Genomic DNA, 72,089 nt, shown 5'->3' on the forward strand with positions numbered 1-72,089 from the left:
CTCTTGGAGTATAATTTGTAACAGCTCTACATTTTTTAATGCATATTTTATTTGATCCAGACATTCCATTTTTAGGAATTTACAAATACATGCACATATATATATGAGATTTTGTGTGTATAAAGATATTTAAAGCAGCATTATTATAAGAACAAAAAATTGTAACAACCTACATGTGCATTGTTAGAAAACTAGTTAAAATCAACCATTGAAGTTTATCCACTTAATGAAATACTATGTGACCATTAAATAACATGAGGCAGCTTTCGAAATACTTATATGAAAGAATGTCCAAGATTTATATTTTTTTCTTCTTTCTGTTTGCTTTAGGTTCAGTTCACTGTTCATTTTACAGTATCTTAAGGTGATGCGTTAGATAATTGATTTGAAATTTTTCTTCTTTTTCTTTTTTCTTTTTCCCCCTTCTTCCACCTCCCCTCGCCCTCCCAGTCTGGTTCAAGCCGTTGTTTCTCAGCTTAGTTGTGTAGGACACAGCTCCCTGGCCCTTGCTGGTATTATGAGCTTTGCGCTGCCCCTGGCAGAGGCAGTCGGTGGCCAGTCGTGGGTCGGCCACTCATAGCAGCTCACAGCAGCTCTCGCCTGGCTGCCGGCGCTCACGCCAACCTCCAGCTGCTCACAGCAGCCCAGCTCCAGGGAGAGCTGTTGTTCACAATCTTAGCTGCAGAGGGCGCAGCTCACCGGCCCATGTGGGAACCTAACTGGCAACCTCAGCGTTAGGAGCATGGCGCTCCAACCACCTGAGCCACCGGGCCGGCCTCTCTTCTTTTTTAATATAGACATTTACAGCTATAAATTTCCCTGCAATAGTACTTTTGCTACATCCCATACTTTTTGGTATGTTGTATCTTCATTTTCATTTTTTTTCAAATAATTTTCTACGTTCTCATATGATTTCTTCTTTGACTCATTTGTTAGTAAGGAATGTGTTGTTTAATTTCCATTTTTGTGAATTTCTCGAATGTCTGTCCGTAATTCATTTCTATTTTCATTCCATTTTTTTGGTTGAAGAACACACTTTGTAAGAGTTAAACTTATTGAGGCTTGTTTTATGGTTTAGCATATGGTCTGTCCTGGAGAATACTCCGCGTGCACTTCAGAGGAGTGTGTATTTTGCTATTGATGGATGAAGGACAGTGACACCTCTTAAAATCTCTCTCTCTTTTTTTTTTTATCCATCCTACTGTTTCTTTCCTGTAGTTATTTCAGAGCATCTCACCCTCCAAACTTGAAATCTCCCTCTCTTGTGCTTAGTCCATAAGACTTTCTTTGTTTTTTCCTTCTTTCTCCTCCCTCTCACCTCTTCATTGTTTAGACCAACTTAGCCTCTCTCATAGTGGCTCTACCTCCTCCTTCTCCTTTTCTCCCTCTTTATTCTCCACTTTTTCCATCGTTCAGATTCTCCCAGAACAAAACTGAACCTGAGAACTGACTCAAACACAACAATCCACTCCTTTTCCCCATGCCTCTTTGGCTCAGTCTCTCTCCAGCCCTTTTTCTGAATCTACATTACAAAAGGTCCAGGAACTAGGCTGATAAGAAGAGAACTCTCCATATGCTCAGAAATCTCCATATGGTTAAAATGAGCTGATGAAGACAAACATTTTTCTTCTAGACCCACCTTCCATGGATCACAGACCCAATGGGAGATCGCTGTAAACAAAGACGTAATCATCCATGGTAGAATTATCCTCCTCCCTCAAAGTTACCTGCTGGAACTTCTGAGCCCTGTCTATGTCTAACAGAACCAAATGCAAGGCTTTACTAGTGGCCGCCTCAGAGTTGGAATCAAGTTGGCTTCATTATTAACACACGACTAAAATCTCTTTGAAGTCACAGAACCAGCAGATGCCAAGAAAGTAAGACCTCTCACAGCTTTGTGAGGTCTTACAGCATATGGATGGGCGGAAAGGTGATTACACTTTTGCTGTTTGTCTCCAGGCTTAGAAAAATGTCAGACCTCTATATTTCATTTTGTTTTCTTAATATTTATCCAAATATTAGTTTGTGTGCATCTCAATGATTACTCCCAGCACAGTGCATGGTTATAATTATTTGTGGACCTGTCTTACTGGCTACCTCTTTTCATGTTTTTAGCCTCTGTGCCAAGCATCTTGTCTGGCACATAGTGGATATTCAATGATGTTTTCAGAAAGAATGTGTATTTATTATTTATAATAATAAAGACACCCAGTAGGACTTCACTGTGCTTTTCCAAAAGAATGATTATAGGTACTGAGAACCTAATATATTGGCAACATGACTTATCTTCTAGCCTCCAAATCTATTCCAAGTCCTGTGTAATTATTCTTCCAGGTACTGTATCAAAAATTTGGCAGCATCTTTAATTCCTTCAACCACACTTCTAATCAGTGTAATTACTTGCAAGGTCTGTTTCAAATGTGTACTACACATTTACATGTATGCATGTGTGCACATGCACACACATGCTGCACATTTTCTAATGTGAGTGTTGTGGATGGTGTCTTCACCCTGCTTTCTACAGTAGGACAGGAAATGTACCTTTATTCTCAGAATTAAAAGAATAATGAATGGCAGAGATACACTGTTATCTGAGACTCCTCACACCTTCAAAGACCCCTGGAATTCATATGTCAGAATAAGATTTTTGAGGTGTTAACTGATGTGTTTTGCTCTCCATAATTTCTTCTGAGACCTAGCCTTTTCCCCATTCTGACAATTGGTGTCTGTTCTCATTACCTTGGGGAAAGGATGGCAAAGGAGTCAACTATTTGGCTTTTGAAGTTCAATAGCTAAATCAGGACATAAACAAAAGAATTTGGAAGAACAGCTGAAGAGTAACAACAGAGCCTCCCTGTTCTGTACAAGAGCCAAAGGTCCCCTGAGCAAAGTCTGTTGAGAGTGAGATGGTGGCAAACACAGTGATGGACATTACGCAGAGAGAGCTCACATGGCCTTTTTCTTAGGGTGGTTGTCTTAGGGTGGTTGCAACAGAATTTTTATCCTAGTTCAGAAAAACAAGAGTCGTGGAAAAGATGGAAGAAACAAGGAAAGACACTTTCAGAGTGTCCTCAATGTGAAGCTGAAATGCACACCACCTGGAGTACGTTTTCTGGAGTTATTTTTCTGGTACATCTTACATTGGGAGCTGGTGGGAGCAATACAAAGTCTTGTTTCTGGGATCAGAAAGATGTTGATCACGGTCATGGTCACAGTCCTTGGGTCACAGTGATTGCCCAAGTCTTGGCCTCCCCAGATCAGCAACGTCAGGGTGCTCTTGCCTCCCCATCACCCTCTCTGGTTGGAGCCACATGGGATGAGCTTAGTGTCGGTGGCTTCCCTCCCAGTTTGACACTCACCTGGAAGTATTGAGCAAAAGTGGTTACACTTGTGTTTAGAAGGAAAGATGTTGCCTTTTAAAAAGGTGCTCTTGAAAACAAAATAACAGGAATTTCCCCCTCATTTTGTTTGAATGAAACGCTTTTCTTTCTTCCTTCCTTTCTTTCTTCCTTCCTTCCTTCCTTCCTTCCTTCCTTCCTTCCTTCCTTCCTTCCTTCCTTCCTTCCTCTCTCTCTCTCTCTCTCTCTCTCTCTCTCTCTCTCTCTCTCTCTCTCTCCTCCCTCCCTCCCTGCCTCCCTCCCTGCGTCCCTCTCTCCCTCCTTTCCTTCCTTCCCTTCTCCTTCTTCTTCTTCTTCTTCTTCTTCTTCTTCTTCTTCTTCTTCTTCTTCTTCTTCTTCTTCTTCTTCTTCTTCTTCTTCTTCTTCTTCTTCTCCTCCTCCTCCTCCTCTTCCTCCTCCTCATCTTCCTCCTCCTCCTCCTCCTCCTCGTCCTCCTCCTTCTTCTTCTTCTCTTTCTCTTCCTCCTCCTCCTCCTTTTCAGTAAAATTGGGTGACTACATTCAATTCCAGAATACTACTAGGGTCACTGGCATTAACTGGGTTTTTAAAGCAGGTTGAGTTTACAATGTCAGGCATCGCTTTACCCTTCAACATATTATTCTAGGCATAATAGAGAATAGACTGAAGAATGTTTTACTCTTTTTAAAACTGTAGATTTAAGACAGTACCAATTATATAAACTTGTCATACTTAGACTTACACGAAAAGAATGGAATAATCTTGTTGAACACTGCAGGAACTTATTTCTTTCAGCAATTAATTACTACACAACTAGAAAGAAAGGGAAGAGATAAAGCATTTATGCTCTTTGGCACCTCTATCTTAGTATAGGTTCCCCTGAAAGCAAACCCTGAGATAACAGCTTGGATGTAGGTTGTTTGGGAAGAAGGGGTGGGAGAGTAAGACAAAGAAGGGAGAAAGGGAGTAAGGGGCGTACTGGTGAGCAGATTGCCACTGTGGACTCCTGGGGCTACAATCCCATTAGGAACTCTGCACAGGATCATGCAGACCATACCTCAGAATAGTCTCCCTGAGCCTATTTGGTATTATCTGCTAAGGCAGACATTCCCCAATTTCCTTTCCTTAACAATCAAAGTTAAATCCCTAGCACTTCTGGCCTGCTCTGCATGAAAGGTGAGCATGTTCCCTGACGCTGTGGAAGCCTTCAGGCAGGCAGGGAGATGCAGGCACTACAGGTGGTAAGCTGTTTATGTGCACGGCAACTGCCCATCTGTAGTTGCCAGCGAGAGCTTGGAGTTAGCAAGAGGGGAATCTAGAGTGTCGAATCAGCTGCTAAAATCTCTTTGGGAATTTGAAAAATGTTAAATACATGTTTAAGGTCCCTAGGATGGGAAAGCAATGATTGAAGGGAAAGCAAAGAAACCTTGGATCCCAGTGGGTCCCTGAAAAATGTCCCAAGCCCTCCCCTAAGCCAAATCCCAGGGAAGAAAGTATTGTAGAAGTAAATGACAGAAACCCCAGACAGAGAGGACCAATGTTCCCATCTTCAAATACAGCCCAGAGCAATGCAAGGTGTCAAAGTCCTCTGCAACCAGAATGGTGTGGGAGCAGAAGAAAAGTCTTACGCGGGTTTAAGCTAGTGGGTGTGAGGCAGAGTTCCCCATGACCCCCAAAAGAGGAGCATGGGTGTGTCACAGACAGCCGGTGACCCAAGGAAGCCTTGTGTTTGCAGAGCAGGTGGATACAGCAGAACCTCTGCAGGAAAGTGTCTGGAGGCCTGACGGGAACAATGCCCTCTCAGAGGACTCTGGGGCAGACAGATGACAATGACGAGGACCGGTGCGCTCCATCCCAATGCCTGGTCCCTGGGTAACACCCACAGCTTAGGCTCTTTCCTGGTGAGAGTGAGGGGATGGAGAAACCTTGAACTTCCTGAGATTGGTTCATGTCAACATGGTTGTCCACAATGTGGGTTCATGATTTCATTTATTGCGAAAATAAGAACTCTCCTCCAGCCTTTTACAGCTGTCTGTGGCCCAAGGTTTATACAAAAACAAAAAACAAAAAACTGAGCTCTCTGGTTTTCCCCTCACGCCTAAGCAGAACTTATCCTGGACCAGAGAGAAGCAACTTGAGTTTGGATCTCTTCCTGTTCATGTTGAGGTATACGCAGTCTCTGTAATAGTGCTCATGAAACTTAGGAGTCGTGAGGAGTATCTGGAGGGCTTGTCGAACACAGAGGCCTGAGCCCACCCCGTAAACTACAGCTCAGTAAGTCTGAGAAGTGCCTCAGAACAGCCTATATTCTTGGTCATCTTTGCATTGGAAGATGACCCTGCTGGTAATGCTTGGGCACAGAGAGAGCACTCGCAAGCATCATGGATGCCAAGCGCCCCCTTCACAAGCCTGTGTGGAGGCTGTTAGGTACACAGCCACATCCTATCAGCAGCACTGTTCTTTCCCAGTTCAATCTACGCCCAGAGTGAGTACCAGGAGAGCAGAGCAGTTGGGTTGTATCGGAGAACCAGGAAGTGAGGAGGCTCCGCTCAGGCATGGTCCTCTCAGGGGGTCTGAGGGAAGGGAGGAGGTGGAGCTGGCTATTTGATACGTGGTGGCATGCTTTCGCACATCTCTTCTTCCCTCTCGAAGGCCAAACATTGATACTCATCCCCGGGTGTTACCTTATCGTCAACAGCTCAGTTAGTGCACATTGTAGAGTGTATATCAGATCTTATCTCCGAGAGCCATTTATTTGACATGTGTTGCTGACCCAGCACTGTGCTGGGTGTGGGAGTGACAAAGATGGAGCTGCCATTAATTGTGGAGACTAAACAGCAAACAGCCTTCACCGTACGTTGTAAAAGAGTCAAACAGAAAACAGGCCTGTGGTTCCGTGACTTAGGGAATTGCCCCCAACCCTCCTGGCTTCTTGCCCTTCTCTTCACCGGAGCTTGGGATGGAAACCAGAATGGTGACCAGGCTTAGAGCTATTGATAAGAATTTCTTGAATGGCCTGGCCCAGGTCTCCCATTACGTGCAGAACGTTTATGTACTAGCTGATGTCCACTGTTCCCTTAGTGAAAGCTCTTGTTCTTTGATTTGTTCAGGCACTTTAACCTGCTACCTGACTAAATTGAAAACTTCCAGAATTTTTTGTAGGCACATAACAGACTTTTCTAAACCAAACATGCTGTGTCCGATGAGAAAACAGGCAGATGAAAAGCTAAAGAAAGCAACACGCAGAAGTCCTGATGGAGTGTTCATCATCGCAGCTCTTTGAGTTCTGAGGTGAATGAGGCCACACGTCTCAGGAGGGGCCTGTGTTCTGCAGCTGGGGCATCACCAGATTGTTTACCTTAAACTGGAACCAAGACCCCCAGGTCAGAGCCAAGCCAGACCCAGTCCTTACAGGAGCATTCCTTCAAGGCTGTCTCTGTCATGGGAAGACCAGGCCCAAGACCCTGGACTGAGGAGTTAGTGTAATGCAAGGGAAAAGAGGGATGGGAGACAGGATGGAAGAACAGAGAGACAGTGAGAGTTGAGAGAAGGAAAAGGAAGGAGGAAGGGTGGGGCAGACAAAAGGAACTGTCTTCGTTTTCTGAGCTGCTGTAACAAAGTACCACAGCCTGGGGGTTCTTAAACAACAGAAATCTATTGCCCCACAATTCTGAAGGCTAGAAAGTCCACTTCAAGGTGTTGCAGGCTGGTTTCCTTCTGTGGCTGTAGGGAGAGTCTGTGCCAAGCCTCTTTCCTAGTTTTCAGTGGTTTTCTGGCGATCTCTGGCACCACTTGGCTTATGGAAGCAATATCCCATATCTGGCTTTATCTTCACATAGTATTCTCCCTGTGTGCGTGTCTCTGTGCCCAAATTTCTCCTTCATATAAGGACATCGTTAGTATTGGATTAGGGCTCAGCTTAATGACCTCATCAGAACATGCTCATCTGCAAAGACCCTATTTCTCAATAAGGTCGCATTCACAGCCCCCTGGGAGTTGGACTTCAACACCTTTTAGTGGGGGGAACACAATCCAACCCATAACGGGAACACAAGTGAGAAAAAAAGGAGGAGAGAGCCAAATGATTAGGGGGGTGGGCTCCACAGGACTGTGTGCAGGCCCTCCCCCCACAGAGAGCGCTGGACAGGGGCAGGATAGCCCCTGAAACTTTGGGCAATGAGTAACAGAAAGAAGGGCCATTCCTCAGGGAAGTCCCATTTCTGAGGCTGAGAGGAGGAAGTTGGCGACAGAAAGGACTTTTGTGTTGTGTTTCGGGATCCATGGCTTGCTTCGTTTTGTTTTTGGAAAGAAAACATAGAGAAGAAAATCCCAGCTGCGTGAGGACAGAAACTAAGAGACAGAGTTGTAGACCGAGGATGCTTTGCTGACATCTGGGTGCTAAAGGGAGGACTGGGCTATGAGAAAATATCTCAGCAGCAACGGAACACCCCTGCAAGCTAATGTCTGGGATGAAGCCGAGCAGCCTATGTGTGTGGAACATGGTCCCCATGGCCTGAGGTCGGGAAAGCCTGCTGCTCCTTCCAGTCCTGGTAACTGAAAAGCCTGGGGATTTGTGGGGAACTCTGGATTCTGTGCTGTGTGGATATGTAACACTTATTACATTGCCCATAAGCGGGGCCCTTACATTTAACTGTGTAATGAACACTTGGTGGGGGGGGGGGGCTCAGGGGTCCATTAGAGTGAATTTCCCCAGGAGAATAGTGGGATGCAGAGCCAAGGGCAGCATGGCTGAGCCCCTTCATTGTGGTCATGCCAAGAAGGTCCATTCCAACCTCAAGACATCCCAGCAGGTATGGACCACGTCGAGGGGTTTCGAAGTGACTCTGTCCATTTGGAGATCACATGGGAATTTTATTTCCCTTAGGGCAGCCTGAAAGCATCATCCCGTGATTCTGTGCTATGTGGAATTCTTTGAGGGGTAAGAGTGTCAGAAAACACACAGGCCTCACTTGTCTTGAATCAGAATAGCCACACAGTTGTCTCTGTATTCATTTGACAAATATTTGAATGCTTAATTTATGCCAGACACAGGTCCAGTCTCTGGGGAAACAACAGTGAACAGACAGAAGCCCTCCCTTTGCAGAGTTTACCTGTGATGGGAGTAAGATGGAGGATAGACGATAAAGAACTGAGCATCTTACTTCTCAAGTGTTGACAAGAGCCACAGAGATTTTCAAAGAAAGAGGACAGAGAATCCCATATGCAGATGGAAGGACTTTTGATTTAAAAAGGTGCTCAGAGGAGGCCCCACTGAATAGGTGACATTCAAGTAAACATGAAAGTGAAGAAATGAATCATATGGCTGGATTTCTGGGGAAGTGCCGTTAAGTGGAGGGTCAGCCAGGTAAAGGCCTGGAAGTGGGAAGTGGGATGTGGCTGGTGAGCTTGAGGCCAGGAGAGGGTGGGGAAGGGCGCTCTGCCCCAGGATGGAGACTGCACACTCAGTTATCTGAAAGCCTCCTGGAAATGACACTTTCTATCACATCATCCTCATTAACCTCCCAGCAATTCTAAATGACATCGCCCAGGGTGCCTACCTCTTGCTTGTGAAAAACATACAACTCTAGCCCCCAATACACACTGATGGGATTTGGAAAATATGGGCCAATCCAGCCATTCCTAAGTGCTGTCAATTGGAGAATAGTGCTGGGCTGTGAAGAACAGCCACATATAACCCACAATTTCACTCCCAACTCTATGAATGGCTTCAGGGAAAACACACGTGCACACACACACACACACACACACAAACACTGGAAGAAGCAACTGAGTCAAAAGGAAAAACTTTTTTTTCCCCCATGAGATGTTTTTAAGCTCATATTCTAAGATCAAAATCAAAACAAGAACACTGAGCAATTTACTTAAGGAATTGCCAATGGCAATCTTCCCACTCCACTCCTGGTTACAAGGACAGCCTTTCTGCTTTACAGCAATCCGGAAAAATCCACCTCACGGTGATGGTTTGTTCCCCTCAATCAACCTTCTACAACCAGAAGCCAAACTCTGAGCATCTTGGATTCCCTCCTCTCTCTTCTGTATCGCACTCCCTCCTTGATCTGGGGTCTCGTGGCTTTAAAAAGCTTCTATGTGCTGCAGGTGTGGAACTTTCTCTCTGAAGGCCAGACCACTGCCCTGCCCTCCAGCTGTCATCTATCCAGCTGCCTACCCTTCCTCTCCCTTTGGCTGTCTAAAAGACATCTCCTTCATGTGTTCCAAATTGAGCCACTGTTATTGGCTCCTACCTGCTCCTGGACTTCCCCGTCTCAGTTGATGGCAACTCTATTCTTCCAACGACTCAGACCAAAAACTGGCAATCATTCTTGACTCATCTTTTTCTCACACTGGATATCAATTCATCAGCAACTACTATATATTCTTCCTTAAAATATGTCCAGAGGCTAACCACTTCTCACTATCTGCACTGATGCCACTTTGGTCCATGCCCTCATCATTCTTACTGGAAATCACCTTAGCTGGTCCCCTTCTTCTGCCCCCTGCTCCCCCACTGTCTAATCTTAACACAGAGCAATCCAGTTAAAATCCAAGTGGATTGTGTCTGCCCTTTGCTCACAACACTTAAAGGGCTCCCATCTCACCCAGAAGAAACCCCAAATGCCCTACACAGCCCTACATGATTCTCCCCTTACCTCTTATCGCTTCCACTTCTTTCATTCTGTTTCCTATCATGCTCCACCTTGCCCACTCTCTTCCGGCCGTGATGACCCTCTGCTGTTCCTCTAACAGGTCAGGCACACTTTTGCTTCAGGACCTTCGCATTTGTTATTCTCTCTGCCTAAAACGCTCATCCCCAGATAGCTGCCTAGCCCTCCTCCTTACACAAATGCTAACTCTTCTGTGAAATGTTCCCATGCCACTTACTGTCAAATTTCAACTTCTAGTCCATGATCTCCAGGCCCCATCCTTGCTCTATTTTTCCTTAGCTCTTATCACCATCTGATCTACTGTATATTTTAATAAATTACCTGTCTGTCTCTCCCACTAGAGTGTACCCCCCACGAGGCACAAATTTTTGTCTGTTTTATTCATTGCTACACTCCCAGCCCCCAGAATCGTTTTGGCACATGGCAGGTGCCTATTAATATTTGTTGGTTAAATGAAGGAAGTTTTATAACTGAAGGCGCCTAGTTTGCATTCAGATGCCCTTTTGGGCAGGAGGGGCTTACAAGAGCAGCGTCCCTCCTTTTCAGAAGGTCAAGGACAGTGGTCCTCAGGAAGGGAGGGAGAGTCTGGTTGAACTTTGCATATCACATGTGGGACACTGCGGGTGCAAATAGACAGCTAGTTCCTCGCATCTATGTCACATGTACAGCCTTTCTGAAATAAGGAGGGGATACTCTTTCCTGCCCCTTTGGGTCGGGCCAGAAGTCTTCCGAAGAATGAGATTCAAATCTGAACTCTTGGCCTGTTCCTGTTTGGGTTTGGTCCTGGCAGTGATGACTTTTATTTTCCTCTGGAGCTGTATTCCGTGGGGTTGTGCAAAGCCTGGGAACAGTGAGGGCATTAGGACCAGGAGTGAGACGCATGCCTGGCTCGGGCTGTGTCTGGCAGAGGGCTCTCAGCTGAGCACGGAGCTATGTGTGAAAGGAAATCAGGCACTGTCTGCCGGCTTCACATCTGTTGATCCGACCTGACTTGAAGCGTCCAAAGGAGGACGGCTGTCAGCTCTGCTGGACTGAGGACCCACCATCGCGCCCCCAGACATCGCGTAGCAACCTGACCATTCATGCAAGGGGGGAAACGAAACACATGGGACTAAACACCTGAGCAGAATGGAAATAATAATGTTTTCCCAAGGAGAAACAGGGGGTGAAAGGGGGCAGACAATTTAATTTGAAGTCCCTGTGAAGGGGCTTTCAGAAGGCAATGAAAGAAGTCCACTCAGAGAGGGCCTGAAGTGGGACCTGGGTCCCGTGTCTTTCTGATGCTAAGTGGAAGCCGGTCTTACACACGCTGTTGGCAAAGCCAAATGGGATAAAAGGATCAGGTTAAGTGACGGGCAAAATACTTCGAGGTGGCACCAGGAACCCAGGTGCTGCTGCAAGCTTGAAGGAACCTGGAGCAGGCGGAGAAAGCACACTTGAACATGACCTGTTGCATTTGGCAAGTTCTAGCAATATGCTCCTAAGGAAGCGATTCAGGCATGGACCGTGCAGGCTGCAATTCCTGCTGCTCTTCCTGATGCTGGGAGGCGTGCTGTTGATGGTAGCCATGCTGCACCCTCCCCCGCACGCCCTGCACCAGGCCGTCACAGCCCGGGCCGCCCAGCACAGCCCTGAAGCTGGGTACAGCCTGAACTTTGGGGAATCCCAGGAATGGGTGCTGGAGTCAGAAGATGAGGGCCAGGAGTATGGCCCCCTGGAGGACCTGCCGCCTTTTATTTCGCTGCGGGAGGATCAGCTGCTGGTGGCTGTGGTCTCACCCAGGGTCAGAAGGAACCAGAGCCAGGGCAGGAGAGGTGGCAGCTACCGGTTCATCAAGCAGTCGAACAGGAAGCTGGACCACGAGTCCCTAGAGAGGGACTGGGGAGCCGAGGAGGGTGACGGGGAGGTATCTGAAGAAGATGAGCTGACCCCAGTCGGCCTGGAGGAGGCGCTTAGCTCCCGCATCCCCCTGCAGAGGGCGCTGCCCGAGGTACGGCATCCGCTGTAAGTAAGGCCTCCTTCCCCTTCCTGCGGTACTGGGGCTTGCTCAGCAAACGTGGGCTACGAACTTTCTGCACCCCACCTCCACTATACCTAGGGCAGTGCTTCTTAAGGTGTGGCCCCGGGACCACCAACAGCAGCACTCACCTGGGAACTTGTTAGAAATGCAGAGTCTCAGAAACCACCCAGACCCACTGAATCAGAAACCCTGGGTGGGGTCCCGTGGCCTGTATCTAACTAGTCTTCAACCACTGTCCTAGAGAACAGAAAGGTAGCAACTCGTACTTGTTTCTTCTCTTCCCTGTCCTGGGGTCTAGTCTTTCTGATTCTGGATTATTGGGTCAAATAGCTTTATCTGTATCTAACGCAGGAGAGGTCTTTGAACAGATGTTCTCCAAGGCACCTTCCAGTTCTAATACTCTGACTCAAACACATTTTGATATTATAATTGTTACTAGTGTTTGTTTTTATTTTGCATCAAAATAACAATTGCAGATAATATTTATGTGGGTCTTGCCATGTGCCTGGCTTTCGTCTAAGAACTTTTCATGTGTTAACTCACAAGGTCCTTACAACTCTGTCCGATGGGTGCTAGTATTACCATCGTGCCTATTTTATCATTTTGAAAATAAGGCACAGAGAGAGCAGATGGCCTCTCACAGTCACACAGCTAGTAAGTGCCAAGGCGGGGATTTGTGTCTAGGCAGAAGCTGCAGTCTGCCTGAACTACCACTGTAAGCCACCTTCCTTAGTCCACTAGACTGAGGGGACAATTGCAGTGCCCAGGAACTGGAATACTGCACTGACGCAGCCTAACCTGGCAGGGTGGTCCCACCCTCAGGCGCAAGCTGGGAAGTGTGATGACATGTGGGCTGTGCCCAGGGGATGGTGGGCTCATCCTGTACACGCCTGCCTTCCTCCCCCTCCGCTATCACCATGGCTGACTGAAGAAAAGCTGGCCTGGTTACTAGCATCTAGGGGCAGTGCAGCTGGTCCATTTAAGTTAGCTAGGGCCCTGCCCTATAAGTCCCTGCTCTCCCCAGAGCCCCGAGAGTTTCCTGGGAAGCAAGCTGACCCTCCAACCATGTGGGTGAGAGGATCCATGTAGAGCAGCAGTTGGGAGCAGGACCACTGTTCTTTCCATCCTTCATGGGCTCCCGCTCAGCCTGGCTACTCGCCCACTCACTCTCACGACCCAGCAAATGCAGGACAACACATGAGCGTCACGCCTCCGTACATTGTGTGCCTCATTCACCTCCCCCTCGTCCCAACCCTGCTGTTCTGACTTCAGTTCTTGGCTTGAAAAGCTCTTTTCAGGAAACTCCCAGACCCAGCCAGGCCCACCCCCGTGCAGTTTTGTGCTCGGTGGAGTTTTAACTCATAACGCTCATTACAACTGAAGCTAAATGGCCATGGATGTGTTGGTTAGTTCAATGCCTGCTTTCCCTGCCATGCAGTGAGCCCATGGGTCCCAGCACACAGTAAAGAAATGATTGCTGAATGAGTGAATACAGAGTTTTCAATGATTGTTCATATGTTTTCGTCATTGGCCTAGAGAAAGAATGATTACCCTCATTTTGCCAAGAAGAAACATGTCCTCAAACAAGAGGTCTTTGGTTAGCAAAGGTGTGTGTGTATGTGTGTGTGTCTCGTTGTGCGTGTGTGCTATGCACACGCCTATCTGTGGGTACACTGTGTATGTGTGCTTGTGCGTGTGTGTTATGTGTGCATATGTGTTGTGTGTAGTACATGTGTACAGTGCATTACATCGTGCTGGTGTGCCTGGTACCTGTGTATGTTGTGTATGTAGTGTGATGTACACAGGTATGAGTTGTATGGTGTGTGTTGTCACGTATTTGTTGTGTGTTGCAGATACATATTTAGGAGTGTGTGCTGAATTTGTGTTATAAATGTGTTGTGCTAGTGGTACATGTGTATGTGTGCAAGTGTGTTGTGTGTCAGACGTGTGGTGTGAAGTGCATGGGTGTGTATTGTGTGTTTGATGTGAGTGTGGGTACACTTTGTGTTGTGTGTGATGTACGTATATGTATGTGCATGTGTGTGTGTGTGTGTGCACCATTTCACTGGTTGCCTCTTCAAACCAGGGAACCAACTCATCTCAGTGCGCCTGGGACTTCCCTGATTTTAGCGCTGAGAGCCCCTACAGGTCCCAGGCAAACCTGGACAGTTGGTCTGCGCGCTCCCAGGGTTTCACAGTCCTCACGGGACCACCTCCAGCGCTGTCCAGAGGTGTGTGGCGCCCTCTGCTGGCTGCAGCCGGTCTGTGTGGCCTGGGTACCCAGGCCCTGGCCTGCAGACTCCCTTCTCTAGTCTACACTTCAGGCGCTGGGGTCTTCCCTTCCCAGCACCCCTCCAGGATACACAAGGGATTCTCTGCACAGTGAGGCAATAAACCCCCAACCTCCGTCCAGGGTGACAGGATTCGCCTCCCACTACTTTAAAACAGGACCAAAATACAACCCACTAAGAACAGCCATGTATTAAGCATCTACTGTATGCAAGTCCTGCACTGCTGCTTTCCCAGAACACTAGACATCCCGCAGCTCTGCCTGCTGCTGAGTCACACACCATCATCCACCCCAGAGCTTCTCGCAAGCCCATCCTGACTCCTAACCCAGACAAGACCGGCTGGTCCCAATTCACAAACCCAAACCCCCAAACCAGACCCGGCCTTTGCTCATTTGGCCTATCTAAGCCACAAACCTTTTCTGAGAACCACTGAGTCATTGCTGGAGGTCAGTTTGAAAAGGGGTCATGAGAGGAGAGTTACCAATAATGCAAGACCAAAACAGAAAAAAATCACTGTAAGAGATCAATAGACAATCTCTGGAAAGAGAGGTAAAACTATCATGAACATTTATTAAGCACTTATTGTGCGTTCAGAATTCTGCTAAGTGGTGTTCTCTTGTTTTCATAATAAATCCAGAAGGTAGGTAATTTTATCATGTCCATTTTACGGATGAGAAAACTGAGGCACAGAAAAGAGAAGGGATTGGGGTCAGGTCATCTGACCAGATGTTTCTGACACCAAAGTCATGGTCTCTGTGTCATTATGCTGTACTTTCTGGGCAAGTCAAATGGGCTGGAAGTATTTCAAGTTTTTTCATCCATAAAATGGGGGCGCTCACACTGGTCCACAGGGAGACATGGAGGAGGATGTATGTCAGCATCCTTGGTAGCACCAAGGAGTTGGGAGCCACCTGGGCATCTCATCACAGGGCACCGCAGGAGCTGGGTGCAGCCCAGAGGTACTCTGCTAGGGCTAGAAGCAACACCCTCCTCAGTGCACAGTACTGATTGAGAGAGTCCTTCAAAGTACCATGTGGAGTGAAAAAGTAAGACACACGAATACCATATGATCTCACCTATGTGTGGAATCTAAAGAACAGAATAAATGAACAAACAAAACAGAAATAGACCCATAGATACAGAAAACAAACTGATGGCTGCCAGATGGGAAGGGAGCTTAGGGGATGAGTGAGAAAGGTGAAAGGATTAGAAAGTACAGATTGATAGTCACACAATAGTCCCAAGGATGTGAAATACAGTATGGGGAATGTAATCAATAATGTTGTAAAAACTTCTGTATGGTGTCAGATGGGTACTAGACTTAGGAGGGGGGATCATTTCATAAATTATATAAATGTCTAACCACTGCTCTATACACCTGAAACTAATATAAAATAATATTGAATGTCAATTATAATTAAAATATATGTATAGTCATGGGATGTAAAGTACAGCATAGGGAATATAGACAATGGTACTGTAATATCTGCGTACGGTGTCAGAGAGGTAGTAGACTTGTTAGGATTATCACTTTGTAAGGGGTGAAAATGGCTAATCATTATGTTGTTTTGTACACCTGAAAATAATAATAGTAATAATAATAATAATAATGTAAGATGCAGAAAGAGGGCTGTAGCACACCATCACCAGGGGAAATGTGAACTCCATGTACATCAACAATCCATTCTTTACAAGAACAGATGAAACACAATGGAATGGTTATGCTGTGGGGAGGGGAGGGCCCTGGAGGCAGGAGCGGGGATAAAAGTGAATGAATCCGTAGATGAAATAAAGAGAAGGGCCCATGATAATGCGACAGATTGAGGACTAAGATTGACTCAGCCCTTCCACGCTGCTGCCCAAGGGGGCGGGGAGGAACCAGCCTTGTTGCATGCAGCCTCCTGTCGCATTGACAGCTTCCAGGCTCTTCCAGGCCCAGCTCTCCTTTGATCATCCTGGCATCAGTTGTAGGGCAGTTAATGTCCAGGATCAAAGAGACTCCCCACTGAGAAAGTGCTTTGTAATCTCTCCTCCAGGCAGTGGCTCTGAAATCTGAGTGTATATCGGAACACCTAAGGGGGTTTGTTGAAATACAGATTCCTGGCCTCTGCCTGTATGGGTTCTGGCTCGGGTGGTCTAGGGTGGGGTCCAAGAATTTGATTTCTGTGAGTTCCTGAGTGCTCTGCTGCTGCTGCAAGACACTCTTTATACCAAGTAGGTCGGACAGAGCCATGCTTCTGAAATTTGAACGTGCATGCAAATCTTGTTAAAATTTGGAGTCTAATTTAACAATTCAGGGATGTGGCCCAAGATGCTACATTTCTATCTGGCTCCCGGTTGGTACCAGCACTGCTGGGCCACACAGACTTTTGAGCCTCAAGAGGCTACATCCCTGGTTCCCAAAAGTATGTGCATATCAGATTTCCCCCACATGGCTTGTTTAAAAATACCAATTTTTTTTATATCCCATCACTAGAGACTCTACATAATTCTAAGTTGGAGCCCAGTGATCTGAATTTTTAAAAGCTGATGCAGGACAGTTTGGGGAACCACGGGTCCAAAAGTGAGTGAAAGTGGATGGAGAGGTAGTAGAGTTCTGGAAGGTTCCATAGAGCCAATTGGGATTGGAAAATGGAGAAGAGAGGAACACAGTTTCCCTCATTACTGGGGGTTTTGTACATAAACATAAATGTTAGCTCAGCTGTAACTGGCTGTGTGCTCCTTATAACTTGCATTTAAGGTTGGGCCCATGTTTCCCTGGTTTATATACAAAGTCACATGCAACAGTGGACTTGGAGTTGAATCCTGGCTCCACCTTTACTATGTGACCTTGTGTCATCACTCAATTTCTCTGAGCCTCAGTTTCCTCAACTATAAAAGGGAGATAACACCCTTGCATTAGGTTAGAGACCAAGAAAGACTAAATGTGGATGATTTTTCACCCAATATTTAAGTCCAAACAGAAGCTTCCCTTCCCATATTCTTGAGTACAGGGCATAGGAGTGAGTTGGAAAGATGGCAGAAAGTTGGAGCAGGCAGCTGTGAGCATCACGTCATTGTCCTTTCTCTGATCAGCTATGTTCTGCCCCAGTGGTGGGTAATCATCACAAACTTGAGGCACATTGGAATTATCTAGAAAGTCTTAGAAACTACTCATACCCAGGTCCTACTTCCAGGGATTCTTATTTCATTGGTCTAGGGTGGGCCCTGGGTGTCCCCAGGTGGTTCTAATGTGCAGCCAGGGCTGAGAACCAGGGCTACCAGAAACCAGGTAGGCAACAGTATTTCACAGCCAGTGGGGAAAGACAGGAAGGGGTAGCTTCTCCATTGTTCCCTCCCTCCTGCCTGGTCCATCAGTTCCCACCAGGCCACCCCAGGATGGTTCTGCACCCCTTGTTGGCTTAGGGAGCCTGGGATGCAAAAGGGAAAGGAGACAGCTGAGAGGACATCCACAAATCTGAGCGAGTGGACTCGTCCTGGGTGAGGGGGTTGCAGTCAGGGAAGAGCAGGAATAAGCTGGGGCAGAGACCCAGGTAGGAGCTCAGTTCATCCTCTCTCCCCAGAAAAGAAGGAAAACAATCGAGTATGGTCAGTAGGAATGCTGGTTCTGGGGCCTGGCCAGACAAGTCACGAAAGGAACCCACAGACGCCAAGCTTTCGGCCCTGGAGACGAGTGTTAGCACAGCCAGGAGGAGTGCCTCCCCTGGATCTGCACTCTGGATTTGTCACCACTAAGTGGGGTTGTGGTGTAGACAGGGCTGAGTATAATCCCTTGAGATCAACCTCATGGTAGGCAGTGAGGTAGGGTCTCGCTTTGTGCTTCAAGTTGGCCTTGGATATCAGGTTAGAGTGGTCAGCCTGTCTTTTTCATTACTGGACATAATTGGTATTGCCCCAGTGCCACTCACAGTATGTCCTCAGACCTGCGGCATCAGAAATGCAGCCTCTCAGGTCCCACTCACACCTGCTAGATGATCATCTCGATTTTAACAAGCTCCCTTGTTAACGGTGATTTATATCCATGTTAAAGTTTTAGAATCACCCACAGCCCTGGCTGCACATTAGAATCCACTGGAGAGTTTTACAAATCTTCACGCCCAGGCTCCACCCCAGACCAACTAATTGCATACAATTCACTGAGACTTTCTCCTAAGTGATTCTAAGGTGCAGCTGGGCCAAGAACTACTGACAGGCCCTTTTAGGTGAAAAAGAACAGAGATACTCACATTACTTCAGGTAGGGTCACTGCAATTCTGCACAGGAAGTAAGGACAGGGACAGTCCAGGGGCAGCTGCAGGAGGCGCACAGCACGAGCAAGAAGAAGGCTGACAAGCCACAGCAGTTCCGGGACTGGGCCTTCCTGATGTCCTTAAGCAGCTGGTGTCCCTGGCACCTCCTGGCAATTCACCCTGCTAATATCTTGCCACTGACAGCCACTGTCCTGTACTCAAGCTGTGGTCCGGGATCAGCAGCATTGGCCTCACCTAGGAGCTCACTCACCAGAGATGCAAAACCTCAGGACCACCCCGCACCTCCTGGATCTAAGTCTGCATTTATGGAGATGCCGGGTGATGCCGTGCAAATGAACATCTGAGAAGCACTGGGCTACCTCTAGGATTCTGCTGCCTCATCTTTGGCTTACTGTCCATTCTACGACCTGCTACCAACTGCTGACCCTTTTCAGCAAACTTCTTTTTTTTTTTTTTTTTGAGAAAATATGAAGAATGTTTTATTTAATGTTATTATATCCCATGGCATACATATATAATTAAATATATATAATATACATATTAACATTATATATAACATTAAATATATATATATTCAAATACACACATTAACACACACACACAATAATTATGACTTCAAATTACATTGTCACCTATTTAAAACACTAATAATAATTGATTAATTCTTTTTTAAATTAATTTATTTATTTATTAGTTTCAGGTGTACAAGACAAGGTAATACTTAGACGTTCATCATTTATATCCCTCACACTGTGAACCCCCCTCCCCCCATCCACTATCCCTCCGACCTCACACTGAACCATCACATTATATATATAAAATTATAGTTGGCATTCATTAATGTTTAGCTTCTGGTGTACAATGCCATGATCAGGTATCCACAGTATCCCTGAGGTGGTCTCCCAAATAGGACGCATGTCCATCGGATACCCAATAAAATCTTTACAACATTATTGAATACCTTCCCCAAATTAATTTTCAAAAAAACCCTGAGGCCATCTTGTGGTTACCAGCTGCTTCCAAATCCCTTCACCTTTCCCCTTATCCCCAACCCCCTCCCACACACCCATCTAACCACTCTCGGTTTTTTCTCTGCGTCCCCAAAACTGTCTCTGATTAGTTCATTCACATAGTCTTTTCTTTAGATTCCATATATAAGTGAGATCATATGGTACTTGTCTTTCTCTTTCTGACTTATTTCACTTAACATAATGTTCTCTAGATCCATCCATATTGCTGCAAATGATAAGATTTCTTTCTTCTTTATGGCTGCGTAATACTCCATTGTATAAATGTACCACAGCTTCTTAATCCAGTCATCTACCGATGGGCATTTCGGTTGTTTCCATATCTTGGCTATTGTGTAAAGTGCTGCAATAAACATAGGAGTGCATACAGATTTTTGAATTGGAGTTTTGGATTTCTCCGGGTAGATGCCTAGGAGTGGAATTACTGGATCATAGGGTAGTTCCATTTTCAGATTCCTGAGATACCTCCATACTGTTTTCCATAGTGGCTGCACTAATCTGCAATCCCACCAACAGTGCACTAGCGTTCCCTTTTCTCCACATCCGCGCCAGCATTTGTTGTTTGTTGATTTATTGATGATAGCCATTTTGACTGGAGTGAGGTGGTATCTCATTGTGGTTTTTATTTGCATTTCTCTGATGGTTAGTGAGGTTGAGCATTTCTTCATATCAGCAAACTTCTTGAGATAGAGCATCTGGAAGGTTCACGTGGCCACTACCCAGGGAGGCTGGCCCTGTCAGGGGAACTAGTGCACCAGGACGCTTCTTAGGCCTCGGTCAGTATTCAGACTGGTGACTCCAATCAGTGCCCATCTCTGGTCCAGGGCTAGGGAGTCAGGATCAGAGCAGGGCCAAGATGCCCAGAGCACCCCAGAAGGATGCTGTGAGACTTCAAAGAACCCCCCCAAAGAAGGGGGCTGCATGCACCTTGCATGCACTGTAGGGAATACATGACAGGCTGACAGCATCAGTCTCAAGTGCAAGGTCCAGCCCTTCCCACACCTCTGTCTCATCCTTGAGCTCCTTTGTTCATCCCTCTAAGAGATCACCTCAGGCTGTGTCCCAGCCCTCCTCTCCCAAGCCCTGGCCTAGTAATTGGTGTTCTCAAGATGAACCACACCAGTTAGACAAGCTGGTCTGAGCATTGGAATTTTCTCAGAATGTAGGGAATTAGATTTATGGTATTACTCTCCTGTTTATATTGACAGCAAGCCTATACACTCCTTGAGAGCAAGAACGGTGTCTTCCTTCATTCACTGAACAAATATTTATTTAGCAGTTATTAATGGTGAGAAGGTGAGCAAGACCAGCCTTAACCCCTAGGAGATTGGAGTCATTGGGGGTTGTAAACACATGGCCAGGCTATTGCACGTGAAGGCTCAGGACTGAAATATGGAAATCCATCTGAGTTGGGGGGAGAAGGGGCTCTGCTGATTTGGTAAGAACTGGGGATCAGTTACCCCAACATAGCTTTAGCAAACCTGGCAGAAACCTTCCTACTCTGGCCCAACAAAGGGAGGGTGGGGGAGTGTTTGTGCCACCGCCAGGCCATCTGGTGCAGTGCTGTGACTCACTCCCTTTGAATCATCACTCAAATGTATTTTCCCAGTTCACACGGGATCCTGGAGCTGCATGAAGAGAGGGTGAGCATCTGTGTGTAAACACAGACCTGAACTCCTCTGATGTTGGAGCGCGATGCTGTAAAGCTAACATTTCTTGAGCAGTTCTCTTGGGCCAGGATGATCCCTTTTAATCCAGGCAGCATCCCTGGGCTGGAGAAAGGTATTACCATCCCCATGCTGGCTAATTAGGGGATGGAAATGGCAGAGCCAGGATTCAAAGCCAGGTTGATTTGATTCCAAAGCCCCCGACATTTCCTCTCCTCTGCTGTCACTCAGAAGATGGACAAATAAGATCAGTGTGTGCGTGTGTGTATGTTGGGGGGGTGCTTTTGGACACGTGTGTGTATACAAACTGAGATAGTGAAATTGTCACCTGATACGTGGCTGAAGGACAAAGAAAGCAGACCCATTATTTAATAATGAAAACCCGTGTTCCTTCATGGCTTCTCTCCATGAGTACCTGGTCACATGTGGACATTGTGAAGCAATGTCCAAAAGCCATGTGTGAGCACTGCCTCATTGATTTCCTCAGCAAAGCCATGGCATAGCCCAGATAGAACCGGACTGTGCACCCCCACCTGGCAGAAAAAATCTGAAGTGCAGAGAGGTGCTGAGCTGCCCAAAGCCCCTTGTGTGGACCACTTAGCTTTGGCTCTTGTTTGTTTATCTACCTACTTTATTCCCTCAAAGGATTTGAAGATACATCATAAAATTGAAAAATCGCTATTAATACGCTTTAGAATACCTGTCCTTCAGTTCCTGGTACGTGCTAAGCCCCTTCCACCTCCAGGCCTTGGCAAACACTGTGACATCTGCCAGAAACACCGTTTCCCACCCCACATGCCTTCTCTGGACTGTGTCCTACCCCCTCTACGGGTCTCGCCTTTCATTTCATGGCCCCACTCCTTGAGCATCTCTTTGGAGCACTCACTACAGTTGTTGAATAATTATTTGGTTATCTGTTTAATAGAATATAAATTCCATGACATCATAGTTTGACGTCCCCCAAAAGCAGACCCCGAGACAAGGATTTGTTGTGCAGGTGATGCCAGGGAGCCGTAGGAAAGGGACTGGGAATGTGGAGCAGAGAATAGAAGGCAGTCAATGGAAGGTGTGTTTTGAAGGCAGTTACCTCTGTGGACAGCTAGAGCTCAGCCCTGCAGGGGAATCTGGGAATCGGTGTGGAACACACATCTCATCATTACTCACCCCCAGGGTTGAGGTTGCTGGATATAAATACACCCGTTTTACAGATGAGAAAACTGAAGTTAAGTAAATGCATGCTCAAAAAGGACTTACTGGGATTGAAAAGATGGCTAAAAATGAGAACGGATTACTATAGATGTAACTGGGTCTGTGAATCTGGAAATGATTGAAAGGAAGGATGGTTAATCACATGGTTGTGTTGCTTACCCAAGTCGCATAAGGACAGATCCAGGGTTCCGAACTCAATCTCAAGGCTTGATCTCTAGCCTCTTGACATACAGCCTCTTCCTAAGATGCTCTAAGCTGACACAGTTTTTGAACAAGGTGAATGGAGTTGCAGTTTGGCTGCTCTCAGGGTATCACATGTCACACCCTTCTCCACTCTGTGCTACTACCTGGACCCACCAGCATAGACAGGCCTCATCCCATTTGCCCATCCTCACAAGGCTCAGTGCCACCCACAGGCTGATGAAGTCCATCCCGGGGATGGTGACCATGGAGCCTCATAAGCTCATACATATATATATTTGGTACCCGTTCCTTCCACTGGTATCTGGGGACTACACAGCTTGCACCACCCACAGGCCTCCCCTTCCCGGTCACTCCACCCACCGGAAACCTTCAGTCCCTGGCTCCTCTGAAAAACATCGATCAGGCTTGAGACACAAGGCCTTGCCCAACCTGTGTTTATAATATTTAGCATTTTACTCCAGAGCCATGTTGAGGGGACTGGGCTTTCTCACAAACCACAGGATCCACTCAGAGCCCACACTTATTCTTCCCCTGAAACACCAGATTATTTCCACGGTTATTTTCAGCTTTCATCTCCCAGCAGTTTTGCAGTTGCCTAAAGAGATGCCCCAAATCTACCCATTTATCTTGAAGGCTGTGCGTGCGTCTCCCTGTGGAGCAGGTAATGGGTCCTTTCTGAGCTGATGCCAGGACACCTACCTCTACAGCTCAGGGAAGCATCTCCTTTAGCCTTGTAATAGCTTTCAAAACCCACTCGGCCTTTCAAAATCCTTAGCAGCCTATTAAATTTATCCCAGTCACACTCATTGCTTATTTATCTGTTAGCCATCCTCTCTCACTGTGAAGAGAGAGCACAGTTCTATTTATTCATAAAACTTAGGAAATCCTGGTGCAAGAGAGATGGAAGGAGAGGAAGGGAGTCATGGAATTCTCTTTACAACTCTTGGTCTCCTGCCTCTTCCTCCTCCTTTCCCGCTCTCCTACCTGAAGAGGGCCCCGAAGAGCCAAGAACGCAGAATTTCATGGCTGGAAGAGCCTTAGGGACCCATCTTTGTAGTAACAGTACATCTTTTAATAATGGCAGCAAATACTTACACAGTGTTTACTCTGCCAGCCGCTGCTCTCAAGGCTTTATGAAAGCCATTTCATCATCACAGCAGCCCTACGAAATGGATGCTATTATTACCATCCTGAGGAAACCAAAGCACCAAGAAGCTAAGCGACTTGCCCAGGGTCATGTTCACTGTTCACAGCTAGGAGGTGGCAGAGTTCCAGTTTCTTCGCCTGAATCATCAGGCTAGACTGCCCCTCTGCAGACACCTGAGGACAAAGAGAGGAAGTAGGTTGCCCTGGGTCACTGGCCATTTAGCAGAGCAGAAAGCTCTCCAGGCTCCTGACTTTGAGGAATGTGCGAGAAGTTTGATCTTAAAGAGCTAGAATTTCAATTAAGAATCTCTTTCATTGATGGAGTCCCTACTATGCTCCAGGTTCTGTGTTAAGAAACTGTTCCTTATAAAAGCTTTGAAGTGGGAGCTGTTGGCATTGTGCAGATGTGGAAAACCAAACCTCTGAAAGTACTTCCGAGGTGTCTGATGCTATATTGTAGAGTGGTTGTTGAAAGATCGTTATATTTTACAAAGATGGTGACCATGCTAATCACATCTTATCTTTCTCCAAGAATGCTCTAAAATAGCCTTTGCCTATTGGGTACCTATAATTATTTTTCAATTCTCACAACAGGCCCCCAAAATAAATATTATCTTTATTTTTCAGGTGAGGAAACTGAGGTTTATAAATATTGAATATATTACCCAAGGAAACTTAGAAAGCATCATGGTGAAGATTAAAATCTAAACACATCTGGTCTAAGCTCTTTGACTGCCTTATTACGAGGAAACACACACTCAGGCACCACACACTTGTATTGCTTCTGGTCCCCACAGTCTCTGGATTGGGGTACAGAAAGGGGCCAGTCCCTTGGGAAAGCATGGCCTTATTTTGTCCTGTGGTGACGGACTTTGGTTCCTAGAAAATTGCACCCACGGGAATTCTATACCCTGGCCTCTCTGTTCCAAAATTCCTCTCCTATCTGAGTTGGGAAACAGTCAGCCTCCTGGCAATTGCCCAAGTAATGTTTTAGGGTTTTTTGGTACCCACTGAGTTTACTGAGGCGAGATTTATTTTATGGCCCCCAAGGCCCCAGTCCTAGGACCTCTGGATTTGCCTGTACCCACACACAATCACAAAGGAAGTGAAGAGGACACAAAGGAAGTTTAGAACCTGTTCATGAGCAGTTATAGAGCAATTCTAAAGACAAAGTGGAAATTCTCAAAGTCTGGTGGGTTGTTGGAGGAAAGCTCTCCCCCTTCCCAGGGCATGGGGAGAGGAAAAGGGGACTACAGGATATGCGAGAGGCTAGAGAGGGTAAAAGAACTCAGCAAAGACTGCAGCATGTGCTGGGAGACTTAATTATCTCCCTAAAAAACCTTACAGGGAACCAGTTCCACTTTGGACGTGTTATTTGAACAGCCTTGAAATCAGATTGTAAAAGTGCATATAAAGTTCATTATTTTATTTGTCTTTGGGATATTTCTAAGGACACTGTCTTCCATTTAGGGACTTCTTTCTGAAGTCCATAGACATTGCCTTTAAAAATCATTGCTAGATGTAAAAACTGACGAAATCCAAATAAGGTCTGTATTTTGAGTTGATAGTGTTGAATGACGTCCAGTTCCTGGTGTTGAGCATTGCGGATGGTTATGTAAGATGTTATTACTGGGCGCAGCTGGGCGAAGATAATACAGGAACGCTCTACTGTTCTTGTAACTTCTTTTGAGTCTTAAACTATTTCAAACTAATAAGTTGTAAATTATGTTTTAAAAAAAGATATTAGAAGGAGCGTCGCTCTTTTCCCTAAAATATCTGGTATGTAACTTTTCTGTTGGTGACAATTCTGTTGCAGAATAAATCTCCCATTTTACTCGGGCTACCAGGAAGCTCAGAGTCAAATTTAAAATTCACTCTAGAAAAACCAAAGGCCTATGGCCTATATATTTATGTCCTTCTCCCAGTGTTGACTTTCTACACTTTTATATTTCCCTACTCCTGACTTTTCATCCCCATTTTTATTTTGCCATTATTGTATTGTACATATTTTTGTGAGTGACTTCAAATCCTTTACAGAAAGGAAGAATGTCTGAATACATGAATTAATAAAATAATTGGCACAGCTAGTTAATGAGATGGTCAGGTGCTTGTGTGTTTTTTTTTGTTGTTGTTGTTTTGTTTTTTAATTATCAGGAATTCTGCTTTACTGTTACCTTAAGGCACATAATTAGTGTCAATTTCCCCCTCCCCCAATAGGATTTTGTACTGAGAGTCACATGCAGATTTACTGCTCAATGAGAATTTCAGCTCTGGTTTCAACCAAGGAGAATTTCAGCCAAGCTCAGTTAACGAGCAGCCTGGGCTGACACTATTTCAGATGGTGTTTCCCTCGGGCAGAGCCCGTCTGCTTGTCACTCTGCCTGCAGCTCCACCATCGTAGATGCCTTTAGATGTTAGAAATTTGGGGTCCTTGAGACAATCCCTATTCAAAAGCAAATACTCTTCAGAGAAGGGAGATGGTTTTAACAGCTGCAACCTAGAAAGAAGCACCTTGGAAATGCGTTTTAGGAAAGGGCCTTTGTGAACAACTGTGAGCCACGCCCTATTCCATGTATCGGGTTGTTATAATTCATTCCACTGTGGACTCACTCAGAACTCTCCATAGACCCAATGCAAAGCAAATATGGAGCACCCAACTCACCTGGAGAGAAGCGGGGAACCAGATAGCTTCCCAGCAGAGGTAACGCCATACACCCCCATCTATTCAGCCATGAGCCAGCAAAGTGGAAAGGACGTGATAGCTTTGAAGGAAAATATCTAGCTCTGCTACTTACCAGTAATATGGTCTTTAATGAGTCTTGCCTTCTTCTGAGCCTCAGTTTCCTCATCTGTAAAATGGGTAATTCACAGACTTGGTACGGGGTGAACATGCAGTAATGTGTATAAAGGGCCTAGCACAGTGTCTCGCATATTGTTGGCATTCACAAATGTTTAATCTTTATTCCTTTTTAAATAGTAATAATACTAATGACAAACATTTATTATGTGCCAGATGCTGTCCTAGGCTGTAAGAACACAAAAATGAGGAAAGTAGTGTTCCTGCTCTTAAACGGATGGCAATTTGTGTTCATAGGACACTTATTATGTACATCATCCTATTTAGGCCTCACATTAACCAGCTCGATGAGAATGTTACAGATTGGGACAGTCACCTCCTGAGAATTGTGGCAACGCCTCTCAGCAGCTACCAGAGAGGCATGAATTAAACATTGTAAAGAAGCTCTTGGGAGCTGAGGATCAGGAGATAGTAGACAGCATTGCTATGGGGGCAAAATGGGCTCTCTTTATGTGGAAAGTTTAAGAAAACCCAGGGAGAGCTGTTGAACTGGGAGGAGAATCATGCAGTTGGAGCTGCCCCAGCCAGGGCCTGGGGAGCGAGTTCAAAGATGTTGAACACTTCTTGTGGCCTTTCTTCCCCATGGCTTCCTGGTTTGCATCCCTGTAGGTGTCTGCAGCAGCACCCTGATGACAACCTGCCCACAGCCAGTGTCATCCTCTGTTTCCATGACGAGGCCTGGTCCACCCTCCTGAGAACCGTACACAGCATCCTGGACACAGCACCCAGGGCTTTCCTGAAGGAGATCATCCTCGTGGACGACCTCAGCCAGCAAGGTGGCTGCGGGCTTCCTCCAGCCTCCCTTGGGTGGGACGGAATCCCGGGAGGGTCCCATGAAAACCCTGGGTTTGGGAACCTGTTTAGGAAAGGTTCCCAGAAGCAGACCCCCAGATGAGGGTGCAGGTGCAGGTAAGTCTTGACTGAAGGGCCCTTGGGACAACCCGTATGGAAGTGAGGGAAGAGGACAGAGAAGGTGACGCAGACAAGCAAGACGAGGGTCACTCCAGCAAGGGTCACTTCCATGAAGGTCTCCTCTGGGCCCCAATCTCCACACAGTCCAATCAGCTTCTGCCCAAGATACTCAAGAATCACAAGGACTGGTCATTTTGTGTGTGCTCCCTGCCTCCTAGACACTGGGTGAAGCACTTAACAAGTATTAGCCATTAAATCATCCTTGTTTAGTCTAATCCACTCACTTCCCAGATGAGGAAACTGAGGCCCAGAGAACAGAAATGACCAGAGCTGAGTCGTGCCAAGTGCAGCAAAGTTCCACTGACAGGAAACTCACTACTGGGGACCAGCCCATTGCATGGGTGGGTACCTAAAAGAAGATGGAGACAGAGAAAACGCCGGCCTGACTTCTAAGTTGGTGGTTCTCAACCTAGAATCACGTGACAAGCATCAGAATCACGTGACAAGCTTGTTAAAACACTGATTGCTGGGCCTAACCCTAGAGTTTCTGGAGCTGGCATTGGGCTCAGGAATGTGCATTTCTAACAAGCTCCCAGGTGACACTGATGCTGCTGGCCCATGGACCACACTTTGAGAACCACTGCTCTTGTCTTTGGCTGGGGCCTGATGACTCTATTTCTGGCTCAGCTAAATGGCCTACAGAAGCCCTTCCTGGCCTTGTGGGGAGACAGACCGCTGCGAGGGAAGCTGAGCGTTGTGAGGTCTGCCAAGTACTGTCCTAAGGGGAATAACAGAGGATGGGATAGAGTTGCCAGGTGTTTTTGTTCGTTTTTCCCAAAGTTGAGAATTTGCCCAGCCTGCCATAGTGGAGTCAGACTAGCCAGAGGCCTCAGGAGTGCATGGGTTTGCTGAGATGCATCTGAATGTATGTTAGGCAAATGAGCAGGTCATGGGCTGTGCTGAGTTGGCTGGCAAAAATGGCCCAAAGACTCTCCAACCCTCAGCTGGGGCAGTGTCCTCCCAATGGCACACCTGTGTTCCCTCCTCCATCAGCTGATGATCCGTGTTATGTCAGTATCCCTTGGGAGACTTCCCTTCTCCTTTCATGTAGAGAGGCAAAGGCTCTGGGCCCTGCGGATGTGGGCTACCTGCAATGTCCTCAGCTTCTTCTGCTTTCCACCGACACATACTTGGAGTGTGGCTGTTGGCCTCATAATCACAAGGAGGCTGCTATGCCTCTGAGCATCACATCCATATTCCAGGCAGGAAAAGGGTAAAAAACAGAGAGGCAGAAACCAGACAAGTTTGTCCTTTTAGAAAAAAACCAGTAAAACCGTAGTTATCCAGAATCCTCTCACTCAGTGTATTTCTATCAGAGTTGGATCAAAATGCTATTACTAGCAGCTAGGGAGTTGTGGTAGATGAGTGCCCTGAAGAAATCAGGTTTCTGTTAGTGAGGTGGAAGGGGAGAATAAAACAACTAACAATGCTCAATACAGTGGAGTCACCGAGGGCCTGGCTCTTGGAGTCCAAGTTCAGAAATTTTAAGAGCTTCACGAACAGACGTCCTTCTCTAGGGAATGGACTTGGAGCTAACAAGCTTCCAGAAAAACAATTACCAAGCAATCGGTACAACCTTTTACCACTGAGAAGTGCAACAGCCAAGTGACTGGGAATCCTTATGTCCACTGCTCAGGACAGTTCCCCTGCAAAAAATCCTCCCTGGGGAACCAGCCGCCACATTTCATGGGCCCTTCTGTCTTTGACTTCCTTGATCACTGTCTTAGGTCGGGTTCCTTAGAAGCAGAGTCTGAGATGGGGCATGTGATTTGGGGGGATGTACTCTCCGGGGAACTCTGTATGGGAATGGGGGAAGCAGGAGAGGCAGACGGAGGAGCAGAACAAAAATATATGGTTTCAGATGAAGTCCACAGTCTGATCCCATGGGGAACTCTGTAGTTCCCCTAAAGTAAAGTAAACTTTACTTTAGGATCTGTCCTGCCTTGAGGCAAGGGAGTGGGATTTTGTGTCCCTGCCTTGGTTGGTCTGACTCTGGGCACATTCTGGAGAGGCAGGTCTAATACCCAGCGTTCAGGGAAGGATGCAATCGCGGTTAGCAGCGAAACCACAGTAGCTGGGGACATGCAAACCAAACCAAAGCAGTAAAGGCATCCCAGGGCATCTGAGACGGGCACCAACAGCCTCACTGCTATGTTTAGAGAAGGTTAGCAAATTCTCTCCTCTCCTGGTTTGATGGCTCCATGCCTCCTGATTGTTACTGGAGAGGATCCTGACCCACCCCAAACTAATGAAACAACAACCACACTGTCATGATGTATCTCATTCTCGGCCGTTGTGCTCACCACAGCTCCCAGGAGAGAACCGCGGACGCCAATGCTAGTGATGGTCATTGCACTCTCACTGGCGTGGCCTCTGTGACCCCACTGACCACAACCCTGTCGATTCCAGGACAGCTCAAGTCTGCTCTCAGCGAATACGTGGCCAGGCTGGAGGGGGTGAAGTTGCTCAGGAGCAACAAGAGGCTGGGGGCCATCAGGGCCCGGATGCTGGGGGCCACCAGGGCCACTGGGGATGTGCTGGTCTTCATGGACTCTCACTGCGAGTGCCACCCAGGCTGGCTGGAACCCCTCCTCAGCAGAATAGCTGGTGACAGGTAATTCATCCCCTTGGGATCTGGGGAGCCAGAGGTGGGAGTGGGAGATGTCATGCGGGGGACCCTGCTCGCTGCGCCATTTGTCGTGCAGGGTCTCAGCTCCCACTCCCCGCCCAAGAACGCAGGACACGGTAAGGCCAAAAAGGAACACCCATGGAGCCATAGATAGGGGAATCAAACCAATATATTCTTGCTGGCGGCTGGGCTGAAGACACAGGAAGCAGGATCTACATAATCTGCCTAACAGCAGTCCGCGCTTGCCAGCCACCATCTTCTTGCTAGCCCCCATTCTCCTCTCTGCTAGTGTAGCCACAGCCGTTATATTAGTGGCCAATGGCCTACGGGTTACAGCTGACGGCCAACTAGCCACAGCTGCTGGCATCTGATCACAGTTGATGGCCATTTACTACCCGAGCCAGCACCTTTCTATGTGAGGCCGAGAGCCTGGAAACTGCTTTTTTGGGGTTTTGTCCCCACAGGAGAAATAGGCTACAGCTTCAGCCACTCATAGAACATCTCCCCTCCCCCCAATTAAAAAAGTGCCTGAGTCTCCACCATTAGAGAGCGACATAGTCTTAAGGGTTTTTCAGCTGTTTGAGACTTTTAGGAAGCAGAGGGAGGTAGAGTTAGAAGGGAAGTTAGAGTCTTCTAGTTTATTTACCGTGTTTTATAGATACAGAAGCTAAGGCCTGGAGAACAGCTTCTATTAGGTTGTAAGTACTGCTGGGAAGGGCAACACCTTACCATGGTTATCACTACCTTTGGTGAAAAGTCAGACATCTTATTTTATTTTTTAATTTTTCAATTACAGGTAACATTCAATATTATACTAGTTTCAGGTGTACAGCATAGTGGTTAGACATATATGAATAACTTAAGGAAGGATTGCCACAATAAGCCTAGTACCCACCTGGCACTATACGTAGTTATTACAATATTATTCTCTATATTCCCTATGCTGTACTTTACATCCCTATGAGTATTTTGTAACTGCCAATTTGTACTTCTTAATCCCTTCACCTTTTTCACCCAGCCCCTTGACCCCCATCCCACCTGACAACTGTCAGTCTGTCCTCCGTATCTATGAGTCTGTTTCTGTTTTTGTTTGTTCATTTATTTTGTTCTTTATAGTCCACATTGAAGTGAAATCTTATGGTCTTTCTCTTTCTGACTTATTTCACTTAGCATAATACCCTCTAGGTCCATCTATGTTGGCACAAGTGGCAAGATTTCATTCCTTTTATGGTTGAGTAATATTCCACTGTATATGGGTACCACCCTTTCTTTATCTAGTCATCTATTGATGGACACTTAGCTTGCTTCCATATCTTGGTTATTGTAAATAATGCTGCAATGAACATAGGGGTGCATGTATCTTTTCGAATTAGTGTTTTGGATTTCTTCGGATAAATACCCAGAAACAGAATTGCCCTGTCATAAGGTCATCGCACACCTCATTCACAGCTTCCTGTGCACTCTGTGTTCTCTGGGCCCCAGTTCTTGGCTTGCATGGCCTCGCAGGTAAGGGTCTGAAAGAGAAGCTACCTTGCCCGGATCTAAGTTCTCACCTCTTTTCACTATGCACAGCGCGCTCTGTGACCTGTGGCCTGGGAGAGCATCCCCTTTCAAGATTTGTTTTACTTCTCCAGTGACCTTGCTCAGGTATTTCCTCACCTCACGTAAAGCAAAGCCATAGAAGCCATTGGACACAGCGTCTTCTTCTATTTTTTTTAACCTAGATAAAATGTAGATGTTATTAATCACATCTGTCCTTTATTGAATGTCCATGAGCCACGTGTTTTATATATACCATTTCTCACCATTAAAACAACCTTGCAAGGAACTAACGACTAGGCCTATTTTACACAGGAGAGGTGAAATCTGAACCTAGACTGTTCTGGTTTCAGAACTCCCAGGTCTGTGGACACAGCTTCCAACAGAGAGAAGAAAGGACCCTAGCTTCCCCTAAGGCTCATAACAAGAGGCATTCTATTACTGGGTGAGGACCCATTGCCCCCCAAATCAGGGAAAGGTCCTTAAGAGCTTTCATTCAAAAGGTGGAGTGGGAATGGTGAGTAAACAGTGTAACATGCCACAAATAAACTATTTTAAAGAATCATAACGTTCTCAACACACTTGTCAGAGAGTTCAGGACCTGGTTAGTAGCCCTGGTTCCCTGCCTCTGCCCACAGGACAGATCTACTGAGAGCCATAGAACAACTTGGTATGAATTGGTAAAAGGAGTCCCTGCCTCATGACCCTTTACTCCCATTCCTGAGAAAATGTGTCATAATATATTCATTTTGTTAGAACGAGACCTTTAATGATAACTGCCAGCTAATTTAGAAATAAATATACAGATTTACAGTGTCGATGATATTTGAAGCATTCTTTAAGACTGGGAAGTGGACAGCCCACATAACGGTACCTAGCAGCTCCAGACAGAGTTTCTTTCAGAGCGGTTGTTGTTAGGGCAGTCTTAGGCGGTAGTGATGGATGACTGGTTTCTACATAAAGTACCAAAGATGAAAGTCAAGAGTAGCTGTCATGACAGCTGCCAATTGCCCTGTGCTCACTGCCAAGTCTAGTACCCAAGCCAAGGAATGAGACTCATGGCTCGAGAGAAATGGAGATTTCTAAAGGAAAGGGGTGAATTCCTTGGTGAAGGGCTGAAAGGCAGCCTCACTTTAGGGGTGATGATGGCTCAACGGGTTGTCCAAGCTGTTTTTGCCTTGAAGACTGCTCTGGTCCTCTATCGTAGAGACACCTAGTTCTGAAGGGCTGAGCCTGCTCAATGGGAAGAAGCAAGGTGGGGCAGGGAACAGCACATCTCCTATCTCTCTGCCCTGGAAGGGGTTAAGTGACAGAGAGCAGCCTGAGCAATCCCGTGTGAGTGTGTGTGAATGCGTGTATGTGTGAGAGCATGTGATTGTGTGTGTTGAGGAGACGCAGGGGCCACAAGATGTCTCCCAGCCCGGCAGAGGGAGCAGCCTGTTTTGGGTCTGGTGTCCCAAGAAAACTCTCTCGCCCCATCCTACTCCACACCCCCTCAGCAGGACAGAGTCCTGAAAGGGCTGGCACCAGTCTTAGGGTCACACCTGAGCAGCGAGAGCTCTGGGAAGAGAGAATTTAGAGACTTCTGCTTCTCAGTATAAGAAACTTTTTACAAACACCAAGGATTTGAGTGAACTTCCAAAATGACTTTCCATATTTCAGGACTGGAGGAATGTCCGGGCCCAGGAAAAATAAAGAGGGATGAAATAAACTCGGGCTTATTCTTTCTTGTGGGAAAAGGGTTAGCTGGTAAGGTTGAAACAGCACTTAGCTTTTGACTATCTGGATGGTAGTTTATTATTTGACCTGATACAGACTGAATGTTTGTGTCGTCCCCGAATTCAGATGTTGAAAACCTAACCCAAACGCTGGGGCCCAGAGAAGACAAAGTGCCCAGGAAGCTGTGAATGAGGTGTGGGATGACCAAAAGATGGTTAAATCACAGAAGAGAGGGACATCAAGAGGAAGCCTAGCCACTGTCTTTGTTGACAGCTCAGCTGCCTCTGTTTGTCTTTGGAAATCCAAATGCCTGACCTCTTGGAGCTTAAAATAACTTAAGAGAGGATCCACCTTGTGTCTACCTGAGAGTTAAAACTCAATTCGCAAACGAGAATCATGGAGTAAGCAGACACTCCTAGCTCCTTCCAAGTCAAACAGGCAGCTTTGCTATTTTGCTTTAAGTAAATTCCAAGAACACCAGACACATCTGTAAGTAAGAAACCCAAAGCTAAATATAAGACCGTTTGGGTTTTTTTTAAATCACTGTTTTTGTGTCACTAGACTGCAGTTACTCCCCAGTCCAGCCCTGGGTAAGCAGTCTGTATGGTCCGTGGGAATAGAAACCAAAACAGAAAACATCTTTCACTTCCTTCATTGACATTTTATTCATCAGTATCCAAAATGAACTCAAAGAGTCTGCCTAATTACTTACGTGTCTGGTTAAAATAGGAGGAAAAAGAGATTTCACAAAGGAAAAGATGGTATTGGGAATCAGGGATAATGCAGTTAGTAGAAGTGAGCTTCACATATCACTGAGCTTCCAGCAAAACAGAGCGCAAACAGAAATTTGATGAATTTTAGAGTTCTCATTTTCTGTTGAAAAGTAATGTATACTTTGTCAAAAGGGCACCGCTCAGAGGTCTAGGACGAATTGATTGTGTGGCTCCTCGAAATTCAATTTCCTTTCTTGTCCTATTATGATTAGTACGATGGCACAGATTTGATGGGATTCTTCAGAGTTCAGCCACACAGCTCCCTGGCTCTTGATTCTGAAATTCCACAAAATGCTTTGCCAATAGCAAATCTATCCCATCTGCTCAGTTCATTCCCCAGTAAGTGGAGAATGGGGCGGGGGGCTGGGTGCCCTCCTTTCATCCTTGATCTTGCCTCTCAGTTTGCTTAGGTCAATGCAGGGTGCCCCAAAATAGTAGAGACCAGAGAGATTAAGTTCCCCTTACCTTCCAGAAGGAACAATGCGAAAAGGGCAAGAAAAGCATATCAAGATCCTTGTTCTAAATATAAACCCCACGACTACTTATGCCAAAGTCAGTCATGTAAGGCCACAGATTAAAGCAGATAATTGAATCCCAGGACCACCCTGGCCCTCTCTGTAAGGCCTGGGCTTATGCCAGTTCTGCTGTTTTCGAGATAGAAGAAACAGAGATGGAAATCAATCGAAGTGTAAACAGTGTGGCTGGCGTTTCTATTTCTAAGAACCTCACTTTCTTTCGAGTGGTACTTTCCAGCCACCCCTGAGTTCAGGCTTGACTTATTCCATGGCACAGATTTTAGAAGATTTTAGAAGTCATGAGAGGCAAGGAAAAAAAAATATGATTGCGATATTGTCTAGGTGGAGAGAAGCTCCTGCTAGCCCTGAGTGATTACCTGTTTATTTAAAAGGTGAAGTTTCTGACCTGTACCAATTTCCCACATCACCCTCTCTGAGGTCATAGCTCAGGCTGTGAAAGAGAGCCAGAGAAAGGGAGAGAGAGAATGCAATCGCCAACAGCATCAGCATCAGGAAATGAATAAATAAACCTAAATTCAGGACTTTGGTTTGCTGGTAGACATCACGTGCTCATATACAGGTACGCTAACACCAGGGACCCTTCCGGAGCTTGGCAATCCTGATCCCTCAAGCCAATCAAGTTTTGTGATGCAGGGAGGAACAAGAACCAATAGAGCAGGGGTCATGGGCCCTCAGAAACTATGTGCAATATTTTGTATATGTGCATATGAGTATTTTTCAAAGACACAAAGGAAGTCAAGAACCACAGTCTTAGAGCATTACATCAGAGAAAGACATTTGGGGTAAATAGTTCAATCTCCTGTTTTACAAATGAGGAAACCGAGGCCCAGAGAGCTCCAACAGCTATCTCAAGATCATTCCATTCATCAGTGGTAGAGCTGAGCTGAGGACCCCACTCTCCTGTTTCTCAGTGTTGTCAACAGAGTTTTTAAAGAAAGAAAAGGGCAGGCATGTTCTTTAATGAAATGGGCCCCTGATTTCTTATGGGAAAATCATATTTTTTAGGATAGTGCTGACCAATAGAAATATAACATGAGCCACATGTAATTCAAGCACGTCTCGTAGCCACATTATAAAATAAAAAGAAATGAAATTAATTTAAATATATTTTACTAAACCCAACATATCCAAAATATTATCATTTCAACATATGACCAACATAAAAATTAGTGACACTTTTATATTTTTCATCTTCAATTTTCTAAATTTAGTGTGTGTATTTTACACAGACACCACATCTGAAATTCAAACAGACCTTATTTTAGGTGTGCAATAAGTAGCCACATGTGGCTAGCGGTTGCCATATAGGGCAGTAGATGTATAAATTATGTTTCTGTCCCCAGCAAGTGGATGGTTTGCATCCCTCATTTCATTCTACAATTCTTTCCAGGAGCCGAGTGTTGTCTCCAGTCATAGATGTGATTGACTGGAAGACTTTCCAGTATTACCCCTCCAAGGACATGCAGCGTGGGGTGTTGGACTGGAAGCTGGATTTCCACTGGGAGCCTTTGCCGGAGAGTGAAAGAAAGACTCTGCTGTCTCCCGTGAGTCCCATCAGGTGAGGCCCCATCCCGGAACCTGCTTTTCCTTCACTTCCTCAGATGAACTTGGCAGCCAGACTGCCCGAGAGCTAATCCTGGCTCCGCTAGTTTCCTAGCACGTTATTTGTGCCTCAGTTTCCTCATTAGCAAATTGGGGATAATAATAGTACTTAGAGGGTTATTGTAAAGATTGACTGAGTCAATACATGAAAAACATCTAAAGAGTGCCAGCCACATGTTGTTGTTATTGTCATTTGTTATACTAATGGAGACCAGTGAAGCGCTTCCAGATACCTGCAGTGGACACCCCAGTGTGGAACAGTGACAGAACCTGAGCTGGGACCTTGATCCTGCTCTACCACACCAGGCCGCAGGTCACTTTTCCATAAAAAGGCAGAATTCAGCCAGGTGAACGCTAAGACACCGTAAATCTCAAAATATATCCAATTTTATGAGATGCTTCTCACATTTTTGGGTTTTGAACAACTAAAGTTAACACTGTAGATATCTTCTGCTGCATGAACAAAGCACCCAAACTTAGTGCTGTAAAACAACAGCCATTTTATGAAGCTCCTGGATTCTGTCTGTCATGAATTCTGGGAAGAAGCATCAGGGTTGGTTGTCTCTGTTCCATGGTGTCTGGTGCCCCGGCAGGACTGTATTTACTAGACTCGACTGGCTGGAATTCACGCACTAGCGGGGGGCTAGGATCCCTTGCAGGCTGTTCATACGTCTGACGGTTGAGGCTGGCCGTGAGCAGGAACTACTTCATCCGTTCTCTCTCCAAGAGGTTACTGCCTCTGGGCTAGTTGAAGCTTGTTACACCATGACACTGGGTTCCTAAAGCAAGTATCCTAAGAGATCCAGGTAAGTAAAGAAAACCGTATCACCCTTTTTAAGAAATAATTTACTGAGGTGAAATTCACATAGAATAAAATGAATCACTTAAAAGTGAACAATTCAGTAATACTTCTATAGTCACAATATTGTATAACCACCACACCCCCTGTCTCCCTGGAGTTGACGTTGAGGTCTGGGCTTCTGTGGGGTTGCACTGATAAGAAGGGAGGGCCCCACCTGGGGCTCAAGCTGTCCTGCATTGATGTTCACCACAATGCACCTTTACTGATCATGGCCTCTGGCGGGGGTTTGGTACACCTGGCCCCCAGCAGCCTGCGCCCTCTGTGCGCTATCTGCCAAAATCCCACATCCTCTCCTGGCCCCCATGTCACAGCCCATGATGCTCTCCTGACAGTCCTGGGTTCTTTATGGAGCTGCACCCCACTTTCTGCCTGGTGCCCCATGGTGCTACCTGGACCCTGTCTCCTGGGGCAGATGGTGGTGAGGGGCTCCAGGGCAGCCATATGGGAGCCAGGAAAAGTGCCCTCTTCTCTCAGATACCCAAACAACAAGCACTGGGTCCTCCAGGAATGAACCCTGAGCTTACAAATAGTAAGTGGCAAAACTGGAAATTGTATTAAGTATTGTATTAAGTAATATTAAGTAATATTATATACAATACTGGTTTTAAGTATTCTGTTATAACTTCGTATTTTTAATAACCCAAAGGTCAGTAGTTTTGTTAATATAATCCTATTTTCTTGGTAATTAAAAAATCTGAACTCTGATTCATTTACATCTTGAGACATACCCAGAGTTTAGCTGCATTAATATTTGCTCCATTAAAAAAAAATGTTCCTGAGTGGATACCTGTTCAAAAGCTTTGTGGCTACATCTTTTCTGGTTGAAAATCTTCTACGGGATATCATTTCATCTTAATTACCCTTTTCAGGGGTTCTAGTTTCCTGTGTTTAAGCTAGTATTTAAACATTAAATACATTTAAATAAGGCATTTCTATTTCCCCCAGGGCAGGACCTATCTACTACCACAGTCCCTGGTGGATTCATCTTAGAATTGGGGAGGAGTGAATGGTCACTAAGCAAACGGAAGAGAGTGAGGTGAGGGATGAGGGAAGAAAGAGTACAGAGCAGGCCATTGCCCTTTGTCCAGGCCTGGTGCTACGTGCTTTAGGGTGTCTTATTTTAACCCCGCCCTTCTTCCCAAAGGTCTCTCCAGAGGGACTCAGCCAGAGGGTAGGGGAGCCTCAGGTACGGGCCCATGGCCCGCCCTATAGGAGCAGTACCCGTGGATAGGGTATGAAAGGCCCAGGCAGCCATAGCTTTCTTTTTACAAAATACTGGGATTTCCAACGTGGTTGTTTTGTTCCAGTCTTGCCATTAAAAACATCGAGGTCTATCTGAGCCCAGAGCCCACTGTCTTCGCCACTGGAGGCTCCCCTTCCCCCCAAGTAAGCCTCCCTGATGTGCTCCGGGTTCTGAACTGCATTCTGTCCCTGTCTTCTCTCTCTAGGAGCCCTGTGGTACCTGGCGTGGTTGTGGCTATGGACAGACATTACTTCCAAAACACTGGAGCTTATGACCCTCTCATGTCACTGCGGGGTGGCGAAAACCTTGAACTGTCTCTCAAGGTATGTCCTGGGCCATGGGAGGACCCAGGTGGGCTCTCTGTAGGAGTGTGTGTGGTCACAGTTTGGAAGCAGCCATTAGAAATACCACTGGTCAGGGATAAGGCTGGGGGAAAATTATAAAGTCATTAAATGTGGTGTGTCAAACCTCCCGTTTCATCCCCCTTCCCATCTCTTTCGTACCCTACCTTGATTTTACCTCCCTCATGAAGTTGACTATCAAACCTGCCCACAAGAAAAGGCATATTATCGGTCATCCACACCTTTGTGCAGACATTCCCCTACATTCTCCGTTCACAGCACCCATAGCATCGCAGTAATTTTTCACAGCACGCACAGGCCAAAACAAATCCCAAGCAGTTTTATGTGTTAAACTATATATGGTTTGATCCAAACAACTTAACAGATATTTGTTCTAACAACTTAGTACCTGCGGGGCACTGCACAACTTCTCACACCTTGGAATCAGACTGGACACCGCCACCCTCATTTCCTGTTCAACGTCAATGTCAGCATACTACTTGCTTTTTATCACAACTTTAAAAATCCAACCCAGTCAAGATATACCACCATCAAAAGTGCAGCAATCTAATGTGGAAGCCATGAATTACTTCGAGCTCAAAGTTTGCAGAACATCCAACAGACGTCACTATGTTTTTCTCAAACACTTAAAATATCCCACATGGCCCTTTGAGTTTGCTGGTATACCTCAGGGCACCTTGGCACACAGTCTGGGAACCCCAGCCTTGGTGTGCTTCAGTTTATATGCTTACTCTGCTAGGAATGTTTCCATGTTCAGCTTTATCCCCAAGTGTGTAATGTAAGGCTCTCTGTCAAATGAATTTTAGGCAAATGAATTTTTGGAAGTAGGCAGAAGCGTTAGTGGAGAGCAGGGAGAACCCTCCTGAAGTAGGAAAGACTATGTTTCAGAAAAGCTTGCTTCAATCCCCACCTAAATTGTTTCTGGTGCCTCTGCATCAGGAAACTTCACAAGCTTTTAGAAATGACTGACCACTAGGGATACCTTTTTTCCTGAGGCAGCAGCCTTTGGAAAATAGTGGTTCTAATTTACATGGCCACATCTCCCTAAGTGCTAAATCTGTGCAAGTGTTTCAAGGTCAGGTAGTTGTGTGAGTGTGGCCCCCTCACCCCACCAGTTCCATCCCAGGATAAATGCCACCATTCTTCTCAACTTATCACTCCCCCACCCAGAACTCCCAGATGTAGAAACTCTGCTGCACCCTGAGTTCTACACTTTATATATATATATATGTATATATATATATATGCCATTTTGTATATATACCACATGTGTATGATACAAGGTCGGACAATGAAGTTCACAAACTCATCCTAGAAAAAGTGCTACATACCTCATTTCTGAATATCACTACAGTCACCTTTGAAGTACTCCCCCTGGGAAGCTATGCACTGACGCCAGTGCCTAGTCCACCCTTCAAAGCAATTTTGGAACTCTTTTTCTGGAATGGCCATCAGAGCTGTTGTATTACCCTTGATGTCCTGAATGTCATCAAAATGTCTTCCTTTCAATATTTCCTTTATCTTTGGGTAAGGAAAGAAGTCACTGGGGGCCAGATCAGGTGAGTAGGGAGGGTGTTCCAGTACAGTTATTTGTTTACTAGCTAAAAACTCCCTCACAGAGAGTGCCCTGTGAGCTGGTGCATTGTCGTGACACAAGAGCCATGAATTATTGGCGAAAATTCAGGTCGTCTAACTTTTTCACGCAGCCTTTTCAGTACTTCTAAATCGTAAACTTGGTTAACTGTTTATGTAGTTGGTACAAATTCATAGTGAATAATCCCTCTGATATCAAAAAAAGGTCAGCAACATCATTGCAACAAGTTCGTGAACTTAATGTCAGTCTTCGTATATATACCATTGTGTGCTCATGATTTCCTGTGCATTTTGCCAGCCCCTCAAGGTAAGTCCCTTACCTCCCCTTCCCACATTTTTGGAGGGGAGTACAGAGTTGTGTATTTTCTCCTCTTGTGGCAGGCTTGGCTCTGCGGTGGCTCCGTTGAAATCCTTCCCTGCTCTCGGGTGGGGCACATCTACCAAAATCAGAATGCAGACTCCCCACTTGACCGGGAGGCGACCCTGCAGAACAAGGTTCGCGTTGCTGAGATCTGGCTGGGCTCCTTCAAAGAAACCTTCTACAAGCACAGCCCACAAGCCTTCTCCTTGAGCAAGGTAAGGAGAGCCCAGCAGGGGCTTCTGTGATCATGCCAGGGCCACCAGCTGGAAGCTGGGCCAGGGAGGGAGTTCATCCTGCCTGGAGGAGAAAATAGAAGCTACTGGCTTATGTTTCCCTTGAGTTGCTTCCTCAAGTGGCTCCTCTACCTGGTGGAGCTGTCCTCTCTGTCTCCCAGCATTTCCCTGGGGTATCAGAGCTGGTCTCGGCCTGGAACCCCTTCCTGTCTGTAGGATGACATCTGTGGGATGCAATCCTTCATTGTGGGACCAGAGGAGAGAGTGGGCAGGGAGTAAGTGATGAAACAGGTCTCAGAGGCTCTTTTCATCCTGGGAAAAGTGCCCAAGGCTGTGAAATTATCTAAGACATGAAAAAAATATAAACATAATAATAAACATAAAAGACCCAAAAGAAGCCACAGAAAAATTTTAAACATGTAATTAAAAATCCACTGCATTTTCAGCTCGTCAGCTGTTACTTAGTTCAGTTTTTACAGAGTGACACATAAATGTTATTTTATGTGCGACATGGGTTCACATTAATGTTTGCTGTGCTGGGAGTGGCGGCTCCAAAGGTAAGATTTCCAGGACCTACAAATGTCCTGGAAAAGCTCCCACAAGCTTCTTACCAGCCCACATTGCTGGGTAGGTCCACGTTGCTGATCTACAAATGTCCCCATCTGTTCATTTGATGACTTTCACAAGGAGAATGGCACCTCCTACTGGTGAGAAGATATTTTGTTTGTTTTGAACATTCTATTAATTCATATTTTGGAAATGTTCTATTGCTTATATCGACATCAAGATTTCAATAACATCACTACCTTCCTGAAGGTGTTTGACAGCATGCATTGACTATAAATTTAAATAGCTAAATATTAATTTTGCTTTAACAATTTTTATCCTCTCAGCCCTCTTCCTACCCCACCCCAAAAATCCTCACATGGATTTTAAGATACAGAAATCCTAAGCACCCAATGACAAGGCCAGGGTTTCAGTGCTGGAGGAGTTGACATTCTCTTGTTTGGTCCTCTCTCAGGCACAGCTGTACAGAAGGAAAGTTGCTTTTCAGCACGCCCCTTCATTTGAGGTCAAACAGGTAGATTTGCCAGTTTGTCTCATCACCAAGAAAGGTGAAGGTGAAAGAACTTGCATGAAGGAATATTTTTGCATTAGTAGCAAAATCCAGGCCTGGAGAAGAGCTAGAGAGGACTCAAGTGAACACTTAAGAGTGTCATGAAACTACCAAGACATTCCTGACTTAGAGCAGTTGTTCTCAAACTTTCTGTGGATAAGACTCTTCAGGAGAAATGGTTAAATTCAGATTCCAAGGGGCTCACCGCAACCTACTGAATCACAGGCTCTGGGGAAGGGCTCAGGAATCCACATTTTCTTTAAGTTCCTTGGGCATTTCTGAGCTAGGTGCTCAGGGGATCACACTTTGAGCTGCATATAGAAAACATTTCAATATGGTAGACCAGGTCTTTCTCTTCCCAACATTTCTATCTGAATACAAAGAGAGGGAAAAAGCACAATGAGAGTGTGCATAGCCAGCTAGACCAGAGTCTCATTGCTAGGCTAGAGGCCATCTAATTAGAACTCTGACATGGACCGCCTGTTCCAGCGCCCTCTTATTTCTTCTCTCTACCCCAAGAAATAATCATCTCTCTTTTGTTTTGTTTTGTTTTTATTTTTGTTTTTGATCCTTCCAAACCCTCCTTAGCACCCCTCTCTTCCCTAACTATATCCAGGATTTAGTACTAAACTGGATAGGGTTCTTTGTATCTTATCAATACAGCCAAAAATATTAATTTATACTAAAGTGTGTAAGGACTTACCTTGATATCCATCCCAGGACAATTGTATTATAAAGGAGACTCTTTAAGAAAGGGGATACTGTAGCCCAAAGGAATGACTGGTTCCTGGAGGTAATTGGACTCCTAGAGGGGAAGAAAGGAAAGCTTGCCTTGTCCCCACTCCCACCCATGATTTTCCCCGCTTACTTCACCTCAGTTGCTTTTGGGCCAGTTCTTGCCTCCACAAGGCCTATCATGGTGCTGCACTATACAACCTAGGGGCAAAGCCCCATCATTTTTGCCAGCTTCTACACAATGAGTCATCAAGTCATAGCTATCATGGTCTTTGTAGACTTAAGATATGAGGGCTTGTGGGAAGGGAGTGATATCATCTATCACGTTGCTGGTTCCACAGCTCTCTCTAGGGAAGACCCATCCTGTCCTGTCCCTTCCAAACTCTCTGCCCCCTGACCCTTTCCTCTCTCTGCAGCCCTAAGCAACTGTGGTCTCGGTGCCCTCATTCTGTCCCAATCCTTCAGCTTCAGCCCGTTCTACTCTTCCCCACCACATGAATTCTGATGTACAAGAAGCTTTTTCTGTCTCATTGCCTGTGTCTTTCTCCATCCCCAGGTGGAGAAACTGGACTGCACAGAACGCCTGCAGCTGCAGAGGAGACTGGGTTGTCGGATGTTCCACTGGTTTCTGGCCAACATCTACCCTGAGTTGTACCCCTCTGAGCGCAGGCCCAGGTTCTCTGGAAAGGCAAGGCATGACCCAGGGAAGATGAGGAAGAAGAGGGGAGGGTGGGCAGCTTCCCAAGACAGGAACTGGATGATCTGATGGTCTTCCATGACCTTGGTCAACCAGTCCCAAGCTCAGTGGGGCCTCAGAGGCTTTCATGCCTGCCCTGAAGGAGGTGACTGGGTTGCCCTCACCAGGACAGGTGCTGCTGGCCTTCTTCAGGGGGGCCTGTCCCTTAGGATCAGTGGCTTCATTTTGACCTCACTCATTTTCATGGCCTGAACATGGTACCTTGAGCTACACTCCAGAGAGTGAAGGAGAGGAATGGTGCCTGACAGAGAGTGTCTGTATGTGGAGGGCGGGGTTCACTTTTGTATGGGTGTCTCCTTTCAGCTCCACAACACTGGACTTGGCTTCTGTGCAGATTGCCCGGCAGAAGGGGACATCTTGGGCTGTGCCATGATGCTGGCTCCTTGCAGTGACAGCCGGCAACAACAGGTGGGTGGTCAGGGTTCTCAGCGTACTGGCCAGGGAAAACCTGGAAGTGGTCTTTCCCGGGATGCTCCTCACTTCCCTTTGGGACATCTACTTTTAGTGGTTCCACATCGCTTGATGGACCACAGTCCCATTGTAATGACCCATCACACTCCTGCCCACCCTGACCCAACTGCAAGCACAGACGTGGACCATTGTCAGACAATGTCAGCGTCTGAGCTTCAGGGAACTGGAGAAGCTATTTAGCCAATGCTTTTATCTGACAGATGAGGAAACAGAGGCTAGACAATGGCCAGCCCAGGGGCAGCAAACTCAGATGTCTCCAGCGTTCAGGCACATAAAGGGAATGAGCACTGTGAGCTGAGTAGAGGCTATTGTGACTGAGGAGCACACGGCCCATCTGAAAGGACAGCGGCACCCACCCCAGCCTCAATAAATGGATTTTGTCTTATTGGAAAGTGGGCCTAGTATTACAAGATCATCCAACATTTAAAAAGACACTAGAAATCCAGAGTATATGCAAATCTCCCTATTAAAATTAAAAACTATAATTAGAGATCAAAGAAAACTTATATGCAGGCAAATTTCAAAATTTGCATCATGGAATAACTGCCCAAGGTGGCAGGCAGCTCCCATGATGCTGGCTGAGGGTTGGTAGATCCACTTCTTTTCACAACTTGGTTGATAACCTGGAAAGTCTAGCCTGTCCCCCAATCTCTCTCCTTTCAGCCTACGACAGGGGCCTTTGAGTTAAGCTATCATATTCCAAAAGCCTCTATTAGAAACAAAGAACAAGGGACATCTTCCTGGAGATAATGATGAAAAGTGTCTGGTGAAGCCCTAAAAGCCTGGGGTCACAAACAAGAACATCTCCTGGAAGGTCTGGAGCCCAGCCCTGCAGGGAGGACCAGCTGAGGCTGGAGTCGTCCATGCAGGCCCCGGGGGCCTGGGGGAACGTGATGCTCAGGATCCGTTTGGCCTCTTCAGCCTTGCTCTTCACCAATCTTCCAGAACCCAGGGATAGGTAGTCACACCTGGCACAGTAAGGAAGAGACGCTGTGTAAGGAAGCTGTGCAATGTGGCAGAGACAGCACAGCCCTTCCTAGCTGTTGATACCACGCAGGCTTCTTGACACCTCTGAATCTGGATTTCCTCATCTGCAACTGGGGATAATGAAGCCTCCCTCATGCAGATAGGAGGTTAGCTATTTGGGTTTTTTGATTTTTGGTGAGGAGGAGGAGATTACCACGGACTTCTGGATCCAGCAAAATTATGAACTACATGTACTGAAAGCCCTTCTAAAAAGATCTGGATAAGTTAGATTAAAAAAATAAGAAACACCCTCTTCCATGCATAAGTAACTGAGTTGATAACAAAGAGAAATTTCCAGGGGCCAAAAATCAAGAGGCAATTGAAAATAGAGCCATTGGGCATGAACCAAGCTGCCCTGTCCGGGTCAGGGGGCAGACGCTGTGGACCTCAGGAATCAGAGCTGTTGGTTCGATGCAGAGTAAGAGACAAGAGCCTTCCTTCAGTCCGTGGGAGATCTTCCGTCACGCCAGTGATGACCTTCGAAGAGAAACTGTGCAAAGTTTAACCAGAAAAATCCACCCACTGCCACAGGAAGTGGCCAGGAAGTTTGTCTCTACAGAGTCTTTGAGTAGGACACAATTAACTCTCCCCCCCATTCCCCCAATTTTTAACCACAAGCTTGCATCTAATGTGGATTTAGGATTCAAATTTATACCAACAGTGTGGTCTGGGAATCCACAAGCAGGACCGGCTAGCTCATTTGTGGGGCCCAGTGCACAGTGAAAATGTGAGGCCTCTAATTCAGCATTTATTAAGAATTTCAAGACACCAGAGCCTTAAATCAAGTATGTTAAGCCAAGAACATTAAACCATTCTAAGCATGAGGCCCCCTGTGATGGCACAGGTCACATGCCCATGCAGCTGACCCTGTCTCCAAGCCACAAAATTAACATAAAAATTAGTTCAGGCTGTACTTGGCAGGAACAAATGGAAAATGGTTTTGTCAGGACATGCCCTCCCACCTGGCCACACAGGCTTCCCACTGTTCAGGTCCATCTGCAAAGGTAAGCACAACCCAACACACCAAGACACTGAAGGAAATATTAACCATGAGCCAGAGTCAAGCAGATACAACAAACAGCAGGAAAATTAGTTGCAGGGCCAGGTCAGATCTCTCCAGAAAGCAATCAACTTGGGCTTCAGAGGAGGTCCTCATCTGCCCTTCCAACAGTACACAAAGCTCACTGCATTCTTTATGGCCTTACCAATGGTGCAGTAAACGGAATGATGAAGGAACACACCAGAATGTATAAACAGGAATGTGAGAGCAGCTAGAATGTGGAGATGTCAGAGGCCAGAGCTAGTCGAGCAGCATGTTGGGAACTGACTATGAGATACAGTCTTGCTGACTCCCCCAAAAAATCTAAAACTTGCCCCTTAGATTTCAGCTCTGTTGTGAGTTCTGCTACTCTTATCTCCAGCTTTGGAGAATATCTCCTTCTAGCTGTGCTAACAACCATTCCCTCTCTCCCAGCACATGGAGCACACCGGCAGGAAGGACATCCACTTTGGCAGCCCACAGCACCTGTGCTTCGATGTCAGGCGCGAGCAGGTGATTCTTCAGAACTGCACCGAGGAAGGTCCTGCCATCCATCAGCAGCACTGGGACTTCCAGGAGGTAAGTAATCCATTCAGCAAGGGATCAGTCGTGCCAGGAGTCAGTGCTGTGTCCCAAACTCTTCCAAGAGGTCAAGTATGACTGTTCAGATCTGTGTCTCTGTTGTTTAACTTAGTGGCTTGGCGCAAAGGCCTCAGGGGTAGGTAAAGCCAACTTTGCAGCCATGTTGGGCCACCAGCATCTTGAAATGCACTAAATTGTCATGTTTCTGTAGAGCTCTGAGCTTGATCATGGTGGAGAGTAGAGGGCGCCCCTTTTTGAAGTTTATTAGTTCAGGTCAGAAGTAGGGCCATGGAGCATGTTACAGAAATAGTCAACCACCTCAGTGGTGTGGTTTTAGGAGCAATAGAAAGGCTCCCCCATCTCCCACCAACATAGATATAGACATAGATATAAATTTCTTCCTTTGTAAATTCCACTGTGGACATTTCATCATTTTAGTAAGATAATTCCTATTACCGCAGGAAAGAGAAGCTCTAAATCCTTTCCAGAGGTTACATATCAGTAGAATGGAAAGTAAGTACTTAGGGAGAGTGAGTGGGTCCCCCATACAGCATTGGGAGAGGAAGTTGACAGTATCAATAATGTGTCCATATACAGTTTTTTTTTCTCCACCTCAAAACCTTTCTGAGATGAGTTAGGGTGTAAATATAAAACAAAGAAATAAGTACACACATCTTTCTAATTTCTTTTCTTCAACTTCTGTGTGGGAAGAAAGAGGATAAAATAAGCAAAACTGTGCATTTGTACTCAGAGCAGGCTGTGAAAGAAGAAAATCAATCATGGAAAACGTAGGCTGAATGCATAATAAGCAGTTGAGAACAAAGCTCGTGGGGCTTTGGTGACAAGTGAATCCAGGACTTAGGGGGCCCACACGTACTTAAAGGAGTATTAGAAACCAAGTTACGATTTTTTATGAATGATCATAAAGTGTTATCCTAAGCATGTCCTGAGGATAAGATACATTTTAGAAACATAATTTGATAGTAAGTATAATATTAGTGAGTAAAATATACCCAGCATCTTTCAGGCATTAAAAAATAAGACTGAAAAAGTATCATTCAGCCATAAAAAGGAGTGACATACTGTTCATAGATGCACTATTCACAATAGCTGACAGGTGGAAGCAACCCAAGTGTGCAATGATGGATGAATGGATAAGCAAAATGCGGTATATGCATACAATGGAATATTATTCCGCCTTAAAAAGGAAGGATATCTTGCCACATGCTACAATGTGCATGAACTGGAGGACAGTATACTAAGTGACATAAGCCAATCACAAAAAGACATATACTGTATGATTCTACTTATACAAGGTAGCTAGAGTGGTCAAATTCATAGAAACAGAAAGCAGTATGGTATAAATAGTTACCAGGGGCTAGGCAGGGGGGAGATTTGTTTAATGGGTATAGAATTTCAGTTTTGAAAGATGAAAAAGTTCTGAAGATCTGTTTCAGTGTGAATATACTCAACACTACTAAACTTTACACTTAAAAATGGTTAATATGGTAAGTTTTGTGTTGTATATTTTACCACAATAAAAAATAGAAAGAAAAAAAAGAAATTAGGTATTGTTTTATGCTATAACATGGATGCAACTTGAAAATATGATGCAAAATGAAAACAGCCAATCACAAAAGGTCAAATATTTTATGATTCCATTTATATGAAATGTCCAGAATAAACAAATCTACAAGTACAGAAAGTAGATTAGTAATTTCCTGTGGCTGGAAGGAGGGAGGAATTGAAAGTGACTGCTTGGTGAATAGTGGGTTTCTTTTTTACAGTGATGAAGATGTTCTAGAATTAGATAGTGGTGATGGTTGCATGTACTCTGTGAATATACTAAAAACCACCAAGTTGTGTACTTTATTTAAAAGAATGAATGTTATGGGGTGTGAATTATCTGTCAAAAATAAATAATAAGCAAATAACTGGATAAATTGACATTATTAGCATTACTGGTTAAGGGTTTTTAACTTCTCATGAAGACATTGATCTTTCCTTGAATAGAGCATGGCTAGTTTCAATATGAAATCTGGTAGATTTTGTATAATCTTTAAACATGGCTGATTTAGGCCTTTAGTGTTTCCTTAAAGACTTACTTTGTTTGTACTGCCACCTCATGGCAGCAGTACTAAATTGCAGGATTAACAGAGGGCAGAAATTCAATTAATCCTGAAAACAGAAATTTACAAGTCAATGATAACAGTGAATGTCACCAATACAGTATAAAGGCTGAACATGATTTTTACACTGGCATTCTACTAACCAGAACTCTCTGAGAAATGGCATACTTATCCAACAACAACAAAGATCACTGAAGTCATGACCCTGAGGCTCTGAACGATATCTAAATTTCAGAGCTACCTACATTATATTATATATCAATCAAAATACTACAGTTCCTTACCAGGCCAGTTCACATCTCCTCCATTATTTTCTTAATGATTAGCACAAATCTTAGAAATTTTCTTCTTTGTTGACTGACTGTGGGGGTCTGACTGGTTGTATATTTTTTTCCTTTTCTTCTCGCTTCTCAGAATGGAATGATTGTTCACATTCTTTCCGGAAAATGCATGGAAGCTGTGGTGCAAGAAAACAATAAAGATTTGTACTTGCGCCAGTGTGATGGAAAAGCCAGCCAGCTCTGGCGATTTGACAATGTCGACACTGTGGATGAACGATGAACGCCAGTGTAAGAAAGAGAAGAGAAGTTTGGCCGTCACAGTTCGGCCCCAAGGGAACTAAAAGAGCATGTATATTTTATAAAGCAGGCCCTGTTATATTTTTTTTCCTGGTGACAGTAGAAAGAAAGCTCCATGAATGAATATAGAAAAGTCCTTCCTTCTCACGCCTATTTGATTGACTACTGGCTGTTTTAGCGAAAGAAAAAAAAATGGATTCATTGCCTCATTGTCTTCATCACTGGTAGATAATCATCACATAGTACAGAAGACTTCATTTTTTTTCCATTGAGCATGTAATAATTGTTTTTATTTCTGACCAAGGATAGAAGCCTGTGCATTCTCCAGCAGCACCTTTAGGATACATACATCCAATTGATCAATTTATTTCAAAGAGCCTTATCTTGGATTGTCTGCATAGCCAACCATAAAAATTCAAGTGTGAAGAGGGCATAATGGCCAAAACTTTGGATTAGCTTATTTGGATTAGCTTGTTCATTGGTTGAGCCATAAGTAAAAAAAAATAAAAATAAAAATAAGGAAGGGAATCTTCTCTATTGAAAGAAGAATAGTGTTGGTGAGAAGATGGAAGAGAGCTTTGGACCAACTCTCCAGGTCAGCCTAGCAGCTGAATAGAGTCAGTAATCCTGGGATAGGATGTTTTCATGTTAATGAGAATTTCCTCAGAACTTTCTACCTCCATTCCCCCTGCCCTTCTCTAGCTTGGTTAACCACAACCAGATTCTCATGCAATATATTTATCTTTAGTCATTGGTGTTGGGAAGGGTCAGCTCAGACTGAGCATTCCCATTAACAAAAGTGTATACAGTTGAGAAACTCTCCTGGTGCCCTGTTACAGTTTTGTATTGACAGAAATAGCAATCTTTGCAAAGAGGCAAACCTCCCTGAGGGGAAACGCCAACCTCTGAGCCAAAATTCTTATGAGAGGAAACAGAGTTGGGTGTTAATGTTCATGAAAGCTGACAGGTCCATCTTCGAGGCTATAGGAACTTTCTGGCACCCCTAAGTGTTCCCACAGGTTGAACGTGCTCAACTATGGAATGAACACACTTCCACAGAGCAGAGCCAATGCTAACAAGAGCTGACTGGCTCTCCTTGCTGTGACCTGGCTTTGTCTTTCTGACCAATTTGCTGAGTGGGGTTGGTTCTGCTATTCAGAAGACACTATTCATACCCATTTCTCCTCCAGATGGAGTTCACTCTTCACATAGTCAGCTGAGAAACCGCCACTCAAAGATGCTGATCTCCTTTGGGCTGTCTCAGAACTCATCACTCAGAACACATTGCAAGTGTTTCTAATGAGAAAAACCAGGTAGAAAATGAGGGTTTCTAAACAATACCTATTATTATTATGCGTTCCTTCTCCACTTACTTAAGTCAATGACTCACTGCATTTCTTCTTCCTCAGAATACATTTTAGACCTATGCTTGTAGCCACCAGTCACATGTGGCTATGTCAATGTAAATACATTAAAATTTTAAAATGTTTAAACTCAGTTCCTTAGTTGTACTAGTCACATTGCAAGTGTTTAATAGCTACATGTGGCTAGGGGCTGCTGTACTAAAGAGCACAGGTATAGAACATTTCATCATTGCAAACAGTTTCATTGGAAAGCACTGATCTGGATAGAGTCGTCTTCTCATCGATAGAAGAAAGTGCAGCCATTTTCTTCCTTCAGATCTGTCTATATTTAAAACAATTTCTCTTAATATCCTGAGGTGGAGACAGAGCTAAAAATTCTCAGACGACAACCTTGTAAAGGGTATTAATGGTTGAAAAATAAAAATTAAACAAGACCTCTATTTTTTTAAATGAACTTTTATTATTGGCATTGTGGGTATTTGAAATTGCTGAAATAAATTAATATAATTAAATAAAAGGCTGAATTCAATTGTATAAGTTGTGTTTGACAGTAATTAACAAAAGGACCCAGATGGCTTATTACTTAATTGGTTGAAGAAAGAAACAACGTGGTGTTTTTTGCTTCCTGAAACATCCCCATGATTTATTACTTTATTACAGAAATGGCTGTCAACTCAGTCCCTGGCTGGTACTTACAGACCCTTAATTTAAACAAAACAGATGCCTTCATTTAGTTCTAAAAGACATTCAACCTTTTTCTCATAGTGTAACTGAGTGTTCAAATTCTCTTCTCCATGGGCGCAGTTCTGATTTTATTCACAATGATCAACTTAGAAGTAGAGAGACCTGGAAGTTGGGAGATTTGATTTTCAAGTTTGATCTTCCTATGTCCACCTGAGTTTTATGATTGAAGTTTATTCTTTGGGTTTTAAGATCGAATTCGTCATTACCTCCACCAAGTTCACCATTATTAAGTATCTTATTGAGAGGACAGAGAAGTATTCAGCCAGCAGTCTAGAGTCCAACATTCTTTGTGCTATTTCACAACAGTAAAAGCAAGATGTCATCCCTGGAGGGGCCCTGGTCTATTTCCTCTTTGGTCTCAATGCCATAGATCCCACTGGCCAACACAGAATTCCAGCTCCCATAGATATCAAAAAGTCTGCCAGGTCCATGAATGACGGTCACTCACTGCACTAGAACTGGACATTTTCAGAAGTCAACTTGAGGGAGTTCCATTTTCTCTTGAAAAGCCATGAAAAAAGCCAGTTGGACACCATGTGATCTGTGACCAGTTACCGAATCTGGTAAAAGGCAGCCCATCGACATAAGCTGCCTTGATAGGCACAACTCTACATATTGTGTACACTATTTATGCTTGTTCTTTATTTTTTTAATGCTTGTTCTTTAAAAGCTCTTTTCAAAATGCAGCTTGTTTGTAACCACTTTTGGCGAAATCCCACAGCACCTACAAGTCGTGCCTTGATTATTCAAACATCTTGATTTAGGCATATTTCATGATTATATTAAGTACGATAGCCAAGGAGGTGATATTTCCAGGATTCTAGAATCCTCCCTATTTCTGTATAAACAACAGTTCTTCTAATCTCCAACCTCCTTGCCAGTTTCCACCCCTTCTTCCATGAAGTGTGTTCTTTGGATATGGAGGTTTGTCCTTAGCACTGTTTTAATATTGTAAGGTTCTTTGCTGGTGTGGTAGTTCTTTCCACAGACCTGGGATGTTTATATTTCCTCATCACCAGAGGCTGTATGTAATAATACCAATACCCTATGCTATCACAATAGATGAGCCCTTGCCTGGCTTTATTTAGCTTAAAATAGTTATCATGATCACTTCACCCTAGTGTGATAATTTGAAATCTCAGCCCAAACAGATCAGATTCATGTTTGAAAATTAAAGTTTCCCAACAATTCCCAAACTGTTCAACTAACTCACAGTCAACAATGACATTCTGTAACCCATGACAAATGCTAATGTGATAAAGTACTCTCTCAGGAAGAATACATGGCCAACTCTGCTACAGCTTGGGCTTGGGAAAGCCTTTTAACTTTTCAGTAAAGTGTGACCATCGGGAAGACATCCTTTCCTTCATTGAGAGGCCCTCACAAAGCCACTGCTCACCGCTATCCTTTAGGCAAAGGACAGGGTTGCACTGCTAAATGTGTTGTTTTATTAAGATCCAGGAGAGCCTCAGGAGCCATCTGTGGGGATGGAGTCCCGGAGAGCAGTTTCCAGGCTCTTTGCCTCGTGGAAAGGTGCTGGCTCGGTTATTAGATGGCCATCAGATGTAATCAGATGGCCATCCACTGTGGCTGGGTGGCCAGCAGCTGTTACCAGTTAGCCATTAGTCACTAATATAACTGCTGTGGCTATGCTAGGGGTGCGGTTGGTTGGCAGAAAAGTGGATGGCAGATTGTAGATCGTGTGGCTCCTGCTTCCTGTGTCTCCAACCCAGACGCCAGCGAGAATATAGTGGTGTGACTCCCTTATTCATGGCTCCATTGGTGTTCCTTTTTGGCCTCACCATATTCTGTGTCCACCCGCCACGAGCGGGACCAGAGTCCCTGCATGACACCATCTTTAAAGTAATAACCTGCTCAGATGCACCAATGCTGACCCTGTTCAGAGGATGGAGAAGTTCTGTTGTATGGAAGGTAGGAAACCAGAACAACTCTCCAACTCTAGCCATACAGCTACAGTGGAGCTGCCTTGTTCTCACAGCAGGATTCCACCCTCTTCTTCCAGTTGATTGGTTCCGGGGAGGACATCCCACCCAAGTTGGGTCAACCAACACATATCCCAGTAATTTTGTTACTGAGACTAAGAAATTAGTGTCTCTGTCAGAGATGATGTGAAAATGTATGAGCTGTCAGCAACCTTGTTTTCTACTGCCCTTCAAAGCTGATGAATCCAGTCTGGATTGAAAGAATGAGAAAGTGGGGTGGGGATGGGAAGTAAATGTACAGATAGGAGCAGGCAAGGGATGGATGGAACCTCTTGTTAGTATTCAAGTTGCTGGTTCCAATTTGCTCCCAGGGTCTTGCTAGACCCCTGTCCTCAGAGTCCATGAAGTGCCCTGAAATATTTTTGTTTAATCCAGTGCTCCTCAAATTTTACTGGGCATTGTGTCAAATCACCTGGGCCTTGTGTCAAAATGCAGATTGGTTATGCTGTGCTCTCCTCACTTTCTTTATCGTGCCCTTCGATTCCCTTTTTCTCATCTCTGACTGAAGCTGCTTTTCCAGCACCCATATATATTCTTGTGGCATCTTTTATCTCACTCTCCTTTCCCCTCTCTCTGGCCCCCTAGGCCCTTCCATCACCAAGCACAACTCCGATCTTGATGGAGTGAACAGCATCAGTTTCTCCAAAGGATTTTGGGGCACTGAGCAAATCCATTAATTGCTTGAATTGTTAGCTCTTCTCTGCCTCAGCTCCTCTTCTGGAAGAATCCATAGTATGAAGGCACAGAAATGCCATTTAATGTGGACATGGGGTGATAGAGCCATTAGAGGTGCTACAGGTAGTGTTGGGAATACAGCCTTGGTCCTGAGGAGGTAGCTGGGGCCATGGCAGACAGGTAGCCCTATATAGAGGATCTACATAGAGGCAGCTATAGGGAAACCTCTGGAGATGGGCTAGGACCTGTGGCCTCTAAACACAGTCGCATCTAAGAGTCAAACATGAGATTAGATGGTAGGAAAACAAATCCTGCCAAAGCCCCAAATTTGATTCACATAATCCTTACATTAAATCTCTCCATAAAATTAAAGCTCAATTAACTAAGAGATTCCAAATTCACCCTTCAATACCAGAGTCTGTGACCTAGAGTGTTCTGGCTCCACCTGCCTCCCTCTGGTCGTAAAGATTTAGTGTGCTCCTGAAGAACTTTCAGTTGTCACTATTTCCATTTCTTTGCCTGAGGGTTTTCCTAGAGTCAAAGAAGGTTGCTTCATGAAGTGGGGCAGGCCAGACATGCCTTGAAAGTCTCCCCCAGGAGCAGCTTCAATCAAGAGTCAGTGTAAAAATACCTCTGCTCGCTCACCTCTCCGGTAGGATAATTCTGTGGTGCATGTTCTACACCATTTCCCAGAGTTTACTATGGAATTAAGCTCTAATTGCCCACAGTGACTTGAGAAGGCATCTTTAATTGGCTACATTCCCTTCCCCACTGACCAACTGGCACTTCCTAAGCTTGTCTTCCAGATAAACCACTTGCAGTCAAATCCTTGTCTAAATGTCTCCTAAAGGGGAAACCCACCCTGGGACATATGGCTTGGCTTACCAAAGCTTCCATCTGTAAAGGTTATCTTGCTTATCAAATTCCACTCCTTATCAGTAGTCCCACCCCATATACCAGATATCCCTTCTCCCCTGAGTTGAACTTATCCCACTAAACTGCAAGACCAGAGAGTATGGGCTTCTGGGTAGCTCTGTCCCAGGAGAAAGAGACTGGGGATGGGGCAACATATTCAGTCCTTATCCCAAGCTTACCAATAACATTAGACACCCTTCATTTCTGGGGAAGAACGAGTGAGGGCCAGAGAGAGACCACAAATGTTGAGGGGCAGAGAGAGACCACACATGTTGCACTAATTAATGTCCCTCCTTATAAAAAGCTGAAGCCTGTGGAAGCAAGTTTCCTCCTACATCACAAAAAAATGTTTCCTCTCATATTCATTATTTTTCTGTAAATGATACATACCAGTGTTAGAGAATATATAACCATGTAAGTTAGAAGTGGAGAGCATGATTGCTCTCCATGATAAAGCGAGAGGATTCAGATATGATGTCAGCATTGAGGAAGTGAAGAATCAAACAGTATGGTGAAGACTTGCTAATAACTAGAAGATGCTCAAGGAGGTATTCCTAGTGAGGGCGGGAGACAGGTTGCCAGAGGTATTTTCAGAGTTAGGCGTCTAGTCCTCAATATATAGTTGTTTGCCTTATTTCAATCACCCCCAAGTTTTAGCCAAGACTTCTGCATTGACTGTGTACTGTGTTGGAGGATGGAAATCCAGGAACAGGGAGGGCTGAGCTCCCTATCTTGGAAAGAGCGGCCTTTGCAAGCTGGGTAGATGGCAGTGAATCTGGGCAGTCAGTGGAAGGAGGGTGACATTGCTATAGAGAAGAATTAACACAAATTCTTGCTACACACCATCACACAGTGCCACTCAGAATAAATTTACTTAGCTAAGATAATATTTTAAAATTATATTAGACTATGGATTAGAGCAAGGGTCAGCAAATATTTTCTATAAAGGACTAGATAGTAAATAGCTTTGGCTTTGTGGGCCATATGGTCTCTGTCACAACTACCCAACTCTGCCGTTGCAGCACAAAAGCAACCATAGATAATAATAAATAAATGAGCATGGCTGTGTTCCAATAAAACTTTATTTACAAAACCAGGTGGCTAGCGAGACTTGGCCTGCAGCTCTAGTTTGCTACCCCCTGGACTAGAGCATTTGGCCCAGCTACAGAAGGAGATACATTACAGATTCTTTAAAAACAAACAGAGCAATACCAGCAAAGAAATTTTGAGTGAGCTTGAAAAACAGAAAAATAAAGTGTTTCTGTGATATGGATAACAGAAAAGCAAAGAAAACAAAAGAGAACCAATCTATAACACATGCTCTCATTATAAGCAGGCTCCAATCCTTTTTAGAAAGAAATAGGAATAAACAAACAAAGAAATCATTGTTTAAATCAATATGTAAAATGTTAACACTGTAGCCCATAGCCTTCTTTCTTTGGGGGGGACATACAGATTACACAGGCCTTCACTCTTAACAGAGGTTGGGCAGAACGAGCTTTCTTAATGAGACCACAGGCTACGGTAAGAGCAACAACATGGAAGGGAGGGCTGCTAAGTAGCAAAGAGTAACTCAGCACTGTAGCCAAGCCAATGGGATTAAGTTGTGTTAACAGATAAAATTTGACACTCTATTTTTTATGTTATTGTGATGAAGACACTCACAGAGGGCGATGTACACACACAGTTCTTTTGCCATTGGGATGTGAGGACAATCAGATACAGACTCTTGTGTGGGCAAGAGCAACCACCCTCTGTATTTATATAAACTCTGATCCCTGGCATCTAATTCAGCCAAAGCACAAACAGTAAGAGTCAAGCCAAGTAAAGGGACTTCCAACAGCAGGGCTTGAGGCCAGGGCTGTACCAGGCCAACAGACCTCACTCGTGCTCCTAAGCCGACACGGGCCCATAAAACGTGTTTAAAGGCCAGGCCAAGGGGTGCCTCTTGCCTGTTACAATCTATGTCTGGAGCTGCCAACTCATCATGCCCCTTCAAGTGTCAGTGTCGGCAGGTCCAAGGCTGGCTCCAGATAAAACGAACAGCCCGAGGCGCCCCCCCCCCCCGCCACATTCACGGACAGTGCCAAAGCTCTCCAACCCCATCTCTACTTTGCATCCTGTCGCTCTACCTTCCACACTGCTGACCCCGCTTTTCATTGTTCTGTGAGCCTTTAGCATGCACAGGGATAGGTGGCACCACAGCTCTGAGTACCCAGGTGCAATGACGCCTACTTGCTTTTATTTTGGAGAGATCTCGGTTTTTGCCCCATGTTGGTTAGAGTCTTAATGCAATGAAAGAATGAGAAGCCCCTGTTCTTACTATTCATTGGGAATGTGATTTTCTTTATCAGTCAACTCTTGAAGAACATCTTTGACCACTCTCCATGGGAGGCCCTTGTACACAGCTCTAGGTGGTGGGTTCGTTTTCCTGGTGGTGAGCCACCACTGTCTACCTGAAGGTCCAGCCCTATGCCCCTAACAATGACATCCTCTCACAGATCGGTTTGGGCAATGGCCTCCCAGCTGACTAGTTCTCCAGCACCGTCCTCCAACCCATCTGCCACTTCCTTGACTAGCCTGTCTACCCAGCTGGTCGTAGCCCAACAGGTAGAATATGGATGGAAACATGTTACATGTTGTCTTAAGACTGCTGCTGTCCTACCTACATTGTTATTTAATATGGCTCATGGTATAATTATATTCCAGAGTAGGCCATACACTTTTTTTTTTTTAGCAAAGAGCCATGGGCATACTTCTTTGATTACCCATCAGCCGTCACCACAAGACTGAATGCAGAACTGCAGTGCATGGATTGTCTCATGGAGGAGAAAAAAAGGAGATGGGATAAAAATGAATGACATTTCAAGATCTGAGAGAATAATCAAGCTGAAAAAAGCTTTGAACAGTAATTGGGCAATAAGACCTCTGTGAACAAACATATACCCATTGTGGGGACAGAGCCCCAGAGTGCAGTTTCCAGGCTCTGGGCCTCACGTAGAAAGGTGCTGGCTCAGGTAGTAAATGGCCATCGACTGTGATTGGATGGCCGTCACATGTGGCTAGTTGGCCGTCAGCTGTAACCAGTGAGCCATTGGCCACTAATATAACTGCCATGGCTTCGCTAGCAGAAAATGGGGGCTAGCAAGAAGATGGTGGCTGAGCTAGCAAGCGGCGGAGTGAGGGTTGCGGATCGTGTGGCTCCTGTTTCCTGTGTCTCCAACCCAGCCTCCAGTGAGACTGTAGTGGTGTGACTCCCCTACCTATGGCTTCGTGGGTGTTCCTTTTTGGCCTCACCATGTCCTGCGTTCTTATGTGGGGAGCGGGAGCAGAGACCCCGCAGGCCGCCCTGCGTGACACCCATCATCAGAAATAATAGTAATAACAAGCACAAGTGTTAAGCCTGTGCTAAGCCCTTTACTCACATTATTTCTTCTTCTATTCACAATAGGCCAATGAAGTAGGTACCATTATTACCCTTATGTTATATTACTTCATTCAATTGTTGAAGAAAATGAGGTTTACATAGATTAAGCAATTTTCCCAAAGCCATACAACAAGAAAGTGATACAGCTGGATCACAAACCCAGGTTCATCTGGTTCCCAGGTCTTTACCTTTTACCTCTACATTTTATTGCCCTGAAATATTTGTAAGTGAAAAAAAAAATAAAGTAAAACAGTGACCGTCCCAGTGGGAATGGGTGAAAATACAAGCCAAGTTGTTTGAGGACCTGCCAAAATTAGATGCATCAGTTTGAATGCATTTAGGTGCAAATAGCAGAATAACCCACTCCCAGGAGCTGAACAAATAATGATATTTTGTTATCTCACATGCCCAGTTTAAAGGTAGGCAGATCCATATTTGGTGCAATAGCTCACCTATGACATCATCTATGAACCAGGGCTCTTTTTAACCTCCATTCACCATCCCTGTTGGCTTTGATTCTGGTATCTATCTCTTCCTGGTTACAAGATGGCCACCACAGCATCAAACATCACATCCTTGCTCCAGTATCTCAAATAGGAAGGAATAGCGGCTGCAGAAGGAGGCTCTCCTCTAACATCTTTACCTCTAAAGAAAGCAAGTTCTTTCCCAGAAGCCCCTCAGCAACTTCCCCTTCTGTCTCACTGGTCAGAACTATGTCATATGATCACCTTTGGCAGAAAGGAAAACTGGAAAAGTGACTAGGAAGGTATCCCAGTAAGGGGGAAAAGGGCTGATCACACTGCCACCCAGAACCTAACTGGGGGTCTGTGAGTCAAGAAGATGGGAGATTGACAGGATGGCTAGTAAGTAGCTGTATTGTGGGGATGATTCTTTTCTTAGACAAGACTGAGCTCTTCTTCCTTTTTATTAATTATTGATTATGACCCTAAGACAGAGACCTATAAAATTCTGTACTCACAACTTCCAGATATTATCCAATTACCTCTTGCCCTGTGCTCAAAGGTAGGAATCTTCAACTGCCCCAGAACTAGCTCAGTTTACTCAGTTTGGGGTACGGGGAAGGCATATAGGTGCCTGCCATCTGGATCTCACCCTCTACCTCCAGATTTGGTCAAACATTCTAAAGAGCAAAGGTGTTTTGATATCTTCCATTACACACCTTCTGGGAACAAATATGGCCCCAAGTTACCATCGAATAAAGCTTTCTTTTATTCCTGTCTTGAAGAGGATGGTTTCTATTTGCTTTCAAAAAGGAACTTAGAAAGTGAGCAAGCATGGTTCATAAAAGTGAGAGGAAAGAAAATTTCCATAGGATTTATAAAATTTTTCTTCTTTTATTGTCTGTCATAGGAGAGTATCTGATATAGGAAGTTGCTTGGGAATTTTGCTTAAAACAATAGTTGCAGCCCGTTAACCTCATCTGCTTCCCATAAGTGGGAGACGCCATTACATGATACAGTCAAGGGGCCTCTGGATATTCTCAAGGCTTTTCCATAAGGCAGATGCTTAAGACGAAAATCCCCCAACCCTTTGGTTCTGATCTTCCCCCTCTTAGTCCAGTCCGTAACCACAGAAGGTAACAGACTCTGGCTAATACCCAGGAGAACTGACTTGGAAAAGTGAAAATCTATGCTCTCACAAATTTCAATAGCTGGACTTGAAGTGGTCCCCAAGCACAAAGTGAAGTTTCTGAATGACATGTTTACTATTAACAACCCAGATTATAATGCTCTTTGTAGAGTGAATTCTATACTCTTAGGGATGCTTCCCAATTAAAAAACAAACAAACTATAAATATTTATTGGATGTCTATTATGTACCAAGGACACTTGTCCCATATGTTTTCTGAGCTCTTTAGTTTGGATAACCTTGATGAGTAGCCCATGAATCAGAAAATTGCAAAATATCATCTTCATTGCGTTATGTCAGCACAGATTCAGGGAGAGTTGGATATGTGCTCTCTGGTTTCTGGGAAGGCAACGATATTTCAAAAACAATTCCAGGAAAGCAAACAAATGAGGTTTTTGATACATTTGCCAAGTGGGACACAAAGTAGAACTGAATTTGTAAATAATAATTATTTCTCCAAAATTGCTATGAGGACATGCCCAGCATCCAGTGATCCTTAAAATGCATATTATAAAGTCACAATCCACCTATGTTCGGATAATTCCCAGGTGTTTCTCCAGCCTTGACTCCTCCCTGGAAGCTCAGATTCACACATTCATGCACCATCAGACTACAATTAGAGCCCAAGTGATCTCACTAAAGAGCTCGCCTGCTGAAATCCCTTCCATATTACTTATCACCTTCAGGATAATACCCTGCCTCCCCGATACAGCCTGCCCTACAAGGTCCTTCCTAGCCTGGCCTATCACACTCTGGACTCACCTCCTACGCATCTCTAAATACATTCCCAATACAATACTTTTTTTGTTTCTGCTTTTGCTCCGCCCAGAATGCCCTTCTCTCTTTTCACCAGCTTGTTTTTATCCATCATGCAAGACTTAGTTCACGTGTCATCTCTCCAGAGAGTGTTCCTCAACCCCCCAGGCTGGGCTAAGTGCCCTCTTCTGGGGTCTGTATATGTAGCTCTGCCTAAACATGAACCACTCTGGATTAAAATGATTACATGCATGCGTCCACTAGACTAAACAAATTTTGCACATCTTTGCACCCAGAATCCCTGGTATAGTATCTGACTCTTAGGAGACACATAATGCATACTTCTTGAACTTGAACTAACGTGATAACATCCGTTTTTGTGCTTGGAGTCCAGTAGAGCAAAAGCAACAAACGTTACAGAATTTAAATTTCGACACCTAACAGCTTTTATTTGCAGTCAAATTTAAGAGGACTTTGTTCTGATCAATTGTCAGTCTTCCAGTGTCTTTAGACTAGAAAACAAGGATTCTCAATGAGCTAAAAACATTTTTTTAAAGAATGCGCAATTCTAGTTCATTGAGATGAAAAGGAAACTTTTTTTTTTTCAAAAGCAGAATCATATATAATTTTAAGTGGTATAAAGCGACACAAATCAGGTAAGCCAGAATGTGCTGACCAGAAATGAACTATGTACAAGTCATTATTCAACATAAGGAGATTAAGGAGAAAAGCTTCAGAGTACCTGGCAGTAATAGTCATGGAAGATAACAGTGCAGAGGGCAAGATCCCCACCCCCACACAGAAGACTTGGCATTTTACCTGGAATCTGTGGGTCCCAGAACAAAATAGGGAGGTGAAGATGCAGTGTGGACATCGGTTAAAATCCAGGGGAGGGGCCATCAGTTGCTTAAACCTGGGCACAATGGATTCACTACGAAGTGTGTGGTCTTTACACTGTAGCAGAGCAAAAGTAGCATGAATGGATCCAGTCCCCAAACTCAAATGTATACCCATTTTGAGTTCCAGAGTGCTAGGCGGTAGACACGCAGTCCCGGTGAACGTAAAGTTCCTCCTCCCGGACTGGGTCTGGGTCCCCGGGGCTTGCACAGCCCCACGACGTCAGAGGCCAGGTGGGCATCTGCTCTTTGGTCTACACAAGTGGTTTTGAATCTTCCTCATTCATATTGGGAAGCTCCCTCTGTGCCCAGCTTTCACTCTTTATCACCTCCTCAGTGCTCCCAGGGGCTGGGAAGTCATTTATTCCGCTGCTGTCTGCACCACACTGGGCACACAGGAACACTGTCTGCTCACACTCACCACAAAGGCACTTTGGCTTCCACGCTAAGCTGACACCCAGAGACATGCTGGGGTCTTGCCACCTCCTCAGGTCTTCCTGTGAAGCCACGGATTCACTGTGCTCTTGACAGCCCCCTAACCCCAACCTGGGATGGGAGCTGGCCCAGCAGCCTTTCTCAAGGCTCCTACCAGCGTCTAACTCCCTGGCTATTCTTCCTTCTGGGCCCCACCTCTGGCCAGGCATATCCTGTCTCTGAGACAATGGGGTGGGGGCACGTGTAGAAGTTTCATTTTGGCTCCTCAGGAGAGTTTCAGAGTCTGTAGCTTTCACATTTCCACACTTCTTTGCATTTTAGTTTTTCCCGGAAGGCAGTAAATGCTACAGACCAGATGGGGCTTGGGCATCTGTACTTTTAAAAGGTCTCCAGGACTCTGCCATGTAGCCAGGATTCGGGGATTCTAATGCTGTGGAGATGTAGCCTTATCAGGTAACTGCCCTTCAACAATTACAGAGGCCAGAAGGAAACTGAACTTTATATTGTTCCTAAGAAAAACCGGGGGCTGGATCTTTTAGGATTCTTCGGTTTACGAACAAAAGAACACCTAACCCCAACTGTTTTAAGCAGAAGGGGGAAGTAATAGATTCATGTAATTGGCAAGTGTGGGATCGTTTACCTTCAGATCCAGCTTGATCCAGGAATCAAAAGGGCTCACCAGGATCCATGAGTAGGTCTGGCTTCCTCTGGTTTTGCTCTATTAGTTGGTCCCCCAAGATGGCCCACCTGATGGCTTTAGACTCCCCCTTTGGCTGCAATAATTCCGGACCTCACATCTTTCACTATGCTGTTCCAGACTTCTCATGCTGCATAACAAATTATCCTTAAACTTCATGGCTTAAAACAACTATTTCATTATAGCTCACAACTTTCTGGGTTAGGTGTTTGGGTATGGCTCTGCTTTGTGTGGCACCTACTGGTGTCACTTGGCGGTATTCAGCTGGTGGCTGGTCTAATCTGGAGGGTCCAAAAGAGCTGCCTCTCAGCAGAAGCATTTGGCAGGCTGGCTCAGCTGGGCCCTCCCCTCTGCATTAGTCTCAGGGCCTCATTTGAAGTCTCTGTGGCAGCGCCGTGAGGTTTCTTACATGGAGGCTCAGCATACTAAAAGATCAACACAGAAGCTGCCAGTCCTCTGAAAGTCCAGACATCCTCCATCCCTCAAAGCAATCATAGATCAGCCCAGATTCAAGAGAAGGGGAAACAGACCCTACCGATCAAAGGAAGGAATAACAAAAAATGTGCAACCATCTTTAAACCACCACTGCAACAGGCTGAGCGGCGAAGACTGAGTCTACCTGCCAGAATCTCCAACAAAAGCTCTGAGGGTCAGTCTGATTCAAGAGGCTTCGGGAATGAGCCTGCCCCTGAGCCAGTCTCTGTGACAAGGAGCTTGGGAAATTTTGATTGGTGCTGGGGGTGGAAACAACCACAGCCAACATTATGGTTAAGTTCCGGAGGGAAGAGATGGTGGTGGGTGAGCAAAAGCAGCATGGGAAGTGTATTTGTTTGAAATAACCTAAGAGCAGAGTTGGATAGGGCCTTGGATGCAGGTGCTTTATGTGGAAGGTGACCCCAGGAATCAGGATGAGGGACTAGGGAGAGTGAGACAGGAAGGGAGGAGATGCGATCGTAAGGGTTTTGTGAGCAATGGTTTGTGATTCTCCCTCTTCTGAGGAGTATGCCCAGAACTCTCCACCTGAAGGGCAGCAGGCTGGGACATTTTCTACCAGCTCTCCTCCCTTACTGGTGGAAGGGGCATGAAGTCTCTCCAAGGTATCTGGTAGGCTGCCCTCGCAAGAGTAAACTTGTCTAATGTTAGTATTCTGTAACGTTGTGGGTTAAGGACGGAGGGGACTCAGCGGCCTAGGTGTGGGTGCCAAGCCTAGTGGTTGCTGCCTTTTTCTTCCTCAGGACTCATACGACACAGACTCCGGGCTCTCACAAAAGTGACAGGTGCCCTCGTGAGCCCAGCTGCATAGCTCTAAGCACCAATCGACTCATGGAGTGCAAGGGGCAGAAGAATAGGCTAGATTGACAGGGCTCTGCTGTCTCTTGAAAAGCTCTTCCTAAGTGTGGCTGGAGACATTTAAGTGGATTCTCCCTTCCTCCCCAGTCACTCATGTGAAGCTGCGAGGCTCATGGTTGAAACTTGGAGTGATGCCAGTGACAAGGAAACTGACAATGCTCCCCGATTCATTTCCTTTCATTAGTTTGAGGGTGACAAAGCATGATGGTGACAGCTCAGATAACCTTCCCAGCCACAAAATCCTTAAAATAAATGGAGCCTGGCTGTCAGGGAGGAGAGTGACAGGCGTTCTACATGTTGCAGACTCTGCTGCTAGCTTCAGCCATTGCAGGAGAACTTTAAATGGGATTTGGAGCCTGTAAAGAAGCTTCTGAAGCAGGGTTTGTGCACAGCCGCTTATATGACTGCAAAGTTCAATAAGGTACGGTTGGAGACACTTCTGGTGCTTGGGCCTTCGGCCACCTCTGCTTTTAGCCACAGCTCCTGGACAGTGCTGGGGGGCACAGATTCCCTTAGCCCATGTTAAGGGTCTTCTGAGTTCTGTCCCAGGGTCTTCTCTGAAGGCAGAGTTATTACACAGCCAGGGAGCAAGCACCCTGGCTTGCTGGGAGAGTTAACACCTCCAGAGCAACCCTCAGTCACCGAGGGCATAGGAACCAGTTGATAGATGGCTCACCTGTCTTCTGGATAATTCTAGGAGGTACGCTGCATGCTTCTCAGGAGGGCCCATCAGTATTAACCAGCAACTTTGATAACATGCCCCTTACATCGGCTTTTTCTTCCTCCCCATCTCACTCCTCAGTCCCACACTCTTGCTTCCCAGGTTCACCTGCCCCGTTAACCACCTACTATCCTTGTCTCAGGCTCTGCTTTGTGGGGAATCCAAACTAAACCACACATGAACACAGCCTTCCTTTATTACACAGCCTTTCCAGGCTTACATAGCTGATACCAAGTACATTCATTCTCCACCTTAGGGCTGCAGAACTAGAACAGGGCCTCACCAGTCGGATGTGTCTGGGAATCCAGCCACAAGGCCCATGGCCCTGCTGTAGGGCTGGACCTGCATCCTCACACAATCAAGAAGTTCTCTCCAGGTTTCTTCAATGGATCACCCTTTCTAGCAGGAACCAACTGGAGGCATTCTGATAGAAATGCCAATTAAACAAGTTTTGTCCTGAAGAGTTGTAGAAGACTACTGAAGCATCTTACATCATTGAAGGAAGGGTTGGAAAATCTAACCACAGGAAGGGCAGGGGAGCAGCTGGGCCTCAGAAGATAAGCTGTGCCACTGGCTTCCTCACACAAAGAGAAATGTGGCCCCAAACAGCTCAGGAAGCCCATTTTAAAGAAGACAAATGCATATGCAAGTATTGTAATGTGAACAGATTTCTGCAAGCTCCTTGAAAAAATTGTTTCACTGTTTTTAATGAATTCACAGTACCTAAAACATATGGTATATGATTAATAGATATTTGTTGACTGAATAAATGAATGACTAGGAGGAGGAGACAGCAGGAAAGAGAGGAGATGGGGTGGGGGAAGGAGGTCTGGGCGGGTTGAGGATAAAATTATCTAGCCCCTGGCTTTGGATAGTTGCTGCTCTTTCCAGGGGTCATGGCGGTCATATTGTCCCATCATTCCTCTGCTCAGAAGGCTGCTGTGGCTCCTCATTGCCTGTGATAAAAACTGACGTGCTAAGTGTTACACGCAGCTCCCCCACAGCCTGGACCTAACCACCTCTCCTTTGCATACATACCCTCCACTCAGAACACACTGGCCCACAAGTCAAAGGCAGCTGTCCGGAAGCAGTTGTCCCCAGCCACCATCACTCGTGCCCTCCAGGGAAAATATCATTCATGTTTTAAAAGGGATTTTAAATTGGTTTCATGTGGGAAACATATTATCTTGGCCATATAATACTATATAACAGAACCTGGTGGGGAATAGTAAATTGTGAATACAAAGTAACACTCTTCTAACTCTGGAGGGGAAAGTAGGATATCATATAGCTGAAAAAAAGTATTTCTATCAATGAATATTGGAAATGGAAGAATTATAGGAGTAAACTATTTGAAATAAAAATTAGAGGGCACAATTTTTTCTAGTGAGTTGTACGGCCCATGGCTCGTAATTGCTAAGAAAACTAGAGAAGTACAAAAGAAGTATCTTTACAGTGTTTTTATTGTTATTATTGCTACATACACTATCATTATTTTACATCTTTAAGATTGTGGCTTTTCATATATAAATGCATTTGCACAATGGTAAATTTTAAATGAATTTGGAATTTGTAGGGGCAGAAGGTAGTATGTCTTCTACTCCAGCAACTATAGAAGTGTCTCTGCGTGTAAGACACTGCTATATTGTACGATGCTGAGGACAAAGCCTTGATGGGCTATGGCATAGAAACATGGACCAATACATATGTATTGAATGAATGAATGAATAAGAAAACAGATGGGTAGTGATTATTGGGCATCGATTGTGTGTCTGACATGCTTAGTGTGACATGCTTAGCACATGTCACCTCATTAAATCCTCACAACCACCCTGCAAGGTGATTTTCATCATTCCTAGTTTACAGAAGGAGAAACCAGCTGGTCCAAGGTCACAAAATGAACAAAGGATTCAAATCCGGGAATGTCAGATCTCAAGGCTTTTGCCTCCTACATCGCGCTGCTGCTGGCCTGTAAAGTGAACGTGCGCCATCTAGTGGCAGAACTAGAACGAGCACCAGGTCCGCGTACAACAGGCAATTTTAACTCCCTCACTGTGTCAAAGCAGCAAGCTACACTCCCCAAAAGGGTTCGTGGAAGCTGGAGAAGCAAATAGGCTCATCTGTGTCCCACCCTCACCCTAACCCCACCATCAAAAAAGCCAACAAGAGCTAATGGCACCATAAATTCTAAAGAACAACGAATAATGCCAGCAGATTTTAGGAAAATGAAAAACCACTGGGCCCCTGGTCCTGCCTTGGTGGAGTGAAGTGATTCAGAGAGAGGAAACTCTCATTTCCTCATAAGCATTCCCACACTTGGGTAGTTCAGTTCACTCACGGAAGAGTCCAGCTACCATTTTAAATACTTATTATATGAAAGATGAGGTAAGCATAGGTTTCAACCTGGGGTTGTTATAAGCATCTAATCTCTAACTCTGAAACCTCTATTACGGAGCTTTTCAGAGTTCGTTTTAATTGTTGATTTAAGAAACAAACAAGCAAACAAACAACTTTTCTTCGGCCCAAGTGTGAGTTCCTTGAGATCAGCATCCGCTTGCATTTCCCCTAAATGCAGTGCCTAGGGCGGAGCCAGGCCCAAGGTAGGCGCTCAGTGAGTAATAGAGAATGCAGAGTACGTGGTTCCATGGGGAGACCTCCGAGCAGTGTCCTGCAGACTCTACCACAGGCTGGCAACTAGATTGTCGATGTATACATATTTTCAAAAAGTTAAAAAAAAATATGACCCTCATTCAAATTACGGTGAGCATGGGCTAAAGATTTATTTAACTCATTAATGAGGAAATCAGCAGAATGGTAAAGCCAGCTCAAGGAGGCACTGGCATATACCGTTAGTAAAAGAATATTGCCTTCCAACAAAGAAAAACAAATAAATAGAGCAAAATATAGCACCCCTCACCCCTCCAGAAGACGAAGACACAAAGAAAGAATGTTGAAGTGAGATTGCAAAATTAGATGATAGGACAATGAAACCTGTGGGAGTTATGTTTTCTGGTGGATAGAAAAGATTGGCATCTGTAGCAGGCTAAAATCCCCTGGAGCTTAATTACTCTTCTACAAATTAACATCTAACTTCATAGAGCCTGAGCCCTAATCAAAAAAAAATTGTAAGCCAAACACAGGCACGTTTCTATAGAGATTTAGCCAATTCTTGGGCAGGTCCTGTTGGACAATGCTCCAGTGTGATAGTGATATGCAGCCATCCTTTTGCCTTATTTCCGTGGTTTAGATGATTTTTCTTAGCAGTACCATTGGCTGGACTAGTCCTGAGATGTTTCCAGAATAACCTGGAATTCTCATGCTGCAGGGATTCTCAGAAAGCACCTACGACCTCTGATTTTGTAGATAAGGAATCTGAGGATAAGAAAGTTGTCACCAGAGAATCAGTGGCATGCTAGGGGACTCCAGTTTAGAGCTCCTCTCTCCTCAGCACAGGGCTTGAGGTTCCCAGGGGGCCCCCAGACATTCAGCCCAGCCACCTCTAGAATCCCAGCAGTGCCCCCCAAGTCTTTTCCTCACATGGTGCCTACTCTCCTAGGCAAAGCTCCTACCTCTTCACTACCCTCCTTCATGCTCTGCCCATCCACACACACCTGGTCCCATTACTGACTTCCCGACAAGCCCAGGGGTATCTAGGTAGCTCAGCCCCCTCCCCTGCCACTTCACCTTCTAGCTGCCTCCTCCTCAATCCTGGGAAAACTATTAAAACTTAATTCTCAAGAAACTGGTAAAATCATGGCTCTCGTACAGATATAAAAATGAACACATGTTGAAAGATTTTATTTTTCTCATGAGGGAACCATTTTATTTAACTCATGAGGGTCTAGGAGGTGTTGTTTAAGAGAATCCAAAGAACAGGCACATTTACAGATGAGGAATATCGAAATGAATATGTAAATGAGGCAAAACCCATTTTTTCACAGGGTGGGAGGGCAGACAACCTTTACTGAAGTACAGAACGTACTCTCCTGTAGAGAAGAATGATCTTGCATTGCTGCCTCTTGCCTACAAGGTCAGAGTTGCAAAATAGCTCAAAGTCAATGAGAGGCTAGAATCAGAAAACCTGGAGGGGTGCTCTCTAGATGAAGCATAGTTTTCTATTGAAATACAAATTATTTTCTCTACACTGGGAAGATAGAAGCCCTTCAACCCCCCCCCACCCCCCCGCCCTACCCAAATTTCCAGGGCTTCCCTTGACCCCAATCTGCTCTCCCACACCCTGGTCCAGCACTGTTTTCACTGAAGGTCTACCTCTTGCCCACAGGCCTGGCATGGCGGTCACCCTTCACACAGCACATGGGCACCCCTGGGAACCAAATGTTATGTGTACTTGCTGTCGAGGCTTCCAGCTCATCTGTGGGCAGCCGGAGTTATTTAGGAGTTTATAACTCTCCAACACAGTCATTACCCACTGATCCATTCCCCTCCTAGTGGCAGTCCCACCTTCTCTGTTTTAACTATTCTTTGAGGAAGAGTGGTGTTCGGTTTCATGCTATATGGGGACAGAGCCAGGAGTGCAGTTTCCAGGCTCTTGGCCTCACGTGGAAAGGTGCTGGCTCAGGTAGTAAATGGCCATCAACTGTGATTGGATGGCCATCAACTGTGGCTAGTTGGCCGTCAGCTGTAACCAGTGAGCCATTGGCCACTAATATAACTGCCGTGGCTACGCTAGCAGAAAATGGGGGCTAGAAAGAAGATGGTGGCTGAGCCTGCAAGTGTGGATTGCAGTTAGCATGGTGGAGTGTGGGTTACGGATTGCAGAGAAGTGGAAAGCAGGTTGCGGATAGAGTGGCTCCTGCTTCCTGTGTCTCCAACCCAGCTGCCAGTGAGACTATAGCAGTATGACTCCCCTACCTATGGCTCCGTGGGTGTTCCTTTTTGGCCTCACCATGTCCTGCGTTCTTATGTGGGGAGCGAGAGCTGAGACCCCGCGTGCCACCCTGCATGACATGCTGTCTGTTGAAAATATTCAATGAGAAGTTATCGTTCAAGTGACTGCTTCCCCTCAAAACACTCAGGAACTTATTTTTCCCTAGAAAAGATTATAGGTACCTTAGCCAAAAGGCAAGTGGACATTCTCATGTCCATATCATGTGTCCCATGCGCTCGGGCTGGTGTCCTCTCTCTCTCTCTCTCTCTCTCTCTCTCTCTCTCTCTCTCTCTCTCTCTCCCTCCCCCTCCTTCTCTCTCTGAGTCTCTGCATCTGTATCCCACTCTCTTTCATACTTTTTATACACACAAACACGCATACACATATCTCATATAAGAACACATATAATATTATGTTTCAGGATATCAAAATACAATACAAAGTAAGTACCAACAAGTGCAGAGAATGGGCAGCACAGACATGCTGGAGTCATCTGCAGAGAGGACTCCTGGGCCCACCAAGGATGAGCCTTTCCCTAAATTGCATCTGGAGTAGGCACAGTGATGAACACTGATGATCCTAGGTCAGGGGTGCCTACAGCTCCTCAGAGACAAAAAGACAGGGAACCTGAAATCGCAGTGAGAGGAATAGAAATGGAAACGAGGCATCTCTCTGTTTTTATTTGAATGCGTTTTTAAATGCTTCTCTTACCTCAGGTTGGTGATGAACTCTGATGAGCCTCAAGGCCAGTTACCTCCACACACCTGTAAGAGGCACCACTGAGTGCTTTCCAACTGCCGAACACATCTCCTCAGGGAGGCCGTGATCACAGCGCAATCTCTCCAAGTGGGTAGCAGGCACTGTCTTTGCAATCAGTTTCCCTGCACTTAGGAATGAAGCAAAGCAGGTAAGCTGACCCCCAAAAGAAACGAGGTGGGGGTGGGGGAAGGACTACCCATTAGAGTGGTGGGGGGAGGGTGGGCGGTAGCAGGGCATGGTAGAAGTTTCTGGGCACCTTGGAGTGCTTGGAAAGTAGATTGATTAATAACAGGCGCTGTTTTCCCAGTTTTTATCACTGTGGTTGGCACAGGGTAGATGCTTAACAAATATTTATTAAATGAACAGTAGCAGCAAACCCTTATTTAGCACTTTCCATATCCCAGGCCCCTTTTGAAGTGCTTTGCTTACATTAACTCATTTTATTCTCTCAACAATCCTTTGAGACAGGGCCTGTTATTCTCCCCATTTTACAGTTGGAGAAACTGAGCAGAGACGGGATAAAGTGCCCCAAATCCCACTAGAATGAGACAGAGTGAGACTGTGACTGAGGCAGGTGCTGTGCTAAGTGCTAATGTTCGTGATTTCGTTCAGTATTCACAGCAACACTGCGAAGGAATATCACTGTCTCTGTTTTACAAGGGAAGAAACGGAAGTTCAGAGAGGTTAAACCGTTTCCTAAAGTGACTCCATAGTAAGTGATGGACTCAGGCTTCAAATCCAGGACAGTAGCCACAGGGGCTTAGTCCCCTGTGCTGTTCACTCAAGTGAGTTGTTGGGCTATCAGGAAGCAGCCTGCAGAGTTGTCCAAGTGCCAGGTTGTCCTGTATGCCAGCTGGGCCCAGACTGACTGATGCCTGACAACCAGCATCTTAGGCTTGGTTTGGGGTTCAGGGGCAATCTGGGGATGGGTATAAAGGCTCCATCAGCCCTTCCTCAGTCATCTGGTGTGTTCTCACATCGGCAAGGACTGATGTGCTCCCTTCCTCTGATTAGGGTCCAGGAGTGAAAGGGCTGAAAAGGGCACAGTGATTCCAAGAAGAGGCAGCAATGGAGTCCCTCCAATCCTGGGACCAAGGGAAGAGGAAGGACCCCAGGAAGGGATGGGAGGGCTAGATGAAGGGGTCTGGAGGGGCTGGGGTTCAGGCTGTTTCATCCTCTGTGTGCTGGAACTCTGGGCCACGAGAAGGCCTCAGTCACCCAAAGATCCATTCTTTTGAAA

The 72,089-nt window shown here is 45.3% G+C and overlaps 1 protein-coding gene across 3 annotated transcripts; it reads left to right on the forward strand.

Moving 5' to 3' along the window:
• Positions 1–10,812: 10,812 nt before the first annotated feature.
• On the forward strand, positions 10,813–51,467 carry GALNT15 (polypeptide N-acetylgalactosaminyltransferase 15). Of its 3 annotated transcripts, XM_081071515.1 has the most exons (11): positions 10,874–12,043; positions 27,321–27,487; positions 30,093–30,297; positions 31,885–31,959; positions 36,270–36,437; positions 38,792–38,909; positions 40,923–41,117; positions 43,544–43,675; positions 44,048–44,152; positions 46,716–46,859; positions 49,406–51,466. In XM_081071515.1, the coding sequence occupies exons 1-11, from the start codon at positions 11,514–11,516 to the stop codon at positions 49,550–49,552; spliced, it is 1,986 nt and encodes a 661-aa protein (XP_080927641.1). In that variant the 5' UTR covers positions 10,874–11,513; the 3' UTR covers positions 49,553–51,466. The 3 variants fall into 3 exon arrangements, with proteins under 3 accessions (XP_080927642.1, XP_080927641.1, XP_080927643.1); XM_081071516.1 differs by lacking the exon at positions 31,885–31,959 and having other exon boundaries at positions 10,813–12,043; positions 49,406–51,467; XM_081071517.1 differs by lacking the exons at positions 27,321–27,487; positions 30,093–30,297; positions 31,885–31,959 and having other exon boundaries at positions 10,892–12,043.
• The last annotated feature ends 20,622 nt before the right edge of the window (positions 51,468–72,089 follow it).

This window comes from Rhinolophus hipposideros (genome assembly GCF_964194185.1).
Source record: "Rhinolophus hipposideros genome assembly, chromosome: 14".
Lineage (NCBI taxonomy): Eukaryota > Metazoa > Chordata > Mammalia > Chiroptera > Rhinolophidae > Rhinolophus > Rhinolophus hipposideros.

What these genes read in the sequence shown, in the direction of transcription:
- GALNT15 (XM_081071515.1), top strand. Translation starts at nt 11,514, where the DNA reads ATGCTCCTAAGGAAGCGATTCAGGCATGGACCGTGCAGGCTGCAATTC. An exon ending in GTGACAGCCGGCAACAACAG is followed by an intron (nt 44,153 to 46,715) that starts GTGGGTGGTCAG and finishes CCTCTCTCCCAG; the next exon opens with CACATGGAGCACACCGGCAG. An exon ending in AGCACTGGGACTTCCAGGAG is followed by an intron (nt 46,860 to 49,405) that starts GTAAGTAATCCA and finishes CTCGCTTCTCAG; the next exon opens with AATGGAATGATTGTTCACAT.